We start from the raw sequence: 72,089 nt of genomic DNA, 5'->3' as shown, positions 1-72,089 counted from the left end.
AATCTTGGGAAAGATTATAGATGCATGGCGCCGCTTCTGATATTTGAAGCAAGAATACTTTATAACTGAAATCTGTCTTCTCCGGGGGATGAAAGCCAAACAAATTTAAGGATTAAATCACACAGAGGTATAATCCCACAGGAAAACCTGCTTCAGTTATTATGATTATGTGGTGATGAGATGAAGGCAGAGCAGTTGTGAATACCATTGCAGAAGGAAATACATTTTTTTCTTTGCTTTCGTATAGTGGATTATCAGGCATTTTTACTATGAATAATAAACTCCATAGATATATCCTTGCTTTGGATATATTTATTTTTAGGAATGATTGTGATTGATAGATAGATAGATAGATAGATAGATAGATAGATGATAGATAGATAGATAGATAGATAGATAGATGATAGATATATAATGTATACACATATACAGATATAGGATCCGTTATCCGGAAAAGTGTTATCCAGAAAGCTCCGAATTACGGTAAGTTTATTTTCTATAGAAAAAAAATATACCAGAGGGCACTTGTAAACAAACATATGTATAGAATCGGTAGACTTACCAACAACTATGTAAAATAGGTCAGTTTGAATAACTTTCAACCCAAATGCATCTCTATTTCATTAAATTTCCTTAAAAATGGATGCAGAGGTATTAATGATGATGTTACTTCAATTTAAGTTTGTCCCGGCATTTAATCCACTTGTCCCCATCAGCAAGACACTGTGGTGTGCATCCCTGACTCTGGTACAATGTTGTTTGCAACCTTGGGGAAGTCCTTTTATATCTATGATGCTTTGGCATCAAAATTTCAATGGTAACATTTATCCACATGAACTGGTTCATGAACTGATAACAAAAGCAAATTTGCACCAGTGCAATAACCTATAGCAACCTACTACTGGTCACCCCTGACTAATCTACTACAGGAAGCCTACATTAGTAAATGACCTCAGTGTTTCTCCAAATGTTGAATATACAAACCATATGCATAAACAACACTAAAGAAGCCAAATAGAAGAATAGAGGATTTAACACTTGCAGGAGTCATTATGTAAATATCCGCTTTGTTTCTCTGGCCTAATATCCTTTTGCAAAGCAAATTGCAGTTAAAGATTTTACAGCTTCTACCATGTACTCCTGTACCTGTGCTGTTTATCAGCTATTCACCTTCATACTGTCTGTTCTGTGGCAATATTCACATACTGCAACAGGCAATTAGTGTTCTGGTCTCTTCCTATTTTTATACCACCCAGAAACTTCCTTAGGTATTGCATGCAAGGTCTTTGTATGTAGATGAGTTTTAGGTCTTATTACATTTAGCATAAATCTCCTTCACCTTGACTTAAAGGTCTGATTTTGTATTCAACCCTTTAGAGAAAGAGAACTCTCTACAGTTTTTCAGAACTGCAGTCTAATAGGTATATCTGCAGTAGAAAGCATGTATGCATATACTGTACTTTCCGGAGCAGCTTGTGGGTGGATCATTGAGGCCATACAATGTATGAGAGTCTCTGGACATTAGGCTTCTATGCTAATCGAAGTGAGGAATTGATTAGCGTGCTGTAAAACATACATCTGTGTATAGGATTCTGTGTTACGGCTTCAAGGTCTGTTAGCTCAGTCAAGTTGTCATTGGCAATTAAATGGCCTAGGGGAGAATGGATATTGTCTCCAATTATGCCAGCAATCGGCTTTCACACTTCATTAATAATAAAAGATACCTTATCCATATAGGCAAAGATCTGCAAATGTGCAAATGATCTGTTTAGTCCTTAGTGGGTCAAACTGCATCTTCTTAATTTTTTTGCACTTCAACTTAATTTGCTGAAATTTATACCCATATGGATTAAGAAGTATAACTTTCATGTAACCTTTCTGTGAAGAGAGAGAGAGAGAGAGAGAGAGAGAGAGAGAGAGAGAGAGAGAGAGAGAGAGAGGAAATGTTGGGCTACTTGGGGGTTCTAGTTCAAAAACAGACTAAAGTAGATAAATTAAGGATTTCTGACCTAAAGGACTGAAACAGATTAAATATTAACACTCTAGCTTACTGCCTATAAAGTCTCAACATTATGGAAAGTGAGGGACAATTTTTACATGGGTCCCAAACACTTTAGAACTGGAGATACATAAAATGAAGATAAAGGAATGAAAAAACAACATAAGAAGGTGAAACATGAAAATTTAAACCTAATAAAAAGGTACAAATAGAAAGCAAAAAAAAATAAAAATGTAAAAAATTGTCTTTATTTTTGTTGAAAATGACTGAATTGAAAAAAGTATTGGAAAGTGAACAACCCCTTTAAGTGTGTTTCCCAGGGCAAATTCTTTCTCCTAAACAACCTACTAATTTAGTGACAAGTGAATTGTGAAATAATAGCACCAACTGTAGAATCTTCTACTTTGCGCAAAACTAGTCACCAAGGTGACACTGAAACAATTATTATTAGGAAGTTACATTAAATGAAGTTCAGCTTCTCTGTGTGAAATGTTAGGATAAACTGGTTTGCACCTGAGAGTTTGAAACCATTCAGTATATGGGCATGCTTTTTTTCAGCTAATCAAGGGCATTTAAGTGGCATCCATTTATTAGAACTTAAGTCATTAGAGACCATTCATTGTAAAGCTTTGAGAGATCTGGGGCTAACTCAGCCATGTGAATACCCTCCAAATGGATGACTGTGTCCGTCTTTGGAGACCTCATCTGATGAAGAATATTAATAACTGGAGACTATTCAAAGAAAGGTTAGAGGAATATGTAATGAGAGGATGGTTATTTGCTTTAGGAGCTTTCGGTTTCATGATAGAGAGAATTAGAGAGAAAATATTGAACTAATTGAACCAGGTTGCTTTCCCAAATGAGCCATGGTCTATGGAGTGATCACGTGCTCCAGGGTCCACACACTATATCCCTTGCATCTTAGTCTTGTTGTTCTTCAAGAGAAGCACAGTGATCATTACTGCATTTTTGCAATGTTGCTTCCCTGCTGGCAAAGTAATGCCACGGAGTCCAATGTTAGAAAAGCCATTGTAAGAATGCATTATATACAGGAAATAACTTTCTACACATAAATAAATATACCGATGTACAAGATGGCCTTTCTTGGCTGATGAATACAGTTTGCTTGTTAAAACTAATAAGAATGCATTATGGGTCCGTTTTATTTATCACACTTCTACATTGGACAAGAAGAGGTTAATGATGCCAAATCCCTCAAGTGTAACCTTTGCTACATCATATTTCTGTTCATCCTGAAGAAAAAAATGTGAAGAAGCTGTTTCCGTTGCAACAAATAAAAAAGGAACATAAATTCCCGACAACTGGATTTTTCTCCATGTACCACAAGCATTCCAGTACTTGTATGTGGTTGTGTAAATGTGTTTGCTTTTAATTGCTGAAAGCTTAACTGGTTTTCTAGAATACATTTGCTTGCCATTTAGCTAATCACAGAAATAAGTGGTATATTATTACCTTATTTTTTTCTTAATAACCTTCCTTTTCCTCAGGGTGAAATCTCTCTTTATTATGACCTTGTTATGTGTACAGCCAAGAACAGTTATAAGTTTTGTATTATTTCTGCTGTTTAGGTGTATTCTGACTTTTACATTTAAATCAAAAAGCTCCCAACATGTACCAATGGTGCCTGACAGTGACCATGTTCTGCCAGGCAATTTCAGCTTAGCATAGACCAATGGGCTGGAAGCAGTTAAGGGTGAGCGAGACTGCATTATTAATGCAATAGAGAAATACAGTATACAATGGAGGTGTAGAAAAGGTTGAAAAGGGACATTGCTGTACAATTCATTTTGCTGGGTAATGTTAGACAAGTTAGCTGTGTAAAAGGAACGTAGAAAAGAGACTTGAAAGGAGCAGCATATCTCAATGGAACAAAAAGGTTGGTTGGAAAAGATATGCAGTTGGTAACTAAGCTTAAAAAATCAGAATTGGGTGCAGCATTTTAGCATCTCCAACAATTACACTGAATGTGGAACTGAAAGCTAAAAACAGCACAGCCTTGGAAATAAGGCAACACTTGGCTCGAAATACAGGTTACATTTTTTAAAAAGAACCCCAAGCTTCTCGCAGGTACAGTTCTCTTTGCAGAACACTTCCCAAGTTTCTTATGAAAACAATAGTAACTTTATAAAGCGAATAACTCAACGTAGTCATGTCGATGCTGTAAAGTCTTTCTAACAAGCCGTTCTGGCTCTGTTTATGACATCAGGAACAAGCAGCTAAGTAAAATAAGAACACTCTTCTTGTGCTGATCTCAAGGGATCGTTTAGATCCAAGCAGAGTGTTCCTTTCACTGCCTCCAATATTTCTTTATTCAGAAAGCAGTAGATTTCAACCTTTTCCCCTATAACTTCCAGAAAAAGAAATTCCATGCTGCCCCCTGCTTTGCTTCCTGTGGTCCACAGTCCTGTGCAATATAGAGCTTTTCCCTTAGCTAAAGGCCAAATACTAAGTACTCACATAGCACTGTTACCTGGCAGACAAGCAAGGGAGTCACTCAGGAACTGGACAAACAGTTATTAGATTCAACCAATCACTATTTGACTCCCTTGCTTGTCTACTGAATAACAGTGCGGTGCAAGCAGTATGCTTGGTATTAGCAGTTCAGTAGAGGACAACCTGAATGCAGAGGATAATCCTTAAAAATGGAGAGCAAGAAAAAAAACAGAACACAAGATAAACATGGACAAAGAAAACAAATGGGTGCAAGGGTCTAGAGAAAATTAAAACGGGGAAAAGGAGAAAGGGAGAAAAGCAGACAGCAGAAAAGAAGGGGATCATAAGGTCAAAATTACAGTAAAGGAGGAAGGAGGTTGAATGCTTAAAGTGGAGGAAATGGAATGATAGAAAGGAGAAAATGAGAGCTTGAAAATATTGTAGAGAAGCAGATGTACACAGAAAAGGATAGAAGTAGGACAACAAGAAGGGGACAAATACTAAATAAAAAGCGTGTAGCAAAAGAAATATAGTACAAGAGACCAAGCCTACATAAAGTCTGAATTTATGGTGCTACTAGACAAGAGAATGGCAAGAAGCTTACACATCTGTAGTGAGCCTAGCGACAAAAAAGTGCTGGTGTAAGGTTTACTTGCCCTTCAAACCCCATTCTTTGAATACAGTTTGATACTGGCTCCTTGAAAATTGGTAATTGCAAGACTTGTCTGCGTGTAAGGAAAGCCGTAATTTCTAATTCAGGCTTCCATGAGTGAAGTTCTAAGATTATTTGGCCTTTTTTGTCCAATCCAAATTAACCATCATAATCTATTCTTTAGCCGAACAAAAAAAAAATCAATAAATGCATACATATTATAAATATGTATACAGCATCTCTGGATTTAGCTTTACTAGCTATTCCAACCCAAAGTGTATTCGCATGTCTCCATAACCCTCTCTATGTCTCCTCCTAACATAACAAAGACACCAGTGCATCGTGTCATTGTGAGCCAGCCACCAGCTCACGCCTCACACATTTTATTTCCTTTCATAGCTCTGTTTGCAGATACCGTCGGGTCTCTACAGAGTAATTTACTGGCAGAATCCCTCCCCGAATCCAAGCTGTAAAAACAGCTGAGAGCGTAAATAATTCATGCAGACAATATGACTTTTTTATGTAAATTTGGTGCATTAACCCTCTATTATAATGATGGACTGCAGATATGGGGTGATGCCGGCTTGGTAAGAGCTAATGGATGGCCGCCATAAATTCACTGCACATTTTATTGTGTTGCTGGAAATTGTGCCTTCAGGCTATGCTGTTTACTTTTATGTAAAACTCCGGCTTTCCTAAATATTACAAATATTTTACATCCAACTCCTCAGTTTTTGGGCTAAGCTTCAGAAAAAAGAGGTCTCTTGCTGCTCACTCACAGTAATATTCACAGTAAATTCTTATCCAAGGGTAATAATATTGATTACAAAAGATATTTTTTTCTGGTTGAAAGCATGTGTGGACTTTGGGGGTCGGCTGTCTGTAGCTAGGAATATACTTCAGACTTGTCTAACACCATGCATCACCAACCATCATCCAGTTATGATGGAAATATATTGAGGATTATGGGTGATGTATTTTAGCAACAGCCATCGCTTGGTAATTCCTGCTTTAATCTGTGATTTCTGCATCATCAGAGATGGAAAGGGTATATACTACACAGACTTCAATTAACATTTTGCACAAGATAATGTTGGCATACAATTTTGTACCTGTTTGTAGGGGCCAGAATTATGGATTATGTGGAGAAATATTATTGTGAGTGGCAAACAAACACTGTAGATGTTTGCTTTAGAAACTTGCACACCATAGGCCTGATTTACATGCACTGTTGCTAACATGCACAAGGGCATGTTACCCATAGCAACCAATCAGCATCGACCATCGAGTTTTGTCTACTATAAGTTGGAAAACGTAAGCAAAGACATGATTAGTTGTACTAATGCAATTTAGCTCCAAAGTTCACCAATCAAACCTGTGGTCGGTGCATTTCAGGGACACAAAGGATCTTCTTACTCTATAAAGCAGATTCTCTTTGGATTTTGCTTCCTTTTGTTGAAAAGTTGCATGGTTCTAGAAGTGCAGGTCAGTATTTATAGACAGCATTGTATAATTCAGAGATTTACAAAATGATAGTTCCCATTATTTAGCAAATTGAAAGCAGTATATTACTCCACAAAAGAGAACTCTTTGTTTATATTTCATGTTGCTGATTGCATACTATGTGGGCGTTATTTGCAAATGTCTTATTATGGAATGGATCAGTTTTACTCCCTGTTATTGTGGAAATATGATTAAGTAGAAGACTAGATCAGTGTATATAAGTACTAGAGCAATGCTTCAGAAAGCATGACAGAGGTAGCACCATGTTACCCTGTGGTGGAGGGGGGGGCGTAGTTCACAATTTATTTCATTGGTCCTCATGAGGCTAATCACCTAACATGTAGGCACATGCGGTTTTTAACTTTTACCTACTATGTATTTTACTATGTCTGATACTAATTTAAAAACTGCCAACAGGTTCAACATTGCTGGTTAACTTTTGGATGACTTTGCAGTCTAGTTTGGTCAACATTTATAGAATACAGTTGTAATAGGTGATAGGTCACATTTGACCCCTGCCACAAAAGTAGTCAGCTATCACTAATCTATTTAAATAAACAGAACGATGATCCCAGGAATCTGGAATAAGACAGACTGTTAGCATACAGAAAGAGAGAGGTTTTTAAACCAGACATGGCATTAGTGCCAAAGCGCATGAACATTAAATAAATTAACATTAAATACCATCGATGGGATGACGCCTGCAAGATAATGTAATACTTTTAAACACTGGTAGAATGCGGCTTAGTTACAGTGTTTAGGGAACAGATAATAGTATATGACAAATAACACCTAGGGTAAAAGGGATCCTCAAATTGTAACTTTGGGAAGAACATTTTCCCGAAAAAATTGCATACTTCAATTAATGAAAATGTGGAAATATATATATATATATATATATATATATGAACAAAACCACACTTAATTACATCTTTATTAGGCACACATCTATACAGGTACATTTACTTATGGAAAGGCAGCGTACAAAGTGCTGCCTTATTTTTGCATTTTGCACTTTGTACTATGCATCCCCTGATGCTGCTCTTTCCACCTCACAACATTTTTGGCGCTGCAAGGTGCAAAGTGAATTCATTCTCCCCGGCAGAAATGCTCCTTGCATGAGCACCAAGGTTTATGCTTTTGCTCTCCTTGTTGCTCTTCGCATCTCTTCGAGAGGATAGTAAATGTCCCTCTATAGATCTACTTTTGGCAACTTCATTATAGTCAGTTGAAAACAGCTTGTGAAAGAGTTGAGCATTCTGTGGCAATACAAACAATCCATGTGTCATGCTACAAATCTGTGCTGTTGACCTTTTATATATATATATATATATATATATATATATATATATATTTTTTTTTTTTTTTTTCTTTTCTTGAACATAAAATAGTTAGATTACATCATTCTTACTTTGTATATTATTACAATATCAAAATGTATACATTACAACATAAATAACATACACTATCTTGATGTTTACATTTTGGATTATACATCAATATTAACTGCTAAATTATAACAAATAACAAGTCAATTATCCCAGTCCTTGTTTTTTTTTATTTCTTGCATTGTTTTCTTGTTTACTCACTTCTAGGTTCCTCGCTAAGAACTGTTGACCTTTTTATATGAAGTGTGACTATTTCTGGTATTTTATGCTAGGGCCAGAATGTGTCAAAATAATATTATCATGCAAAGATGTCTATGGAGCCTTTGAGTAGACATGGAAGCCATAAAATCAATAAAAGTTCATGTTGCTTGGCAAAGATTGTATCCCAAAGCATCAGAATTTCTGCTGCCCCTCTGTGTGACCCTCACCATCACTAGCTCTGGAGCCAAGTAGGTGTGTCAAAGGGGGGGGGGGTGTTCCATAGATCATAGAACCCAGGGGTATTTATCTTGCACTGAAAAAGTTGAACTTCAGGTAGTTCAACCTGGAATGGACCTTAAGTATGTAGATAATAAAATTCTTTAACAATTTGCATTTGGTGGTTATCCTCTATTTTTTAATTATTTAGCTATTTGTTCAGCAACTAAGTAGTTTGGCAGCAGCAGCTATCTGCTTGTTAGGGTCCAAATTAGCAACCAGGAAGTGGTTTAAAAGCGAGACTAGAAAATTATTGGGAGAGGCCTTAAAAGAAAGATAAGTACAGGTATAGAACCTGTTATCCAGTATGCTCAGAACTTGAGGTTTTCTGGATAAGAGATCTCTGCATAACTCCCTACTTTAAGTCTACTAAAAAGTCATTTAAATGTAAATGAAACCCAGTAGGATTGTTTTGCCTCCAGTAAGAATTAATTTTATTTTAGTTGGGATTAGTGATGGGCGAATTTATTCGGCAGGCGCGAATTTCGCGGAGAATTGGTGCGATTCGCCGCCAGCGAATAAATTCGCGAATCGGCCGCGAAAATTCGCGGCAAAAATTCGCCGGCATCAAAAAAAAAATTTTTACGAAAAAACGGCGTTTCGCAAATTCGCCCATCACTAGTTGGGATCAAGTATAAGATTCTGTGTACTGTTTTATTCTTACAGAGATAAAAGGAAATATGTTCTAAAAATATAAATTAATTCATTAAAATGGAGTTTATGGGAGATGACCTTCCCATAATTCAGAGCTTTCTGAATAGGAGTTTTCTGGATAATGGATCCTATACCTGTAATACAAAGTAACAATTATATTGTGGCCTCAAAGAGTAGAGTGCAATAGTTTTTTGGCTGTGAGGAAAGTGATCACAATTTGAAAGTTGGAATGAGCCAGTAGAAGGCAAAACAAAATTCAAGACAGAGAGAGAGATAGGTATAAATAATAGATTGCAGTCCTCATCAGCATTGGCAATGTTATATATAGTACCAGGTTTTAGACCCTTCACTTAACCCGAAGGATATGTAAGCAAAACTAATACTTGGATACTAGGGATGTGGTAGAATTAGTAGCTGGGTTGTAAAGTTAAACTGCAATTGCCTACCCCATTGATTTACTTTCCTTGCCATGGGCACAATATAAGGCTTCTCGTTGTAGGTGCAAGGAGAGAAAAGACCGTTGTTGGAGGACATGGTTTCTTCTCCTCGAGTTCTGCCACACATTTTCTCCCATAGACAGTTCATTTAAGCATAAACATCTGTTGGACTGCAGCCCTGACAAAGACCTTCATGAAGTTCATTGGAAGGTACAGATGCAGACACGTTTTTATTCCCAAGGATCTTATAAGGCGGCATAATGCAGGACCCTAAAAACTGCTAACGTAGCAGCCCCAGAAGCCTATTGCCAGTCCTATATTATTATTTTGAATGTATAAAAATTGTAAATCCATTCAGTACCTTCTAAAAGAGAAATACAGATATATTGATTCAGTGAATATTCCTGACAGATCTGTGTTTTATTATTTTTGTTTGTCGGAAACCATTTGAATTCTCTCCATTTATTGATGAAAATGGGTTGCTCTGGTTTTGGGTGCACATTCAGCATTGTTGCAAAGCAAGATGCAGTTTGGCTCAAATCAGAGCTGAAATTTCCAAGTCAAACCACTCCAGAAGGGAGGGCAGCTGCAGTCAAAAGGGTGAGAAAGAAGGTAGACATACCTTTAGTAAGGGGACAAATTGATGTGCCACTTACAAGTAACATATAGTGTATATATATATATAGTATGAGGTTTAATGAAAGAGATTTATCATAGCAATCTAAATGAGTTTGAGAGCAGATAAAAATTTTGGTCAGACAACGTACTATTAGAAAAGTGTCACACAGAGGAACTTGCTGTGTTGATTGGGGTTGGGACAAAAAAGCAATAGATTGGGAGCGGACACTGGTGTCTGTGCCCTGCCCAAAGAACAAAATTACTAATATTGCACCATAGGAAAGGTGGCACAAGTAGGTAACCGGGTATGAATGAAGGCAAGTATATTGGGAAGTTACAGATATTGGGCATTCCAGACACACTGATCAAGCCATTTTAGATTCTTCACAAGATATAATCTTTGAATAGAACATGGTGATACTGTTAGCAGGAAGATAAGAGCAAGCATGACTTATATAGTGCTGGTAAGCAGCATTCTCATTTGACAATACTCTTTCTGTTTCTTGGTCATCTACTTCAGAAACTGGGGCTGGGATAGCACAGATTATGAAGGGTTTAGATCCTCTTTAATATGTAGTTCAGCCAATTCCACAGTTTTAACATTCTGCTGCATTACAAAATTAAATACTTTCAAGTTTGTTATTTGCACCATGAATCTACTCAATAAATTGAACTCATAAATTCTAAGTAGCAGACAGTGAAAGGATGTGTGTAAGGTCGTACTATGATTTGTACAAGTGAATGATGTCCCTGTGCCCTATTTCTCCTTACCTTCCTGACATCCTGTGGCTGTGTGGCCAATTAATTGTGAAGATGCAGATTTTCCCAGGAAATTCCAAATTGTTCTGGATTTTCTGTAGTATGGCATCTGTACGTCACATTTGATCGACCACATTCTGATCTGAGCATTGCACTGATCCATTGCTTTGGATCTGATGCCAAGGACCACTATCCATTTGAAGGGATAATCTTTTCCAAGGAACTGCCAGCAATTTGTGCCACACATCATAATCATGATCATCACTTACTTTCCTCTTCCTGCAAAGCAAAATTGGGCTCACTGTCAGGTTTTAGTGTATTGTAAGCAGGGTTATAGTCAGCAATCATATTAATACTATTATATATTAGTAAGAGAAAAGGTCCCCTTTGACCTCATCAGACCACAAAAACGACCTTACATGCTCCAAGTGCCACACAACTGGCTACTATTGGATGGCAGTGGGCCATTTGCTTTTGTTTTATTTGGTTGCACACACAGTTTAGTAACTCTGCCCAATGTACTGTTGACCCTGAAAGAAGAGGTTTTTATGTTCTTCCCATGCTATACACTATGCTCTTGTGCTCTGGTACCTAATGTACAATGTCGAATGTTAATGACAATAAAGCTGTGGCACTCTCCTATTGCTAAATGTCTATTCACTTTTTGATAAATATGTCCCCATCTGTGGCTAACATTGGGAAGCATTCAGCAGCAACTAAGTGGCATGTTGGCAGGCAGGGGACTCAGCAGGCAGCCAATCATGTTCCTGACATCACAGGAAGGCTTATTCCAATAAACTGTAAGCAACGGCCTCATCTATAGCTTACTGTCAGTTTCTCCACTATGTTGGCATATGCCCAATACTGTAGACTGGGGAAACACAAGCTTGCTGCTGGAGAAATTTTCATAGTGGTGTTTACAAGCCAGTCCCTTTGCTAATAGTATTATCCATAGGGCACAGGGCCAACTTTCTCTTAGAGATGAAATCCTCCAGTTATTCATGTGGCTTAGAGCTTTCTTCTCCAGAAAGAAATTGTACACAAAGCAAGCATGTAGGCCGCTTTATAGATTGCACAAAATTCACAATCAATATTACCAAATGGCAGTTCACAGCTAGAGAGCCAAATTGATGCTTGGTTTCTAATACAGTGCAATGGCCACAATGAGAAAACCTGCAGGATAGAAAAGATACCCTAATTTAATCCAGCTAAGTACTGCACTCAGCATATGAAAACTAGGTACACTTTGAAAAATGACTGAGAAGGACCTATGTTTTATGCAATGTGTTGACAAGTGTGAAAGTAAAGTTTTTTTTATTTAACATTTTCCCCTCCCCCCATCTGGCTCCCAAGTTGCAGCTCTGCTAATGAACAGAATTAATTAAAAAAAGCATTTTAAGATGAAGTCGAGTTATTCCCCTCTATACTGTGTTCTATACATTAGCCAAGCATTATGGAAATTACAGTGAAGTATATTGTGATGGTCCTTTTTATAAATGCTCCTCAGATCCCCACATAACAGTAATTTGAATATAGTGTGGTTTTGAAATGCATTCATTCTAACTGGTACCAATAAAAGCCATAAAGTCACTAGTTTCTTCTTTATTAAGGAGTAGAAGATGTTTTTCACTTATATCCAGACATCTCTCTTTCCGTCACATTGTTTAAAGGTTGAAACTATATATAAAAATATATATTTCCAACATTTACCCAATATCTATAAACCTGCCCATGGATTAAAATAAATAATTTTAAAAACATAAGGCAAGAAGTTGTGTCACGATCGGCACCCAAAATCCAGAACCAATGCTAGGCTCCCTGGTCTCAGCTCTTGCTTCTGCCTTTAACAGCTGCCTTTCACCTCGGGAGGAGCCCTCGGCTAATTGGATGCCGCCAGGTCTTATAAAGAGAGGGACCAAGCTAAGGGTTCTGGACAAGCAGAGGGGCAAAATCATTAGCAAAGTCTTTGGGCACAGTTCAAGGAGCATGCAGAAAGTGTAGTCAAAACCAGGCCGGGTCAGTGCAAGCAGAATACAATCAGAGTCAGACAGGCAAGGGTCAAAACCAGGGTATCAATCAAGAAGAGTAAGACAGGCACGGGTCAGAATAGAGACTTCAGAATAGTCGATTACCAGGCAGGGGTCGGAATCACAGAAGACAGATTAATCAGGCAGGCAGGGGTCACAACAGGAATCAGATACATGCAAAATCCAAAATATCACCCAGGAACTCACAGGAGATTAACCTATAACGGGCAATCAATAGGACGCCAAGTCCCCTTTAAATAGTTTTGAATTTGGCGCCATTGCATGCTGACGTCATTAAGCGAGGACCAATGCGCATATAAATACAGGAGATGTGCACCGCGCGCACACAAAGGAACTGGCACAGAACAGGATGGGGGACAGCGTGTCAGGCGTCCCCGCCGATGGCACGGCGGGCATTTCTGATGGCCCACTAGACCACCAGGGTGAGTTGTTACAAGTTGGTGCTCATTACATCTATCATGCCTGGACCTAATTATGCTGTCTAGGAGGACAATACATTCTACCATAAATCCCCATGTTTACTCATAAAGAAAAGTCTGTATAACATAAAACAGTGAAAACAGTAAAATGTTCAGAAAAGTAGCCTCCACATCTGTTGCACGTGCTATAAACTGTCAAGGATGGGATTATATTAAAATGATGCACAAATACAACTTTGCACGATGCCTTGTAGTGTCGCAGGAGTTACTTAACTTTGATTTTACTTTTCAGCACCTACGAATGTCACCCTGAGAAGATATGCAATGCAAATGTATTGTATATGCTGTAGAGAAGCTATAGAAGCTGCTCTGAAATGATAAAATGGCACCTGTGTGCACATGGTTGGTTCTGTTGCACTCTACTTCTTGCACCAGACAGAACAGGATTCAGGGCTGAAAAATAAACTATTTAACTTTAAGAGGTTAAATGTACAGTACCCATGCACTACTCAGCAATCCTGCTTTGCTCACTGTAAACCAATGAGGTGGTTGCAGCTCAAAAGAAGTTAGGTATAATTTACATGAGCTCAGAGGAGGGTGTAGGGTGGGTGTCAGAAGCTGCTGTAGGGGTGTGTAGGGGCCCCTTGGAGAGTGCAGGGGGCCCTGGAGCAGCAGCCCCAGTGGGTCCTGCACCCACCAGTCTGACCCAGTTTGCTACATTTAGTTGATACATTAAGTTGAAACAATTACGGTAGTTGATACATTTCTCAGCAGTATCTGTGGAATGTTAGTACTATTGTATCAATTCTAACAACTGCCTTTAATGAAACTCAGAGACAAAAATAACAAAAGTATCAATAAATGTATCAAGTTAGAACAGTTAAAGAGTCGGCGACCCCCCCCCCCACAGCTGCCCCCCACAGCTGCTTTAGAAGGTGAAACATGAAACTTTACACTTCAACTTTAGAAAAACTGTCACAAATAGAAAATATAAAGTCATTGAAAAAAGTCTTTAGTTCTGAAACAACTGAACTGAAAAAAGTGTTTGAAGGTGAACAACCCCTATACCCACAAAACTACATCAATATCAGTATAAAAATGCTTATACGCAAATACAATTTCAACAGTAGTGCACTACTCCCAGATTTACCACTTGGATGCCTTTTATGGTGGTACTTGGGTACAATCCCTAGCTACACTTAGGTGGTTATTTACTAAAGTTCGATTTTTTCAGCGAAAAACTAAATTTTTTTGTAAAAAAAAAAAAAAGTATGAATAAAGTCTGAATAAAAAAAATGCTTGTTCTTAAACCTGCCAAGGTGAGGAATTGGACATATCATGATCTGTGCTGGGTTTCGTACAATAATTTGATTTATTTGTGGTTTTTGGCCGATAATCTGAAGTCTGACTTTTTGGGCATCAAATCCGATTTTATCCAGTCTTTTTGGGAGTTTGGTTGAAATGGTTATAACAAAATAATGAAAAATATTTGGATTTTAGTAAATAACCCCCTAAATGTTGGTGCTTTGGGTTTTCCACCGTACTAGCTGTTATCCCTTGCTAGTAAAGCATCTCCTACAAATATCTAGTCAGGGCTGCAACCAGTGGGTACTGGGGGAACTGCACTCAGGAGCCATGGCCCTATGTAGATGGTGGTCTCTAGACGGAAAGTAGTTGTTGTGTATAGGGGCATTTCTTTTTTTAATAAGGCCCCAATTTCCTTGGCAGGGCCCACCACTCGGTCGGTAGCCAAAGGTGACTGGTGAGCTAACAATTGGGACCCGCTTCAGGGAGTGCCCTGTTAATTTATTAGTATGGGTCCCATAATTACTGATGGTGGCCCTGTGTTTAGCCCCAACACTATCTAGTATTTAACTCTCTTGACCCTACCTTTAATTCTTCAGGGGCCCACATCATCTGAAGTTCTGAAACACATCAACTCCATGAGACTAAATATAGTTGCACTGCATGGTTTTACAGTTCTGGGTGAAATAACCTTTGTCTGTTCTGCTGTTAGGAGGCCACCCCTGGTGTAGCTTCCCTAAGATCTCCCATCATCAGGGGGTGATCCGGCACCTAGTGCCTCCTTCAGTGTAGAGACAATGAAATCAGGATTTAACAGATGTGGGGTTTTTTTTTTTGCCTGTTTCCCAACTAGAAACCTGGCAGCAGTGCCCCTGCCTATCAGAAAACCCTAACTAGGAAGCATTAGCTGTTTGGGCTGGATCCTAGCCATCTCCTCACAAGGAGCAAAAGTCATAGGGATGTCACATTAATGACAGCAATGTAAATATTTAAATATATATTTCACTGCATCAACAGTATAAACTCCTCAATTAACAAAACCATAATAAACCAGGGATTGAACACTATGGGGCAAATTCACTAAGATTTGTAGTTGCGCCAGGCGTAGTTCGCCAGCGCTCCGCAAATTCACTAAAATCCGAAGTTGCGCTCAAGGGTAGCGTAAGATTGCGAAGTTGCGCTAGCATTGATTCGCTAAGCAAAACAAAGTTACGCTAGCGATGGTTAATTTGCAACAGCGCCAAATTCAAATTTCAATGAAGGAATACGTACAATCACTACAAATGCCTGGGAAACCTTCAAAACATCAAATATTTTTTTTTTTTGCCCTACACATGTGCCCACTGTATAGTTAAGTTGCCATGAGTTAGGAAATGTAGGGGGGAAGGAGGGGAGCCCCAAAAAAATTTCGATCTTTTTCAGCCTATCACCCATAATATAGAAAAAAGGCCAGCGTTTTTTGGGACTTATAAAAAATTTGAACTTTTTTTGAAGCAATTCCTTTCTACTCTATTGCGCTTCGCCTGGTCTGAGGTGGCGAAGGAAGTCTAGCGTAAAAGGTAGCGTTCAGTACTATGCACGCATTAGTGAATTTGCGTAGTTACGTCCGTTGCGAAAATTTGCCAGGCGTAAGGGTGCGAAGTAACACTAGTGAATTGACGCCAGCGTTAGGCGCTTCGGCGCTTAGTGAATTTGCCCCTATATCTGCTTTAACCATCTGCAAGTCTGCATCAAAAACACCAAAGGATTCATATCTGTGGTTTGGGCACATACTGAGAAATGGACCTACAGTAGTAATTTACTATTCAAAAGTCAAAACAAAATAAATATAAATACTTCATCCTACACCTGCCTTGGAGCAAAAAAAAATGTTTTTTTAATACACCAAATAAGTGCTGGAATGCTGTCTATATTAATATAACTTCTACCTGAACATAACAAACAGGAAATAATAGAAATATGTATTCCTAAATGCATTTATCTTTCTCACACACAGTGAGATGAAAATCATAATCTGTACAAGGATGATCCACTCAAAAAGACCTGATAAACCTCCTACAGATGTACAATAAATGAAGATGACCTCTTAAAGTATTAGCTTCTGTCCATAACCATTTCTCCCACAGACTTGACTAGGATTCCCCATATCACTTAGCAATATAAGGCTAGTGTCACACATTACATTTTCTTTGCCAATGCAAACCCTGGTGGCTTTCTTTAGAATTGATTTTGCCAATAATACACAAAAGTAGTATTTTTGCTCCACATTCCCCCCAAAACACACAGGTGGGTGCTGTGCCTTTCAGTGCACATGCAGAGCATATTTCTGAGAAAAAATGAAGAAATCCACTGCATGTCTGCATACTAGTGAAGAGGAAGAAAGTGGTGAAGGAAACAGAGAAAACACCATGTGTGACACTACTCAACTTCTTGTTTCCCATCTCTAGCTGTAGAAATGCAACAGCAACTTCACATTGCATGTTTCCAGTATGCAGCACCAACTTTATGTTTCATAGTTCCAGTATATTGAGAACTAAGAATGTAGCACAAACATCTCCAGTACACACAGCTAGTGATGGGCGAGTAAATTCACCATACACAAATTCACGGCAAATTAATTTGCAAAAATGCACCAACAAAAAATCCATTGCATCAAAAAAAAATTAACATTTCCATAAAAATTGACAAGCGTCAAAATTTATGCCCATTGACTTAAATGCATTTTGCATTTTCGTGAATTTCGCTGTCAATTCGCGAAATTTTGGGCAAAGCAAAACTGCACAGATTAGCCCATCGCTACCAATATAAATGCAGCACTATTTGGAACATTTCATTCCATTTCTACTGGGCACTGATATTAGGTGATTGGGCCTGGTTGGCATTGGCATTCTAATCTCTCCCAGAGGTCAGGGCTCTGCACAGGCCACTCCAAATATTCTACTCCCATGTCTCCAAATAAGTTCTGTATTGACCTTATTTTGTACACAGGATTATTATTATGTTGATGAAACAGAAAAATGGCTTCAAAATTCTACTGCCACAAAATATGAAGTATAGAATTGTCAGCAATGATGGTTATAATGTTCCATTACCAATAATTAGAAGATGTATCAGGTACTTTTGGTATATACCGTAGTATATATATATACCGTAGTATGTTTGTGTGCATTTTCTTAAGTATGTATATAAATACTGTATATATATATATAAAAGCGCAAATAAGGCAACACTCGTGACATGCGTAAACGGTGTATTAAGTGAAAATTTCACATTAAAACAAGCTTCATTTCGGGCATGCAACGTGCCCTTTATCAAGCCAAACATAGTATTACATACAAATACACAAAGTCATACAGTTTTTAAGGGGATTCACAGGAAGTGACATAAGATTTTCATTTAATGGTTATAATCTATACATATAAATATCCACATTATAGTCTATACATGTTGCATGTATATATATATATATATATATATATATATATATATATACACATACATATATATATATATATATATATATATATATATATATAGATAGATATATATATATATATAGATAGATATATATATATATATATATATATATATAGTCCACATACTCTATTCCAGATGCTTACTTCAAGTGCTGTACGAATGTTTCGTTTTGGTCTAAAACCTTTGTTAATATGCCCATGCTCGAATTAAAAGTGGACTGGTAAAATGGAGTGTGCACAGTCTTTGTAAGAAAAAATAAATATAAATATATATATATATATATATATATATATATATATATATATATATAGTATGTACATATTATAAGGAGATTGTTTATGTTTGTGTATATATAGGATGATGCCCAAAGGTTTTTCTATATTTTAAGCCAATGAAACTATGTTACTGAGCCCTCCAGCTGTTCTTGCGGGCACGTATGGTCTGAAATCCCCCCCCAGACAAGACATGTGCATCCTTACTTAGCAAAACAAAATTCTGTTAATGATATTTTCAAATCACATATTTACTTATAAAGAAAAAGAGGGACGTCACTTTCCCCGTGCATGTGTTAGTAGGATATTATGTTATTAACTGAGATTTTTCACCCCTATCTAAAATCTGCTGAATCCCTAGAGAAGCTATAGCCTGCAATACCTTCAGGGGTTAGGACAGAGACTCATATTTGAATGATAGTTTACTCCCCCTCAGGCCTGAGAACTGTGCAGTTATCTTTCTCCCAAAGCTCTTTGCTGAGGCCTGAAGCCTTGAGTTTCTACACGTGGCAGCTGCACTAACCTCTTCTTAGCTGGGCTACAATAGTCTTGGACAGAATTATGTAAATTGCCAGTTCAATGAACAGCAAATCTGGTTAACCCACAAACCTATTATACCTCCCCTTGATCCACTGAGCTGTGCTGTACTTCTAAAATTCTACTTCCAAATCAGCTTGTGAATTTTTGAGCCTGTAATTCTGCATTCAAACTCACAATTTTCTAGTCCCACAAGCTGTGCTACATTCGGCAAATCTGTGGATATGTTTATTTTTATGAGATCATTGGGCAGTCAAAGGGGCAATGCAGCTGCTGCAGAACTACAACTCCCAGTGCCACAGTTTGGAGAGGGATGACATAAGTATGTGTTGGATTAATGCAGCTCAGAGATGTAGATAGTAAAAGCATATGTATTTAACTCCTACATTAATCAAGAATCAGCTTTAAAATACTATGAAATAGTAACCAACCCATATTATAGAAAATGATTCTTAAATTGACATACCAGCCCTATTCTTAAAAACAATTAGCTCTTACACATACATGAAATGAAATTATGCTGGTTGAGCATGAAATAGAGAGGGATAATGAGATGGTTAGTCTAAAACCAAGGAGTTTATGTACAATATCAACCAGGGTTCAGTCCAGTATAAATTATAGGGGTAATGGTTAATCGCCATGAAGAATTTCATAGACGTTCAAGAGTAAGGACATTATAGCTGCACGTGTTGTTGTATTGATTAGCTGTCAGTTAGTTATGTTAAGTAAAAGGAATTGTTAATAAAGAACTAATGGGACCCAGCAATTTATCAGTGTATAAATGGTATACACACACACACACATCCTCTATATAAACTGTGAGGGATCTGGACTGTAAGGGGGTCCTAAGACTCTGTGTGCTACTGTGGAGTGTCCACTTAATTGTATAATGGCCACAAGAAATACTTATAATGTCATGTTAGTGGGAGCCAGCTTAGTAAGGACGATGGAAAATAGTTTTCAGCAATGCTTTCTGTTGCTAGCTCAAGTAAAAACTCCCTCTGAAAAAAAGATAACCTTGCCATTGCAATTCACCTGGCTTCTTTGGTAAAAAGGCACTGACAAGTTACTGCACTCATTAATACTAAGGAACACAAACAGCTCACTGGTAGCCAGGTGCCTCTCAGATTCTACATCTCAGTACAAATGGCAGTTTTGTTGACTTGTTCCCTTCTCTCAGGGGTATTAATTAAACTGACCCTCATTCTGCCTGAGGGAAAAAAGGGTTTCTCCCAGCATTGTCTAAATACTCTTAAGATGCTTACAAGGTCCAAATGATATGAATTGAAGGTATTGAGGACTAAAATGCACACAGCCCTTTTACAAATCGAAAGAAACATGGGACTTAAGGGTTTGTTTATGTACAGGCATTTGGTTTCATATGTGTCTAGATTTTAAATTTATATACTGTTTTACAGTAAGCAGAGGCAAGCAATTTCCCTTCATACTCCTCATTTCCTGAATAGATTTAAGATACTACATGGCATAATGAGCAAAAGGTATTTGCTATAACAAACCTGCACAAAAGCAATACAGGTATGGGATATATTATTTAGAATACTCCAAAATCCAGGAAGGTCTTTTAACTTGCAGGTGCCAAAAGGCCTGAAACCCTGGGCCATTGCACGTATTAGGAGAAAACTGCACCGATCCGGGGATTCTTCCACTGAGCACCACAGAGCGATTGTCTTCTAACTTCTTCTATCTTAAAATTTCCTAGGGCAGATGCATGCAAAGTAGAGCGAAATAGCCGACTTTTCCGTTAAAGCTTGGCTTTTCGTGCTACTGAGCATGTGCAGCCACGAGAAAAAAGAAGAAGCCAGAAGGCAATTGCTCCGTGGTGCTCACTGAACGAATGCCCAAGTGATCGCATGCACTTACCTAAAACCCTGGGCCGGTGCACCTATTAGGCAAAAACTGCACTGGCCCCGTTGGAAGACGATTGCTCCGTGGTGCTCGCTGTAAGAATCTCCGGACCGGTGCAGTTCTCTCCTAATAGGTGCACCTAACTTTTGGCACCCCCAAGTTAAAAGACCTTTCCTTCTCCTTTAATCAAATCATTTTCTTTCTCTCTGTAATACTAAAAATAAGTACAGGTATGGGATCTGTTATATGGAAACCTGTTATTCAGAAAGCTCAGATTACAGCAAGGCCATCGCTCGTAGAGGCCAGTATAATCATATAATTACGATTTTTAAAAATTATTTTGTAATAAGAGAATAAATAAAACAGTACCTTGTACTTGATCCTAACTAAGATATAATAATCCTTATTAGAGGCAAAACAATCCTATTGGGCTTAATTAATGTGTAAATTATTTTTTAGTAGACTTAAGGTATGAAGATCCAAATAAGGGAAAGATCCACTATCCTGCATTTCCCATGTCCTGAACATTCGGGATAACAGCTCCTATACCGTTACCTTGTACTTGATCCTAACTAAGCTGCATGAATCCATATTGGTGGCAAAACCATCCTTCTGTTTCTATTTCATTTTTATTAATAGATTAAAAGTATGGTTTACAGAAAGACCCTTAATCCATCATTCCTGATAATAGATCCCTGTATTTCCTCCCTGGATGTAGAATCATTGGGGACCACAAAAAGCCATATTAATTCTCTTTGGGTTTTACTGAAGCTAAAGCAATTACTTTGGGTACTATTTATCTCTTCAGAGTATATGTTTAAATGATGTGTGGGTAGTTGGTTATTTTGTAGTAGTAGCTCTATCCTACATAGTAAACACAGGTGGCCATGATATTGGTTACATAGTTCTAGAACAGGGTGTTTTTAATTATTGTTTAATCTTATTTAAAATGCATATTAGGTACCTAAATAGCTTCTTATATTGTTCTCCATTATATGGTTGGCAATTTGACATCCATGATTATGGTTTGCCAGCTTTTGCTGGCAAATCTCTTTGTAGGCTTTTTTTTAACTGCTTTCAAAAATCATAATTCATGTTCACATTGATCATGTAAGGCATCGTGTAGGGAATTATAGAGAGCTAATATACAGTATGTACAGTGCTTAACATAATAACTTGGTATAGTTAGCTAATACAGAAAAAGAGATCATATTTTAACCACCAAGTCTAGGCTGTAGGTCAATCTGCTTCAAATGGTGTTTAGGTTTGTTTTTTTGTTTTTTTAAACGGTGGCAACCAGAAACAGTGAAAAATCCATAATCCCATTTTGTAAACACAGTAAGAACTGACATGTTGTATATGTTTTAGCTCATTAATAAATAAGCATATTTTGTCTCTTAAGTCAGATGTGTCTCGCAACGCAACAGTGGTAATTAAATTAAATATTGATGAGCGATAGCATGTATGTGTAGAGGATGCCTGGATAAAAAGCATTGCCAGATCTAATTAAAATCGTACAGAAGTGGCCCCATTGGGGCTGTTCATTAAACCTCCAAATGTTGATACCAGCAGAAGTGTAACTAGCACTTAACAACTCTAATTAATAGTAATCTAATTATATTTATGGAAACATCTTTATTCTGGGCCCAGGTCCTGACTGTTTCTGAGGAGGGTTGTTATTTGGAGTGGGGACAGGATGAGCATTCTTTGATGGGTGGCAGTGAAAGCAGAGCGGAGTTCTTGGCTTTCATGGGTGTTAAACGTCTGGAGCAGCTGCATAAAGAGCAGACTCCCTTGGTACCAAGTTGAATGATCTAGAGGTCTAGACAGAGAAAAACTATTAACCCAACAGCATCCAATTAGGGGGAATGTGCTGAGGATATTGCATACTATAAAAAGGAGTTAGCAATATTTAAGCAAGCACAGTGCACATGCAGCAATACTTGCAACAATGCATTATTTTCCAGAATTTCAGCATAACTGCTTTCACCAGCAAAGCAGCATGTATCACAAACTGCACACAAGTTTGTGTAAAGGCAAGTTATAATTGTGGAAATTGTGGCATGTTGATGTGTGCTGCACTGGAAAGAGCATTATTGTTCAATTCATTAGGTGCAAGTGTGTTTTGTGTGTTGGTGCAAAACTCAAAGGTAACTGGAAGTACCATCCCTTAAAGCAGGGGTCCCCAACCTTTTTCGCCCATGAGCAACATTCAGATGAAACAAGAGCTGGGGAGCAACACAAGCATGAAACATGTTCCTGTGATTGGCTATTTAGTGGCCCCTATGTGGACTGGCAGGCTAAAGGAGGTTCTGTTTGGCAGTACATCTGGTTTTTATATAACCAAAACTTGCTTTCAAGCCTGGAATTCAAAAATAAGTCCCTGCTTTGAGGCCACTGGGAGCAACATCCAAGGGGTTGGTGAGCAATATGTTGCTCACGAGCTACTGGTTGGGGATCACTGCCTTAAAGGATCATAAAGAACAAAGACAATCCAACATGTAAGGCACCCCTGAAGACAGCGATCAGTAACCTGTCCTGTTCCTGTTTTCTTTGTTTTTTTGTAAACTTTGCTGGTCCTGCAAATGTTTTGCCAGTGAGGTAACTGCTTTCCTAATCCCAGTGGTTTATTGTGGTGGCTCAAACTGTGTGCCTGCACATTCCACTACTAGTTTATCACATGTACAGATATGTGCCCTGTTCTATCCATTTTTGGTAGCAGCAGATGTTATATCGTTCAGCAGTTTTTTTTAAGTTTTATCATTAAATTGAACATGGTTGTATAACTTCATCTTGTATCTTTGTTTTGTATATTTGATCATACAGAAAAGGAAAGAAGGGACACAAAAGTGAAATTCCTTTTGGCACTGGTAGCTGCTAAACAGTAAACTTCAACAAAAACTATACACCCTAAGAATATAGGTGTCAATAAAAATATATTGCATAAACAGCTCATATGTAAAACGCTGCTTCATGTAAAGAAACCATTTTCATAATAATATAGTTTTTTGTGCCAATGGGTAAACCAAACAGAAAATTGCCATTTTAAGAAATAAGGTTGCCCCTTGGGATTCTCCGATTCACGGTGCACATAAATAAACCAAACAAAGTGTAAATGTTTGGTCACATGAGCCAATTGATGAATAAAGTTCTGTCTTTTGCTCGCAACTTCCTGTTACAGTTAAGAACTGCAGTATATCTCGTCAGGTGATCTCCGAGGCAGCACAGAGAATATCATTAAATGTTCGCTCTAGGGAAAAGATGTAAACGGGCAATATTTACTTAAATATACAGTATATTCCAGTTTGGTACCATTCTTTAATATGCCAAATAATATGAAGTAAACTAACTATTAAGTATTCATTAATGGGGGTATAGTTTTCTTTTAATATTGTGTCTTCTTTTCATAGTTGCAGCACTCTGAGCAGGAGTGTAAAGTCAAATTCTTTTATAGCATTTTATTCAAAATCAGAGCAATCTGTACTTTGCCAATTCTCTCTACCAAGTTTTTTGTGCACTAAACCTGTTTTCTCTGCTTTATGCAGATATAAATTTGAATGGGATCTGCTATATAGTGTTATGTCCACTTTCTATTGACAAGTCTATGGGGCCCATTTCCTCACAATCAAACTGCAATTTTTTCCACAAATCTGCAAAAATTTGCGGTTTTCCTATAATTCCTGGACGCAGGACGTGCAGCCGGGCCCCCGCCCCCCTCCGTACACCCGGAAACTGTCCGGGAATATGCGCCGCGCAGCGGCCCGCTTGCACCCCCTGCTCCCCCGGTAGTTCCGCCACTGTTTTTCACAAAAAAGCTTGAATTTTCGACATTTATCATTTTTATTATGCCCTTAAAGCTGCTAAAAGTCCAAATCCGAAAACACTCCACCTAAAACCTTTCGAATTTGTGTAAAAGTCAATGGCACTTCTCCCAGCCTTAATGAATTTTGTGAGTTTTTGGGTGTTTGACGTTGGTTTTAGCTTGAAAACTCGATAAATTTGAGGTATTTGAAGGTTTAAGCCTATAAACTCGAAACATTCTAGGTATATAAGCATATTAACTAAAAAAAATTGAGGTATTCAAAAAACCTAAAATTTTAGGATCAGATTTAATGGAGTTTAATTATTAGTAAATTAGCCAAATTCATGGATTAGAGTTGGGTTGAGTTGTTCCTTGTAAAATATGAGAAAAATTGTAGTAAATAACCCCTTAAGTGTAAAAACCACAAATACCTCTAATGCAAAACTTTGTCAAAGTCCTATAATGTAGAAGTCAAGGGAGCTGCAATGATCTTATTGAACCGATTTAAATCAATTCAGACTTTTTAGAGGTTTTTGGATGTTTTATTTTGCTAGGAATTTTCTGAAAAACTAAAATTTTTCGAGGTTTTCAAGTTATTCCTATTAATTATGTATCTTTCATAATTTTTTTTGTTCGTTTTTGTATAATCGAATCTTTTAATAAATGCAATGACATTGCGAGTTTTGTTGTGGTTTCCAAAACCTCTAAAGTCCCTAATATTCGACCTCTAATAAAGAAGCTTACATTTATGCTTATGTTAGCATTGTGTAGTTTAAAAACAAGTCTAGTCTAATCAATAAAATATATTATAGTACAAGTAGATTAGGACACAAGATTGTTAGCCCACAGAAACCGTTTAATGACAAACCTTCTGAGTCACTTTCATCAGCAATTGGTTTTAAACAGACCTAGTATATGTATGTTATAATATCTACATGATAATACACAATCATGTATGATATTAACTGTATGATAATACACCATAGATCAGTTGAGTAGTCGAGTTCAGTCATTACCTACATCTTGCAGGCTGTGCATTTTGCATAAGAGTCTTGTTTGGGATTCCATAAAAATGAACTGGCTCTTGAGGCAACTGGACATAGTGCATGTGCCAAAAATGGTAACCCAGATGTCTGCTTTCAAACAGGTAACCAATAAATACTAATTGCTATTGTTTGTTAGGGGCTACTACAACTGTTCTTAAATTTGTATTTCTTCTTAGGTGGGGGGGTCACTGATGATAAAGTAACTCCAGCCCTAAATGCCAAGAATGAAAAGAAAGCTACCGCAGTTCCTAGGGAACAATACACTGATATCTTCTTGTTCCAAAGTCAGGGAATCATAAACAAAGGACACAAATTATTTATTAAAATGTCCCATACGGCAGATGCAGACCATTAGATATGCAGTCATCATGTCTATTTATGGATCTGCAGCCGGTGAAGGGAAAGACCCCTCGCCAAGGAAGGGGGTAGTTCATTAAAGCTGGTAAGGTTTTTTGTTGTTTTAGTTCATTCTAGATCCAATTAATAAAGTGCATTAGGTTTTCATTTTTTTGGATGTGAGGATTTAAGTATAGGTAGGCATGGGCAATGCAAGAAAACAATAAAGTAACTAAACTGAGAAATCTCAGGCTATAATTATTATTACGTCATCATGCATATGCCTGATAATGAGGCTCAGGTGTCTATGTGTGCTTGAGTGTGTATTTAGCTGACAGTTTGACAGCTTTTCATGGGCCTTACTAGAGAAGTGGGTGGATGAAGACTAGTTTCTATAGTTCCTGGATGTTGGTATCCGAATGCATGGAGATAAACAACATACACATTTCCATTATGTTCTTAGCTCTGTTAATATATTTTCCTCTAACTCCCAGGTTTCTCTACCATCTTCTTTACTTTAAATGGTAATATAATGTATGGCAAGCCAAATAAATATTTGGTGGGGACAAATTTCTCTGCAGTGATTTGACTCATTTTAAGACAGTGCCTCCCAGCATTGAACTGTGGGAGGCACAGCATTGAACCTGTTTTTTGCCTCAGCTGCACTTCTATTTCACATATGTATTTTATTTAGCCTTGGAGTGCTCCCACAACCCCTCTTTTTAGGGAAAAGCATTTACAGGATTTTCTAGTGCCTGCATAAGCCACCCCTGTCTCTTTTGGCAAATCCCATGAAAATGCCTATAAAATATACCCCATAACAAGACCCAAGACAGACACATTCAAATAAACTGAAGAGTGGCAGAATACACAGACAATAAAAATATCTAAGTGAACTGCAAAAGATGACAGGATCAGGTCATCTTTTAATCTTTTGAGTACAGGTATGGGATCTGTTATCCAGAATGCTCGAGACCTGGGGTTTTCCGGATAATGGGTCTTTCCATAATTCTTCATACATTAAGTCTACTAGAAAATCATTTAAACATTAAATAAACCCAATAGACTGGGTTGGCTTCCAATAAGGATTAATTTGTTTGGATCAATTACAAGGTACTGTTTTATTATTACAGAGAAAAAGGAAAAATATTGTATATTACATTTTTTTATACTGTATTTATACTGAATATCTTCCTAAGCACAGGTAACGGATAACCGAGATCATGTACAAAAAAACTAAAGGAATACTGGGGGAACAGAAGCTTCAAACATAGGGAGTAACATTCTTAGCCTAGCTCTTTACTAAGGTTTAGCTTACCTTTAAAAGTTTACCTTGAACAGAGGAAACTTTAACAAAAAACACGCTTAAGTATATTTAGAGTACCTATGTAATAGAAACCCAGTCAACTGGACTTGTGCTCAAAACAGGTTCAAGTTAATTGTAGGGCATTATCAGTAGGTTTATCATGCATTATCTATGTGCCTTGTTTTCAGTCTGGTTTCCCTTGTCTCTACAAAAGAAAAGTATTGCACTACTAGCAGAACAGTGATTCATGACTGGTCACATAACTGTCATTTTGATCAATATGTTTTTTTACTTTAGGAAAGTTTGTGTGAAAGGGCCACCAAACTATTGACAGACTAATATTTGGTAAATATAGTGCAAGGTCTTTGTAAAGATCACTTTTACCTAAAACTACATATTATCTTGAAAGACTATTGAAATGTGACCCTAAGGGAGCTAGCACACATCAGATTCGGGCAGATTTAGTTGCCTGGCGACTAATCACCTCTTCTGCGGGGCGACAATCTCCCCGAAATATACTATTAATAAATAGTAATTAATAAGGGTTAATTAACCCTCGATATTCGACTGCCGAATATAAATCCTTCGACTTCGAATATCGAAGTATTTTTTCTTCTATTCCTTCACTCGAGCTAAGTAAATGGACCCCTAACCTCACCCCGTACATGTCATAAGGTCATAGCACAGTAGTGTAACTGTCAAGTTACTACTCTCTAATTGATAGCACTGCTCCTTCCTTTCTGGACCACATTACTATAAACTGAATACTCCTGATACTCCATACATAGTACAGGTATTGGACCTATTATCCAGAATGCTCGGGACCTGGGGTTTCCCGAATAATGGATCTTTCCATAATTTGGATCTTCATACCTTCAGTCTACTAGAAAATCATGTAAACATTAAATAAACCCAATAGGCTGGTTTTGCTTCCAATAAAGATTAATTGTTTCTCAGTTCGGATCAAGTATAAGCTACTGTTTTATCATTACAGAGAAAAAGGAAATCATTTTAAAAAATTTGGATTACTATGGGAAATGGAGTCTATGGGAAACAGCCTTTCCGGATAACGGATCCCATATCTGTACAATGCTTTTTTTTACGTATGTGTGGAAAGAATGTACAAATCTGAAAGATGGCCCTTATATTTTATAATTATATTCTGAACCTTTGATTGAATCCCTTACAAGCTTCTTCATGGTCCAAAGTCAAGGTTCAATAGATGAATGCTGATCTTGCTTATAGACCTGCTCGCAGGAACATGGTGTTATGATTGTTATAAAGATGATAAATTGATCTGAGTCACAGGGGACACCAGGGTTTCTTTTCTCTCTCCTGTGACAAAGCTTTGTTGGATCACATCAAGCAATCACCAGCTGATAGCCTCATTTTCTTAACCCAGTCAAGACTGGACTGTTGGAGAGACTGGAATGAGAAAATGAGAAATCTGCACAATCGTGCTGTGTTCAAATATTTGTGGCAGGTGGATGAATGGCCAGGTCTATGCAATTGTTTTGTCAATTTAGTGGACCCCAAATAAAATTAAAGTTTGACAAGTGAAGATCTGCAATTTTACAGGATAATACTATGCTAAATGTACAAGTGAGGGGGCTAATGTTTGCTCACAGTTCCCAGAAGAGAGTGAAACATCAACACTGTTTTACTTACAGTCATCAATCACCACCCGAACAGAACTTGTTTTGCCTCATACTGTATATACAACCTTAATAAACTGTCCCTCACCAAAATGATTGAAAGTAAATCACACTAACCCTTTGCCTCCATACTCACTGCCCTATTCTGAATGGATTCTGAACACACAATTCACCTTGTTTAATTTCTCAGCCAACTAACAAAGTTCTGTCTCTGGCCTTTGAACAAGCTATGTTGGGACTAGGGGGTAAATTTAGTAAGCGGCGAAAATTCGCCAGCGACGGCTTCGCTCAGACAACGCTAATTTACTAAAATGCAAAGTTGCATCCAGGGCGCTGAATGCTGGCGAATTTCACAAGCGTCACTTCAGCAATCAAAGTGAAGATGCGCTAGCGTCGGCTAATTTGCATACAGCGGGAAATGATAAAGTTGAATGGACGTATATGTTGCAGCAAATACATTACATTACAGGGAACCTTAATAAAAAAAATAAAGTTGTTATAATGTCCTACACATGAGCCCACTGTATAGTTTATGTTCCATATGTTATAAAATGTAGGGGGGAACCTGGGTACCCAAAAAAAATTTCATGGACTTTTGCAGCCTATCACCCAGAAAAATTGAAAAGTCAAAGGCGTTTTTTGGGACTTTTTTGGGAAATTTCTTTAACAAAAAAATTGAGGAAGTCCTAAACACTCCATTGCACTTCGCCTGGTCTGAGCTGGGCTGAACAGCTAACGTTCAGTAAAATCCACATCTTAGTGAATTTGCGCAGTTACGTCCGTTCGCCAGAGCGAAAATTCGCCTTGCGCTAGAGTGCAAAGTTGCGCTACTGTCTATCTCCTTCGCTAGCAAAGTTACGCCTGCGCCCATTAGTAAATCAAGAAGTACCAAAATGACATCAAGCTGGCGAATTTTCGCCAGCGTTAGTCACTTCGCCCTTTAGTAAATTTGCCCCTAGGTCTTTTGCCATCTACTTCTCATTTGCAGGGTCTTTTCCCCCTGACTTCTGCTTCTTTCCCTCTCTTTACTAACAACTCTGCCTTAGGCCCATGCAGTGGCATAACTAGATATTACTGGGCCCCACAACAAATTCTTTTTCAGGCCCACAAAATGTCCAGAGGTTGACCTATTTTACCAATATTGATCAAAATTATTTTAGAATTAGTGCCTCATGGGGCCCTTATACCTCCTGGGCTCCCCTGCAGCCACAGGGTCTGCTTCGTCTGTAGTTACACCCCTGGGCCCATGGCACCACATACCGCCTCCAGGTGTTAAAGGGGTTGTTCACCTTCAAATTAACTTTTAGTATGATTTAGAGAGTGAGATCTGGGACAATATGCAATAGGTTTCCATTTTTTATTATTTGCGTGTTTTGAGTTATTTAACTTTTTTATTCAGCAGCTGTTCAGTTTGCAATTTCAGCTTCAGATTGCTAGGGTCTCCGAATTACCGTAGTAACCATACACTGATGTAAATAAGAGACTGTCATATGAATAGGGGAGGACCTGAATAGAAATGTAAGTAATTAACACTAGCAATAATAATAGATGTGTAGCCTTACAGTGCATTTGTTTTTAGACCCTCATTTTAAAGCCGGAAATAATCAGAAAAAGAAGGAAAATAATTCAAAGACAATAACAAATAAATAATTAAGACCAAATGTTGCTTAGAATAAGTCATTCTATAACATAAGAAAAGTTAACTTAAAGGTGAGCCACTCCTTTAAGGGAAGCCCCAGTCACTGCAGCCAACAGTAACCTCCTTCCACCAATAACAACAGATATGGGACCTGCTCAGGACCTGGGGTTTTCCAGATAAGGGATATTTCTGTAATGTGGATCAATAAACATTAATTAAACCCAATTGGCTTGTTTCCGTTAGGGTCAGGTACAAGGTATTGTTTTAATATTACAGAGAAAAAGGAAATCATTTTTACAAATCTATGGTAAGGGAAATGGCGTCCCATAGTTTGGAGCTTTCTGGATAACAGATTTCCAGATAAAGTATCCTATACCCTTGCTGACCCTGTTCTAAATATCTGGGGCTAACTACATTAGCAAATTATTTCCAAAGGAGAGAAGCCCATATGTCAAAGGTGAAACTTGAGTGCAAGTGTGTGCCAGTTACAATAACTGGCATAAATATTCTTTCTCCAGAAAATGTTGTACTGATTTATGGTATCAGTAAAGTTTTTGCACAGGACAGTAAAGAATGCCCAAGGGCACAAACACATGTGTCATTAACTGATTCTAGATATCACATCATTCCCATTTAGCCATTAACTATTTTCTCATGTCTTATTATGTATTATTATTTTATAGGGACATTTATTAATACTGCAGCTGGCCTAATAGTATAGAGCCTTTAAAATGATGATTAGCTGGCATTGTTTATCAGTGAAACCAAGGATTCTTGATATTAGAGCATTCTGTAGATAAGGTTGATATGACTTCCCAATTATCCCTTATTATTAGCATGTTAAAGGAAATATAGAATATATGCTGGCTTCATGCAATAGTCTTTGTCAACAAGTTACAACCTTTAAACGTTATTAATGGAGTAATATCTGCAGCCCCTGTGTTTTCCCATATTATCAAATTTTATACAAACTTTCTTTTCCTACAACCAGTTATCCTTTCTCTTCTTCATGCATCTTGCTCCTAATAAGAACTAATCATTCCACCGTCAAACAGGAATATAGTATTTCTGACAAGTGTCTGCAGAGCAGACCAGATGTTCCCCACATGGCCCTGTTCCAGCTGCCTCTCCACCTCATGGGAAATCAACAGGTTAAAAAGACAAAAATCCAGTCAAAGCCCACCAAATTTTCTGCACAGGTTTCCCACTATCCATAAGACACCTGGAATAACGCCATAGGCTAATTTATTGCCTGGTTCAAATTCTAGCCCTGCTAGAGTAGAACACCATGCTCTATTCAGGGAAAGAATACTCTGCTGAGTTCCTTCTGGCAGTTTGATGCCTAATGATGGCAATTTGACTAATAAAACAAATTAGGCACAGTCGACTCTTTAATCTACCCAGGGTGCACTGGGAGCATGTCTGTTTTGTAAATTTTTCTATAGTTCCCAACTATGGAAAATAAGGGCACCAGATAGTTGTTGTTAAAACATGGAAATGAATGGAAGAACAGTCCACTGTTTCCTTACACGTCCATCCAGCATTTCTAAAACTAAAAAAAACCTTGCATATTTAAATAACATAAATTGTTTGTATTCTTAAATGATTTAACCCTGTGAGATGGCTTTATTAGTTTATCATCTTTATATTATTAATACTTTGCTTATTACTTGTAACTCTTTGTGTATATATATATATATATATATATATATATATATATATATATATATATATATATATATATATATATGTAAACAGGGTTATAATTAAGTTTTTCTAATGTATAGTATAAATATACATATAATGAGTTGAGTGCAGAGGACCTCTTGTATTTAAAAGTTCTGAGGAAATGCCATAAGGGCACGAAACGCGTTAGTTTCTGCACACACCCACTGTGTTTCGAATAAAAGGCGCATTCTTAATAGTGACTCTCTCTGATGTTTGGATCAGTGCCGGATTACGGTTCAACTTTTGTATACACATACCGGACGGAAGTGGCCGGGTCCTGCAAGAGCTGCGATCTACAGGGAGACGCTGCATGGCCAAGGATGAGCTCCGCTTCTGTCACAAATCCTAAATCATTGTTTGACCTCTTGTATTTGTCTATATGTATTTTGTGGTCACAGCCTCATTGCACCCCCGCTTAATGGTTTTAAAAAATAGTGGTGAGCACAACTTTCCCTTGTTTGTTATAGTTCTACAGGAGCAGTGACCAGCTCCATGTTGTAGCTCCCACCCTTCCCAACTATAGTCAGGTGATCCCACTCTTGTCTAATAAAAGGGCAGCCAAGTTTGGGAGTTTTACTTTGAAAGTAGCAAGTAAGTTGCAGGTAAAACTTAGTCCCTTTGTAAAATGTATAATGAAGCAATAGAATTCTTAATGAATCAGATGAAAATTAAGCGTAGGACTGGCCAGATATGGGATGATTTTGACGTAGTTGGCCAGCTTAAATATATTGCAATATATGGACAAACAATCCCTGTTTTGTTTAAAGGGTAAGGCATTTTTCAGTAGCAGTATGCACAAAATGTCTCTGTCTTAAATATATTGATAATGGGTTGAGTGCAGAGGAATCTTGTATTTGTCTATATGTATTTTGTGTTCACAGCCTCATTGCCCCCCCGCCTAATGGTTTTAAAAATTAGTGGTGAGCACAACTTGTCCTTGTCTGTTATAGTATAAATATACATATATAAAAACATTATACTGTATATTGCATATGTTGTAGCAGCAAATCCTAAGTATGGAAAAGTTTGCAGAACTTTTACAGAATTTGCTGCTATTTTAAAAAACCCAAAGCAACAAAAATAGAAATTATATTGACTTGACATACAAATTTTTTCTGTACTGGTCATGAACAAAAAGTTTATTTTAAGCAAGTCAGTGACAAATGACAACAAGCTAATTTTTTTCACCAGACATAGATTTGTAGCGAAATCACAAATTTGTTACATTTTTCTGAAAACTGTTAAAAAATTTGCCATGAAAAGAATTTGTTTGTGCAAGAAAAAAACATCCATTGACTTTAAATGCATTTGGAGTGAGACAAACACTCATTGACTTTAAAGCATTTGAAGTGAGAAGAAAAAGTGAGCATAAGAAAACATTATTACATGTAAAAAAAAATTCTGCAGTTTTGCAAATTTTCTGTGAAGGAAAACAGGACAGATTTTCTCATCACTAATGTCAGACATTTACTGGTCCCTACAAAATTGGAATAAGATTCTACATACCTATATGGAAACTGCTTATAGCTCAGTGTTCCACTTGATACTGGATACTTCCTGAGCCTCTAAACATTTACAGTGTTTGTTTCCTCTATAAATATTTACCTGGCAAAAGTACTGGTTTCGTTCAATAATCTGACGATTTTGTGGTTTTCAGGCACTAATCCGAAAAAGGCGATGGTTTTGGGCATCAAATCCGAAAAAAGTTGTGGTTTTTGGTGACAAAAATCCCAAAAAATCCTAAGATTTGCATTTTTTCACGATTTTATCTAGTCTTTTCCCACACAAGGAAATGTATTGATAAATAAAAGGAAAGTCCATGTGGATTCAGTCGGAGTGGTTTTTCGAAAATTTGGAATTGTAATAAGTAACCCCCTAAGGTGATTAAAATAAAATGAAGACATGATCATGGCGCTGTGTCGGATAAGATAGAGGGTCGTGTTTGACACACTGGCGCATAACCCAGTCAGTTCCTCCAAAAAGTGCCAACTGATAAAAATATGTGCAGTATATCAGCCCCATGTACTGACACATATTAAAGGACAAACGGTTTTAAAAGTCTTCATTTGCCCTTTCATGGTGCCTCCCTTACATGATTAGGATTTTGAGATGCAGTTAAATTGCACCTCTATTATTGAAAAGCTTATATAAGAATTAATAAAATTGATACATCTGCAAATCTGTTTCATTTAATAAACTGTCAAAAATGAAGGACACAGCAATCCAGTTGATTTGATTTATTTCTACAAATAAAGTTGTAAAAATGATTTTCCTTTTTTCTGCTTCAGAAAAAACAGTATTGATCCAAACTAAACAATTCTATATTGGACACAGAACAATCCTATTTGGGTTTAATTAATGTTTAAGTGATTCCTTAAGAGAATATGGCGATAATTCTTGCAGTCCTGTGAAAATATGAAATTTAATTTTGAACAATTTCCACTGGCTGCATAATGATTAACAATAAGAACTTGGCAGAAAGCTAAGAACTGTCTGAAGCAAATGTTTCCCATACTGTGTTGTATTCAACACTAACATTGTTGATGTCAGTTCTGCAGAACCCCGGAAACTTGTGAGAGTGAAGAAAATTCTGTATAACAAGGAGCAAGCCATTAAACAGTACCATCTAACAAACAGCTATAATTATCCCTTCATCTGGAAGGTCACAAATAATGACACTACCTGACTTATCAAGGGCACCTAACTTACACAGCAGATCATCATCTCTACATTGCAAGTTCTAATCAATAATTAAAAGGCTTATTAAAGTATTTCTAGAGTGTACTTGAGAAGAGGAGTTATACTGCATTTCATGGTTAATTCAATGTCAATTAAATGATTGCTAATGTCCCTCCAGCTATATCTTGTATGGAGTGAGAGGACAGAAATCAAAAGCGTTTTCCAGCTAAAACAGGCCCAGAGTTTCAATCTCACAGCACGTCAGGCCTTAGGCTAGAAATCAATGACTACAGACATTTGATTGCAATTTTAGCAGCTATTTTTTAATGCCACTTCTTTTCCTCTGCCTAATTGTACCTGAATGATTTCAACAGGTATAGCGGGAGTCAGTGGCTTGGGGGGGATCTGAGGTGAGGAAGAGAGTGTAGATATTAAGAAGAGCATAGGTGCATTTCTGAGTGTATGTGGATAGCGGATCAGTGAAGCAGGAGATAGGGGCAATTGCAAAGATGCCAAAATATCAGAAAAACTGCTGTGAACAGCAAAGGGTATGTTAAAACAAGGAGGTCAGCTGATATGAAGAAAAGGTTTGATAAAAGTAGAATTAGGAACGTTGGCTTAATAGAACCTAATAAACCTTCATAGCTATGAGTAGGAAACATGTAGGGTAATGTGGGTTTTAATAAAGTCATATGATGCATAAAAAGCCATTTCGTGGCTCCCCTTATTAGTTTGATCTATTCCTTTCCCCCTTTTTTTGAGAAGTAGTATATACATCACATGGGGGCATCATTTGTGCTCTACTCTTGAAGGGTTGGATTTCTGCATCTGTCTCTATGTATTTATATAGATATACAGTATATAATCATAGCCAACAAACGTTTGAGGAATTGCTCAGTGAAAACAGTTATAATAGCTGTCGCCACCCTGCAATCCTCTAGTTAACAAGTTCAGGTGCTTACAAAAGTATATAGGTAATTAAAATTCTATTTTTATTTCACTCATTTAAAAAGCAGACCACGCTGCTAACTACACACCACACAACACTGAAAATCCATTTCAGAGAAGCTGGACCATGTCCATAAAATACACACAAAAAAAATTTGTTCAATTGGATAAAAGATCTACATCTATTTGGTAGAAAATTACTTCTATACAAGCACTTCAACAAAGAAAATAAACAATCCCAATGGACAGCAGAAGAACTTAATGCTCTACAAAACCTCTATGGTCTGTTAGAGGACAACGATAACTATAGAGTGGATGAGAAAGGTCCCTTTACCTCACTAAAACCTAAAAGTAAATTTACGCCCCCAAATACAACCAGCTCTAAGGTTGAAGTGTTTCTTGAGGGTTGCACACACGATCTAAAGTTATTACATAAAAGATTGCCACCGGGACCTCGTTTCACGAATAATCTCTCCTGGAAGGAAAGACAGGGTTTAGTACAACTGGAAAGAAATAATGAAATAGTAATCAAACCTAGTGAAAAAGGGGGGAATATCGTTATCCAGGATAGACAACTGTATGTACAAGAATGCCTACGGCAATTAAAGGACACAAGTTGCTATCTATTACTATCTGGGGACCCTTCCAAATCATTTCTAACAGATTTGGTGTCAATTTTACAAAATGCGAGGGATATGCAACTAATAAGCAAAGATGAATTCGAATTCATGAAAGTCAAAACACCTGTAATTTCTACGTTTTACACCATACCAAAAATTCATAAAAATTCCGTCTCACCACCAGGTCGTCCCATAGTATCTGGTATAGGCAGTCTATCTGAACCCAGTAGCATTTATGTGGATAAAATTCTACAACCTTTTGTAATGAGTTTACCATCATTCATACAAGATTCCATGGATGCACTAAGACACTTGGAAGGCATTACCCTTCAGGAGGACCAGTTTATAGCCTGCCTAGATGTCGAATCCCTTTATACAAGTATCATACACGACATTGGATTGAGAGCAATAAGCGATACACTCAAACAAAGAGGCCAACAATATAGTAAACATAACCAGTTCGTATTAGAACTATTAGAATTCATCCTCAAACACAATTACTTCACTTTCGGCGGGAAATACTACCACCAAATAAGGGGGACCGCTATGGGTAGTACCTGCGCCCCTACTTATGCTAACCTATATCTGGGATGGTGGGAAAGAAATTATGTCTTTAGTGATGATCTAATTGAATACTCAGCAAATCACACTCTGGCTGCGCTATATAGATGATGTTGTGTTAATTTGGAGCGGCACTACTGCCAAATTCGATGAATTCGTCCAAATACTTAACACAAACTCAATCAATCTACGCGTTACGTCAGAAATCAGTCATGATTCGGTAAATTTCCTTGATATCCATATGTATCGAGATAAACAGAATAACCTACAGACCTCGGTCTATAGGAAGAATACCGCTACCAATAATTTGTTGCACGCCAAAAGTCAACACCCGAGCAATTTAATTAAAGGGATACCCACGGGACAATATCTCCGTGTTAGAAGAATATGCAGCACCCTTGATAACTTCAGAATAGAAGCAAAAAAACTTTATGACAGGTTTAAACAGAGAGGTTACAGCCATAATTGTTTAAAAAGAGCGTACAAAAGAGCTCTTGAATCTGATCGTGGCAATCTACTCATCCCTAAAAAGAACAAAATTACAAAAAAATCAGAAGAGGGGGCGAATAGTAAACAACAAATAAGACTCATTGGTGACTACAGTAGTCAATATAGAGAAATCTCCAACATCTTACAGAAACATTGGTATATTTTGGAACAAGATGGTGACCTCAAAGAAGTCATTGGTAACCATCCCCAAATTACCTATAGACGGAGCAAAAACTTAAATGACAGACTCATACGTAGCCATTACAATAATCCGGCACAATCCACCTGGTTAATACATAATGTCAAGGGCTGCTACAAATGTGGACATTGCCTGGCGTGCCCATATGTATGTAAAAGCACTAAGGTTGTTGGTAGACTTGACAAAAATGAATATTTCATGAAACATTTTATGAACTGTAAGACCATGGGGGTCATACACGTAATGGATTGTGCGTGTGGTAAGAAATACGTTGGAAAGACAAAAAGAGAGTTTAGGAGACGTATATTAGAACACGTGGGCGATGTACGTAATAAAAGAAACACATCAGTTGCCAACCACGTAAACATTTACCACAATGGAGACAAGGGAGTAATGAAATTCACTGCTGTGGAACACATCAAGCCCACTACCAGAGTTGGAGACTTGGATAACAAACTGCTTCAGCGCGAAGCGGAATGGATTTATTGGTTAAATACCAAGGTACCATCAGGCCTAAATGAGGGCTTCACATTTAGCCCCTTCCTATAATTATTCGCTATGGCATCCACTATGCTATCATGTTCTAATTCCTAATCAAAAAATTTTTCTTTTCTTTTTTTCGTTATAACCTTCAGTTTTTTCACTCCTACATTTTTTACTTAAATAGGGTTCATCCCAATGCTTAAATATGGCAAAACGTCTGCCTTCTAACTTTATTAGATAATCCACTATATATTAACGATATTCATATGAGAATATTTATTCTCTAATGATATTACCTGCACTAGATGCATTATAGGCTGTTTAGAACTGTCACATCTTACTAATAATAAATCAATAAGACATGATGGCAGACATGGAATATCCCAGACAGGCGCACCATCCCAGTATATAGCAGAGAAGGTCCGCACTAGTGGCCAATCGGCATGTAAGACGGCGCATGCGCACATGGGATAGAAACAGCGCTGTCAGAGATGCACGCGTGTGGCATAGAAGGCAGCGCATGCGTATATGGGATAAAAGCGGCTCTTTCTGATACAAAGAGAAGTCCAAGCGCATGCGCAGATGGCAAAGAAGCGGCGCTGATCTTTATGGAGAGACGCGCATGCGCACTTCATGTGGAACAGCGCTAATGCAAGTGATGGGCGGCGGCTTCACGTCACATGACTCTAGTGACGTATGCGGAAATAGAGACGCATTCAGCCCTGCAAAGAAACCGGAACCCTATTTAAAGCAGCTTTGGACACGCGCAACTCATTTATGCCCCTGAAGAAGCCGGGTAACCGGTGAAACGCGTCGGGAGGCATAGGTGGACGTTAGGGGACCAGCCCCCACACGCTCCCAACGTAGCCAGGTAGTGATCTTGGGAAAATCACGGAAGGGAGGTGTGGGTGATACAGCATACTCAGAGCCACAAGATTGGCTGAGAATAGGCGAATTTAAACTTTCAAATTTGGCTGGCAGTCAATTGAATTTTTTGGTGTTATACCTTAGTGGTATGAGGTTGATGCATTACTTTGGTTGGAATATCCCCATACGTTCATCCTATGTTTTTAAATGTGTGTATTTTAAGGACATGGTCCAGCTTCTCTGAAATGGATTTTCAGTGTTGTGTGGTGTGTAGTTAGCAGCGTGGTCTGCTTTTTAAATGAGTGAAATAAAAATAGAATTTTAATTACCTATATACTTTTGTAAGCACCTGAACTGGTTAACTAGAGGATTGCAGGGTGGCGACAGCTATTATAACTGTTTTCACTGAGCAATTCCTCAAACGTTTGTTGGCTATTGATACAATATTTAACCTGCGGGTGTGTGGATACTTTGTAGCACTTCTTCTTTTTTGTTACTCGACTATATGAACAGTATATAATCATACTCACACAACACAGCAAGGACATTTTAAAATATAAAAAAGATCGCTATGAAGTATTCAACAATTCAGCTCTGTAAACAAAGTCATCACCTAGAATACCCACCACAAAGTATAGTGCGGATAGTACAATGTTGGATACAAATCACAATGTTTTTTACCCATAACACAGCATTTTTTCCCTATAATTTCAGTTTAAAGGAACAGTAACAGCAAAAAATTAAATTGTTTTAAAGTAATAACAGTTTAATGTTCTATTGCCCTGCACTGGACAAACTGGTCTGTTTGCTTTAGAAACACAACTGTAGTTTATATGAACAGTTGCTGTGTAGCCATGGGGGCAACCATTCAAGCACAGGATACACAGTAGATAACAGATATGTTCCAAAGAATCCCATTGTATAATACAGAGCTTATCTGTTATCTGATGTGTTGTTGGTGCAAATCTGCTTTGCCTATTGAAATAACCCACTGTTGATCACCAGGGAGGCAATGGATACATGATTCCAGACCGCCAATAGGTGTAGTTGTGCATGATTCAGCAGAAGGTGCAGGGCAGATGCTAATATAGCAACTGTACATGCAAGGAGCATGTCTGGATACAATACCTTTACTGAAAATCGGATATTCACTTTTCTTCCTAAATTTGGAAGTATTTAATATTGGAGAAATCAAATGATGAATTTAATCCACAATGGGCCAAATTCAGTTTGATGAGAAAAATTATCTCATGATTTAATCATGTGAAAACTCATGGATGTGACTCAATTTGAGGAGATAAAACTTTTCCCACAGGTACCTAATTCTGAACTGAATTCATCTTAAATTGAATCTCATCCATGAGTTTTCACATGATGAAATCGTAAGATTATTTTTTCTCACTGAATTGAATCTGGCCCAATGTTGGTTGCCAACTGTTAAGCATAGATATGGCATTATCATGTAATGAGCAGCAATCTCATGGGTGTAATGACTACTAATCTCATGGGTGTAATGACTACTTATCTCATGGGTGTAATGACTACTTATCTCATGGGTGTAATGACTACTAATCTCGTGGGTGTAATGACTGCTCTTCAAGATCATGTCATGGATGCTCACAGCTAATCTGTGGAAGTCAAAAAGTTTGACAACTGGTCTTCATGGTATAAAATGACCAAGGAATATGGGGAAATTCTGAACACTGGGTGCCATAAATGTTCCCTTGCTTTTCCAATATTCTGAGATGATGATAAACTTTCTTATAAAGCCAAAAAATGCATTCTATTGCTAACCTCCTCTTTTATGTAATCACAATTTTTTGCACATACAACTTTCCTCCAAACATTTAGGAAATAGAAAGAGGGACAAAAAAAAATTGCCGTGTGGACCGCAGCAAAAATTTTATTAAGGTTCTCTGGCCTTGTGTAATGTAATGTAATGTATTTGCTGCAACATATACGGCCATTCAACCTTCACTTCGCGCCGTATGCAAATTAGCCTATGCTGGCGCAACTTCGCTTTGTTTGCCGAAGTAAAGCTAGCCCAACTTTGCCAGCGTTCGGCGCCCTGGACACAACTTCACATTTAAGGGAATTAGCGTTGTCCTAGTGAATTTACGCCTGGCGAAGTGTTGCGATGTGGGCGATGGGGTCGCTAGCGAATTTGCGCCGCTTAGGAAATTTGTCCCTTAGTGTGGCCAGTGTACATTCATATGTGATTCTGCTTTTTTGTGAAGTTGTGACCAATTTAATATAACACATAAGCAGCATACTATGTTGATTTAAGTAGTAAAGCACTCCTAAAGGCATACGCCTAAAAAACCTTAAATTAAATAATTAGCATATTATATACTTTGACCAAAGCTTCTTAGATAGTATTGAGGATGATGACCCAAAGATACCAAAGAACGAGGCATATCATAACTGCGGACTTATGGGTATCAATACCTTTATAAAGAGCCCTCCAGTATAAATTTGAAGTTGCTAAAATCCTCCCTATTCAGCTGTGTTTCTTCAATCCTCAGGTAGAAAGGCTGCTTATTAGAAGCTGTTTTCTCTTTAATCCTCCCATTGTTCTGCATCTAATTCCTTTTGTGCTCCTCGATTTCACTTCATTAGTTTTACTGTCAAAATGCAACAAAAGTAATTGCCTTAATTCCAGGGTAACTGGCTGGGATGCTTCAGTCCTGACAAACAAAATCTTTCAGCAGTTTAAGAAGCATTGTGTCAGTGTATTTATAACCCGTTGTCTGAAAAGGAACAGAATAGAATATGATTAGCTTTGTAATTTACTCATAATTATAAAGTAATGGGAATAATTAAATGGCTTGGCGCGTGTACTACACTCTACTCATATATTTCCACGTACTGTATGTGTTATATATATATGTGTTTTCGTTTCAGTGTGCAAAAGACAAAGAGCGAATAGAGATTTTAAAAATATCAATTTTCCCCTCATCAGATTGAGGTTACACAGTAGGGTCTCTAATCATGGATTACATGAGACTTTATATGCACTTTGCTGAACCAAATTTAAGGACCGAATTTGTCAGATTCACATACCAAATGCATTACCTACCTATTTATTTCTATGATAGTCAGAAGGCTCTGTTCCCACCAGCCTCTGGTGCCACAGCAAATATGTTGTGGTATTACAGAATGCTGCAATAGTTGCTTAACGCACACAACGAGAGTGACACTGACATCTCTATTCACCTAAATGGTGTAACATTGGAACTGAGATTTTACATAAATCTGATGACATAATCAGATTGAGTCAAAACGTTTTTAAGAGCTAACAGGCCGACAGGTACAAACATGTCTCCAAAATACACTGTAGATATTAAGGTTAAATCCACACCAAGCTACACTCATAAGGTTTAGTTGTGTTTGCCTGCATTTCCAGACCATTATTCCACATGTACTACCCTGTTTTAAGCTCTCAGACTGAAGGAATTGCATCAGAGTTGACCACTTTTAATAGAAATTATGATTAGAACATGTAGAGGATTTTTGGCGAACAGAGCCACATCCAAATCATCAAATGGACGGGAAGAATAATAAGTGCTATTTGGTCACCTTTAATTCTATACAAATTATATGTGATACTGTTTGGATAGCATTCCATTTGAAATTATGTTTTAAGCAAACCTATTTTGTTAAGCAATATTAAAGGTCTCTTTGGGCAAAAATTTCATAAATCAAGATGCAATGTGATTGTGTTGCAACTCATTTTAAGAATACTACAGTTCTTCATGGTCCAATTTAATTGATGCGCCAGAATGGATTATGCTCCATTTATTTCTACCTGGAGGTTTACACAATCGCTGGAGAAATGTTAACTGGATTCTTATAGCAGCTGATATAGCTGGTAATTTGTCCCATTTCATTTCAATAGTTTGGGGCTAGTTAATTTGTACAAAGTTTGCTGGATCTGGCATTTTATGTGGGATTTAAATCATTTTAGCTGCTCAGTACCCTGCAGTGATGATATGGAATGTAAAGATATACAGCAGGTATCCGCCTGTAGTTTGTGCTTAAATAGTCATTGTCATAAATATGGCACTGGACTGATTTTCAGAGAGGGAGGAGGAAAGATAGGACTGCCCACTAGCCATGTCTAAGCCTAGTGTAGTCCCAACCAAGTGTAAAAAATGAAGGGGGTTGATTATATTTGTCATGAGTGCCTTTTTAAGAAGAAGGGAAAATGTGGGTCTAGATCCTGGAGAATAAGGTATCAATTGAACTTGAGTAAAAAAAAGCAGTACACCCCAGAAATGGGGATAATCCAGTGTTTGAACTAGATGTTCTCAAGGATATTGTCAGACCACCAAGCTGTGTGAGTATGTCCCTGTTGGTTCATCCTATGGGTCCATGTATAGACTGAAAATAGATTTAATTAGCAAAAGAAAGAAGTGCTAAGTGTACATATTGTGGCCCATATTGCTGTAAGTAACCTTTTGGTGCTGAATAGCATTACTGAATTTCTTTGTTGCAATCTATTTGCCTATTACTATTTTATTAATTGGCATCATTGAAACTGACTAGTTTTAATCATAGCCATCAACTTGAAAATGAGTGTTTTTTTTGGAGATCTGGCATCTGAGGGCCAAAACAGTAACTAATGTAAAAACCGGGTTTCAGATAAGCTCTTAGACCACTCTACCCTAAGGATAGCCAAAATGGGAGACACAATTGCTGTTATGTCAGAGAATGGAGAAAACATAGCCATTGTATTGCACATCACAATGCTAGGAGAAAAGTGTATGTACATTTCTCAGAAATTCTGTAAATTAATTTACCAAACTCGATGTACCATATTATTATACATTGTTTTTAAGCAAATGAATACATATATTTTGTTTATATTAATGTTTCTTTAAGATATACTGTAGGCCTGTACAGTCCTTTCCTAAACTGTCCTCACAATTTGGCATTCATTCCTATGCACAGCCCAGATAATCACACTGCCGGGGGCACTGTAGGATATTGCTGAATATCAATTTCCTAGGATGGCACATGGTGCTGGAGTCTCAGTTTTAAGAGCTATACAAATCCATTAAAATAAACACATACTGTAAATGCACTGCCTCTTAAATTTCTTGCCAAACACAGTATTCATATTAGAATTAGCTTTACAAGGGAATTTTGCAGACAAACACCCAAATCGCCCAGCTGTTACACAATGCCGGTAGGATATGATTGTATGATTTTCTAATCTGTAATTTGCTGGTTAAAGACAAGAGTGATTACCATAGGTGGTTCTCATAAAACAGATACTTCAGAACCTAATTGCTGGCAGGTTACATCTGCAGACATTCACGGGCTAAGCCATGAAATGTAATTACTGGGAATTACTGTGAATTGTTACTGCAGAAGATGGCATGCAAATATTTGTACGAGATATGAAAGGGTACCAGCACGGTTGGGTTAATGTATGATAAAGTCAGAACCACTGAAAGCTGCTATTTAAAGTGACAGAGGCCACAAAAGCTACAAAAAATGATTATAGTGTAATTCACTGTTCTAAACACATAGCCAAACACAATGAAAAAATAGCAGGTAGCACACTTAGGGGGTTATTTATTATCTGAATGACAAAATCTTGAAAAATTCCAGTTTTTTAACTATAGAATCCAAATTTTTTTGTGGAAAAAAAACCTAGAATTTTACAAGATTTATTATACCCCGAGGATGGATACAGTTGGAATTCGAAAATCCGGCATCTCAGACCTACCGAGATTGTATATAAGTCAAAGGGAGGCTTCCTTTGCTATCTGGAAGTTTCTGTTGCCTGCGCTGGAATTAGCCCAAAAATCCGACTATTTCGGACTTTTCAGGCAAAAATCTGAAAACCTTTGGGCTTTTCGGGAAAAAGTCTGATAAAATGGAACGATTTGGGAAAAAATCTGAAAAAAATCTTATGAGTCGGATTTTCGCTTAATTTTTTCACGTTTGTCCCCCATCTGATAAATCGTGATTTTGTAACAATAAATAAGGTCCAATTGTGGATTCTACTTTGGTAGACCTTTTTTCATAAAAATAATCAGAAAAATTCAGACTTTGATAAATAAGGCCCTTAGAGTTAAAACATGGGGGGTTTGGAATGGGACTCATTATATAACATTTGGCAAATTGACCTTGGTGCAATAATCTATTTCAGCTAATCAGTGCTCATCTGTTGCAGGTAAAATATAAAATGGTTCCTATTGGTTAATGCACTGGTTCAAATTTTCCCATTATTGGTAAATAACGCAGTTTCTTTCTATTAAAGGTAACTAAAATAAAATGTATGGCAGAAGACAATTACTTTATTGCAGCGTGCACAAACACAGTACAGTATATAAGCAAAACTACAACAAACGGAGCAATGGTGGTCATTATTGCCTTAAAGGTGTATATGTAACTGTTATTTTTGGTGGGTGCAGCAGCTATTAGCCTCACCCAAATTCTTTGGTGCCTCACCCCTAATTTCCAGGAAAGTCCAACTCATGTGCCCAAAATGGGAATTTGAGGTAGATTGGACTTTAGGCATAAGTTTTAATAAATTGGTTAAGCCAGACCTAACATGCCGAATTCATCTTCCCCACTATGCCATTAGATTTAGCATTGATACAATGTGCATTGATTGTCTCACAATTTAGGACTTGCTGATGATGTAGCCCCTTTATTGTATGCATACATAGTAAGTGAGGATGAAATATGCATAGATCAGCTTCACCCTGTTTCCTAAATTAGTGCTTCTGTGGTACTGAGGGCCGGAATTTTTCTGGCATACATTGTGGAGGGTCGATAATGGAAGACAGTGTTGACCACTCCCCCTTTCAAACCATACCCATTTAAACCGCACCCACATTATCACAAAAAATTTTAAGACCATGTCCAGATTTATGGTGGTAACACACCAAAACAACACACCAAAAGAAATTGTTGGTGCTCACTGCAGGGATATCACTCATCACTCATATGTGAAAAATTTATCGCACAAACAGGGAGCTTAGGGAAGGCAGAGTATGGTACACACACAGAGCATAGGGCAGGCAGAGTATGGCACACACAGAGAGCATAGGGCAGGCAGAGTATGGCACACCCAGGGAGCTTAGGGCAATCAGAGTATGAAACACACAGGGAGCATGGGGAAGGCATAGTATGGCACACACAGGGAGCATAGAACAAACAGAGTATGGCACACAGGGAGCATAGGGAAGGCAGAGTGTGGCACACACAGGGAGCATAGGGCAGGCAGAGTATGGCCCACGCAAGAAGCAAGAGACTGGGAAAACTATCAGGACTCTTAAGATGGACAGTTCATACTGTGTTATATACAGTGGCACAATACTGGTGCCTCTACAGCAGTTTGCCTGAACAGATAACAATGTGGGCACTTTTTGTCTGGGTCTAAGGTGTAAAAAGTACAGGGCTTTAGGGGTGTGAACAGTGCAGGGCTTTAGGGGTATGAACAATAGAGGTGTTACAAGTGTGAACAATGCAAGAATTTACAGTCTGTATTTGAGATGTAAACAATGCAGGGGCCAGTTAATCTCAGTACTGATACTTTTTAAATTTTACACAATGTAAATAATCACAGCAGGCAGACTTTCATATGGGGGGCCACACGGGGGGGGGTTGCATGCCGCCAGTTGGATAGCAATATCCTAAGTGAAACCTGCATTACTGCTAGCGTATCCAAAGAAAGGCAAAAAAAGCCATCACCAATTTCTCATTTGCTTCTTGACACCAAGAGGAGTTCAATATAAGGCCCCATTGATATTTATACATTTATCATATCTTCCCCTAAATCCAGTGTAAGATATCCCAACTTTCCCAATCTATCCTTGTAACAACCTATCCTTGTGGACTTTCTCTTGTCAGATGTCAATGTAATACATTCACAGCCCTCTACTTATTCCCCCAACTTTCCATATGGGTCCCCCATGGTCCCCTACCATCTGAATGCATGCAACCATGCACACTTTCACCTTTCATCCCCCATCTGTCTTCATCTTCACAACACTGTGTTTCTGACAGACCTATGGGAGGCCTTCATCCGAGTAGTTACACCACTGTTGAGGGTGTATGGGGGGGTGCAGCCAGTCTTTTAGTAATTTAAATCCTTATAAATATGTCTTTCTTCCAACAGTAAAACACCAATAGTGCTGCTCCAGCAGACTTCTGTAATATTAGTTTTTCAAAAGAGCAAACAGTTTTTTTGTATTTCATTTTGAAATCTGACATGGGGTTAGACATATTGTCAGTTTCCCAGGTGCCCCCCCGTCACTCTTTACTGCTGCACTGCAAGTTGGAGTCATTATATCACTGTCCCTCCCCCCCAGCAGCCCATCAGCAGAACAATGAGCAGGTAACCAGATAACAGCTCCCTGGTAGCAATAGCTCGCTTGAAAGCAGTTTCATTCTAAAGTGCTGGCTCTTTCTAAAAGCTCATGACCAGGCAAAATGACCTGAGATGGCTGCCTACACGCCAATATTAAAACTAAAAAAAATACACTTGTTGGGTTAGGACTAAAATTTACATGGTAGAGGGAATTATTTGCAGTGTAAACAGTGTAATTTAAAAAAAATGAAAACTACACCCTAAAAATCATGACATAATCCCTTTAAAGAGTATATTATACAGCATGTATGTATGTATTATCCTAAACGTTTACCTTAAAATTTATTTTAGGTATAATATAGCCAGTAGTAAACAGTGATGAATGAATCCATGGTATTGGGATTAGGTAGAATTCTGAATCTTTCGCAAAGGAGGCTTTTTAAGCAGGATTCAGCTGAATCCCAGACCAAATTCAAGGTTTGTTATATCCCTAGTACCCAATTAATTAGTCTTACTTTTTTATTTTTTGTGTTTTTTATTTATGTGTGCAACTTTCAGGCTTGAGAATGTAGTCACTATCTGCTTACTATGGCTTATTTACCCCAACAACAGGGCAACGTATTGAAAGTCAGAATAAATAACAAGAAAATATAGTCAATCACCTCTTTAGAGAAGCATATTTAGTGTATTTTGATTGATCAGAAATTATTATTAACATGTACTGTGTATTTTTAAAGCACCAACATATTCCACAGCACTGTACAATAAATAGGTTTATACAAAAAAAATACAGAATTACATACACAGCAACCAATAACCCATGCAAAAGGTGAAGAGGGCACTGCCCAAAGTAGTTTATAATCTAAAAATAAAACTATCATAAAGAATCACCACTTGTTTTCACTATCTTTATTTTCAGATTATTGTAAAACCCCTATTTATTATAAATTATTGCAAAAGGCTCCACATAATTTAAAATTTTTGGGGTTATTGACACTGACAACTAGATGGCTTTTTTATTTGCAGTCTTATGATAGGCACTTTGAAAATGTTTTAAATGTAAAAATACAGAAAAATCATCCACACCAACAGAAAAGCTGTTTAAAATACACTCATCTGTAACAAGCGAAAGGTTAATCTGAAAGCTAAACCTCCACTTTATTTTTATTTCTCAGACAAGCTTGTTAGATAATGTTTCTGTCTTTGATTTGTTTTATAGAACCGGTCAGTCTGTAAATGGGGCTCTTTAGTTTACTTTGCCACATGCAGCTTGCCCATTCACCCATTTATAAATCATATCCTTTAAATTTTAATATCTGTCGCCCTAAGGGCAGCAATGTAGTCAAAATAAAGGCACTTCCTAGTACAATCCTCCCCCCACAACTTATCTCAAGGTGAGGGTATCAGGCTGCCCCCCTCCTGTCACATCTTTCAAATCCTGCAATCCTTTCAATGAATGGTCCAGCGGGTGGCAGAACAGATCTCATGACTCACTGACACTGCATTGTCCTTTTTTTCTTTTGCAATCAGAGCATTGACAGAGGAACAGAACAACGGGATACAAATGCAGACGGGGGTCAGGCTGGCAGATGTCTGTATATTCACACTGCAATACAAGGGTAGGGCTTTGGGTTCAATGGTTTACAAGAACCCACTGCCTAGGGTATAACATTACAGAACACAAACACGACCTTCATTTAATATAGTGCTTATGGCACGCAAGCCTGTGTTTGTCTTGTGTTAAGGCTGTTACTGTGTATATATTCCTCGTGAATGCAAATCTGTATGTCTGTACTAGTGCTTGCAGCAATGCTTGTATGGTTTGTATGTGCCAGCTCATATGTGTGTCAGTGGAAGAAGATTTTTCGAAAATATAAAAATAATGCAGAAGTGCAGTAATCTAAAATAAGCAATCAGCAATTTGTTTTCATTATTGTAACAAGTCATTGTAAAGTGGTCACTATTATAACTGCACTTGTGTAATTTTGCACCCATATTAGTAATTAGGTCTTTCTGTGCCGGTCTGGGCACCTTCTTCTTTTCATTGGATTTTGTCTACACATTTTCAGATTTTTAATGTTCAACAGTGTTGAGGTTCAATATTTAGTCAGGATCCCTCATAGCACATAACACGTTTATATAGTGTTGGACTTTGGTACCTGTGACCCACCAGAGATCTTAAACCCAGGGGCCCACCAAACACAAAAGCAAGCTCACCACCACTCCAAATTTGCCACTTCTGTTAACCACCCAGACATGCCAATATAATGACTGAAGAACACAAATAACCAGCATATTAAACCCAGACATGCCAGTATAATCAGTACAGAAAATGGAAAAGCCAATTAACCCCAAAAAAGGCAGTATAATCACTACAGAAAATAGCTTATCAGCATATTAATAGACATCCAGTAAGATCAAATGGCCAATGAGTAAACCATTATCCCCATACTTTCCAGTATGATCACTGTAAAAATGAGCACAATAATGGATAGATTGAAACAGTGCACCCAAATATACACAAGCAGAACACCACAAACCTGTCTTTCCCATGCTCCCATGTTTGTCTATTGCTGACTCCCTTTGAAATTCCTTGACTTTAAGCAAAAACTTTTCAGTTGCTGATCAGAGAGATGTGAGTGGAGGCAGATAGCAAGTGGGGATCCCAGGATTGGGACCCACTGGGATTTTATTTGATATCCCAATGGGTCAGCCTGACCCTGAGTTTATACATATGAAAAAAACAATATAATTGCCTCATTTTCAATCCAACCTAAGACAGCAAATAAGCATTCACCCCAAAATCCACCCCAATTGGCTCTGAATCAGGATTCTCAAATGTTATTGGATGGCACAGATGCATTTCTCCAAATCTCAGCTCTAGATTACTTCTGAAGTTAGGGGAGGCCAATGCATATATTTGATGTGTCCATCATGATATGTTAGTCCTTCCTTGCAAAGTTTGTGACCAAATCGCTTTTGCAAACATTCGTAGTGTATGTAATAAAATTTCATATCGCAAAGCATATTTTGCAGCAAAATATTTAACAATATTAACGCTAACCTTTGCTTAGCGATGTAATATTTGCCAGTGAATTATTTATCATTGCGAGCAGAGCTAAACATTTGTAAAACCCCATTTTAAATAACATTGTAATTTTTAATTACAGTCTCCCTTTAAATTGTTAAAATTATTTAAAATATCACAATAGAAAATTGCCTAGAGAGATTATTTTGAATTTTGATTAGCTTTTATGACATGGGCTTTCTGCATTGCCTGAATTCTGAGTTTCTGCAGAAGTCTAATTTTCTGTCTGGTGAGCAATAAGGCAACCTGTGACGTGAGTAAAGAAAACTTAAGTTTGATTTGGCTGCAGTCTGCAGGAAGGAAAGAATCATGGGAGAAATGTATTAACTAAACCCTGGGAACTTGGTATGAAGAGCCACAAACAACTACCTGTGTGCAATATCAAATGTTTGCAAGATGCAAGGCCAAGATGAACAATGAACTACAGGTATGGGACCTGTTATACAGAATGCTCGGAACCTGGGATTTCCCTGATAACGGATCTTTCCATATTTTAGATCCTCATACCTTAAGTCTACTAGAAAATCATGTAAACATTAAATAAACCCATACCTGTATAACTTTCCTCTGAATCAATTTATCCTTGAAAGTATTGAGCCAAATCCCAAGGCAACCCACCGACTATGCCCCCCGAACATATGCGAACAAGCACACTTGCACAGCACCGAGAATGCACACATTTACGGAAGAGTGCACATGCCGATTACAAAGGGGGACACAAGGGTTCAAACTAGGGGAAAGCAGCAAAAGAGGTACATGCCTGGCACCCCTAAAACTTTGCTCCCTATGCACGTGACTCTTCTGCCTACCCTTAGTTCCGTCCATGATCCTGGGCTGCTCTGCTTTGATCATTTCAGACAAAAATAACTTCTTTATTTGAGGCCTAGTGACTTGTTGTGATCCTTTTCTCCCAGTAGATCTATTTACTTCTTGGCATATGTGGGTCATGACTATTATGGAAATCTATATACATGTGTGTTTATTAACCAATGTGATGGCTGCTCAAATATCTTAATAGAGTTATTATTTTAATGTCTGTGTTCAGTTGTTACACAGAACCAATTTGGTCTGTGTTTGATTGTTAGAGTTAATATATCTAGCAGCATATCATATGTATAGCAGTTGGAACAACTACTATGTGTTCAGACTGGCAAGGAGAGCTCATTTACGTGTCCACTGGTAAAATGGTCCCCATCCTGTTCTGAATGGCTTGGTAATAGTTTCCATAGAGGCTTTAACCTTTAGCAATAATAAAATAAAACCAGTGGTGTTACAATAAAAGGGAAATTACGAGAGCAAAGCTCGGGTACCTTCCCACACATGGGTTTGGTAGGTTGCATGAACCAAGCTGACCTTGATAACAAATAATGAACAATATATTAGGTGCTGCAAGGCTGCAGCTTGCTTTATTTAATCATAAACTGTAACAATTTAAAATTAGCAGTCAGTGTGCAGAGCTGTTTTAATAAATGGGCAAAAGGTGCACATTCCAGGTCCAGACTGGCAATCTGTGGGTTCTGGCAAACTCCAGAGTGGTTGCCATAAGATGCCATTGTTTAGTGGGCTAGTGGGGGTTATTGGGCCTCTGTGTACTTGAAATGCCAGGGTCTATATTAATTCCCAGTCCAGACCTGACAAATACCCATGGCCAGTCAGCAGACTTTTCCTCTTGTATAATTTTTGGCCCCTGCAGAGATGGTGGACCTCTTTCTTGTAGCATCCCTCTATATAATTTATCTGATTTAGCTAGCTGTTGGTCCATGGTGGCACACCTGGGCATTATGTCTATTTCAAGAAGCACAGACAATTTCTTCCTTTCTTCGTCCCGACCTTACATTATATTGAAGTTTATGTGCTTGAGGGATGTTCTATCACAAATGTTTTTTGGAAGTGGAGGCCTACCAATTAAGTATTTGCCCTAGGCATGTTGGTACATTAAAGCAGCCCTGTTGCTATGTAAAAACTTTAATTCCTTCTATAGAACTGGCCAGCCTCTGCCTTAAATGTATCGAACACAAACTCTGCCATTAACCAAGGCAGTAATTTTCATTTTTTCCAAAAAACAACGACAAACTCTAAAGCTTTTTTTTAAAGAAATAAATGAATAGGTGGGAGGGGCAAAGACTTCTGATCCTATGCACTGTTCCTGCTTTTAACTCCCTTGAATGATGTACTTCACCTGCTCCACCATTGAACTTCTTTCCCCATGCTCCTGGACCAACCAGCCTAGCATAATTAACCCTTACAATGGATTTAACCCTTACACTCAAGCTCCCACCAACCTCACATGTATTCATCCCTGCTGCCTGATATTTCCTCTGCAAATCACCCCACTCTTACAGCTAAATTTGTGTGCAAATTTTTATATGCAGAAAACAATTTGTGCTGCTGTTCCAAACCATAGCTGATTAAAGATTTTGCATTTCATTTAAAATAATAGAAAGAGAGGTACATCCAATTACAAGAAACAATGCCATCATTATGTGAATACCAGTATGGAAGATGAATATGGTACTAGAAATCAGAAATGTTATTTTTAGGTTCCAATCAGCGGCACACAATCTCCAATCAGTGATTGCACAAGAACTACAGAAGAGTGTTTTTACAGTACCAAAGTACAACAGTTTTGCGTTTCATGCTCTACCCTTGAAATCCTTTTTTTTTTGTTTTTGCTGTTTTCAGAAAACAAACAATTCTGTGGAACTTTCTTTTTTCATTATGGTCAACATCATAAGTAGCATAAAATAACTGCTACAGCTTAAACCCATTTCAAGGTTTTATGCAATTCTGTTGAGGTATGTAGACCTGTGATGCCCAGTTATTTGCTCAGATGCATATCTTCCAAATTCTTATTTTAGGGGTGACCTGTAGTATGCACCTTCAAAAGTTGGGACATTAAAATGCTGCAATTTTTAACATATTTATTTTTACTTCAACCAAACACTTCTTCCCGCTAAGCATCAGACCTATATTGTGAGCCACAGAATGATTTCCCTTATCTTACAAGCTGATTTAAGGATGATTCCATGATTATTGATATTGCTTGAAGCATGAAAAAATTAACTTAAAGTAGCTAAAGTCTTTTATATTTATTGGGTTTTCTTTTGCCTATAGTTTTGACAGTTCTCCTTCAAGTACAGTATGTTGTGTGTTCCAGTATTGACTGTGTTTTTTCATGTAGAAAAAACTGCAGCCCTCTGGTGGTGGGCTGAGGTGTAGAGAGCACCGGGTCTTCTCTAGAAGACAATCGAGGCTTAATCTACATAGTTATTTTTTCTATGCTTTTGGTCTTGGAAAAAAACCCAGATGTCAATATGACCGAAGTATCCCTTTATCTGTTCTCCAGTATTAAAAACAGGTTTGTTAAAAATGCATATTTCTATTTTTTTCTATTTTTACTTAGTTGTTGGACTTGGCAGTCATGACTTCCGTTGAGTGGGCATGGTGTTTATTCTAATCAGCTCTATGGCAGAGGCACTCTGCTGTTTTCAATTCAAGGCATCATATTTTATATTGATGAAAAAAGAACATCATTGTTACTGTCTCAGTTTATCAGTCATTATGAAAATGTGTCTTTATACTCAGTCAAGGACATACACTTGTTAATCATCAGAAGAGGCTAAGATTTATTTGCTACAGTGGGTTACACAAAGGGAAGATACCTCAGCCTTGAAGTAACAGAACCAAATGGTATGGAAATATGACTTTCTATAAGACAGCTAATTGCCTAATAGGTTGTAGTTTTTCTACTCCTGAATGTCTGCCTGAAGGTTAAATATTTCTAATTATAAATATGAGCATACAAAGCTAAGTGATGTCCAACCTGCAGCCTTACAACTACTAGCACACTTAAACCCAGGGCCGGAACTAGGGGTAGGCAGAGTAGGCATGTGCCTAGGGCGCAAAGCTGGGGGGCGCCAGGCCGTACAAGCGACGCCCCGCATAACCCATGTCCGGTCTCTCCCCGACTGCGGCTGGTACTTTTGCGCAAATGTGCATCTGCGCATGCGTGCACACTGTTTCGCGCATGCATGCTCAAGCGCAGTTTTGCACATGTGCGCTTTAGAGCCGTTTCACGCATGTGCAATTGAGAGCACACTCAGCCGGCGACGTGGCTGGCAAGGTTGCCTAGGGCGCCTGGCCGGGTTGGCCCAGCTCTGCTTAAACCTTTATCACTTCTTCTTAGTTCCATCCCAACAAGCCTGCATTAAAAGAACAAGAACAAATGCTGCTCTGCCTAATAATATTTAATGAATATGACCATATAAAACATCAGGCCTGGGTGTATGAAGCCCATACCTTTAATCAAGTCAAGCTGCATTCATTGGTGAACAATTCAGAATTCAGGTTCAGTAGTAGGAAACCGCTCACAGGCTCTCCTAACCCATAGCTTGACATGAGACAAATGAACAAACACACATACTGTACACATAAAAACAAACACATAAATGAACAACAAATGACACTCCATCAAATGAGCCCAATAAAAATTGTACACTTTTATCCTAAGGTCCTAAAAACCTAAGCTTACATATATAAAATAAATGGTAAAAATGGATGCAATTTATATCTTGGAAACCTAAAATTGTTACTTTGGACAAATCTAAAACTAACCTATTTGAATACATTCAATTGCATCTAAAAAAAAATCTCATTCATATTATTGTACATGCACAGTCAGATCATTACCACACTATCTACACATTATAAAGCAAGTTTGCGTTTTAAATATAGAACATTTTTTGAATGCAATGGGGAAAAAACGGATACACTCTAGGAAAGCATGTTACATCAGAAATCGTATTTAGACCTTTGGGGGTGTTGTCTCTCTAAATTAAAAATCCAAAACCACTTAGTGACCAAATCTCCACCCTTATGAAAAAAATCTTTCTATATCTTCAATTTAATAAATATTCTTTATTACTCCCATTGCATTCTCTAAAATCTTTTGACCCGATACTATGTGGCTAATATGCATAAGGTACAACCAAACTATTGTATATTACAATTTAGACATATGAAAAAACTACAAAACTTGTGTTGCAGTTTTTATAATTCATTTCCCGATATAATTCTTGCAAAATCTGTTTAAATTTAAAATTACAATGAAGAATTTGCAGATATTTGCTCATGATACCTTTTTTCTGCTCAAACTCTCTACTGAAAGACACAATAAGCATTGGAGTAAACAAGTCTGCAGTACACATTTCTTTACCTATAGATATGTATTAATTTGTATGAAAAGTTGCCAGTTTGCTTGTTTGGCTAAAGTAAGATCAAGTATGGCCTGGCATTCGAATAGGCATTCTCTAAGCATTGAGAAACAACATTGGATTTACATTGGCATACCTAAGGAAGAGTTTCCAACACGAATATATTTATACATAAAGATATTCAGTAGGAGGAATACACTCCAGTAACAGCTGCACACAGCCTGGTGCAGGTTAGAAAAAATCATTATTCACACACTGATAAGGACTCTATACAGAATTATTTAATTGTCACTGTACCAACAAGGTTGTCCACAAGGTAGGGGAATGAAACAATAAGCAAATATTTCAGTATTGTTATGTTCTGTTATTGGGGTTTTCCTACGAAGCCTGTATGTAGACATTAGGCAAGATGGACTCCTCCCCTGGGAGGAGGTGACTAATAACCAGTTCCATATCAGCACAGCCAGGAGATGTACACTATCTATATCAGGGGTGCCCAAAAGGTAGATCGGGATCTAGCAAGTAATCTGTAGATCTCAAGACATTGTCAGCAAACAGCTTGTCTAAATTACATTCCTGTTTCATGCTTTTCATTCAGATATTTATTACGTAAAGGTTACATAACAAATATACTGTATGTTAAAGACAGCAATATACATTTTCCCATAAATCAGTATTAAAGTAATATTTTCCATTGAACAAAATGCTTACAATGCATTTTTGGATGTAGATTATAATGGGGCAACATCACTAAGGGGGTTATTTACTAAACTCCGATTTTTATTTTTAATAAGATTGGACTTTTAAAAAACTCACAAATTTTTCGGAATTTATTAAACCATGAGGATTGAAAAGTCCGAATCGGAAAACCCCAGAAGTCCAAAGGTTTTGGGTGAAAATTCTGAAAATAATTGTGAAAATTGGATGGAAAAATCCAAAAAAAATCTTAAAAATCAGATTTTTTTCCTCCAAAGCAAATGTTCGGGAAAAAAAACCCGAGTGGATTTGATTGGAGTTTGTAGTAGAATATATTGAGATAAATTTGGACTTTGATAAATAACCCCCCTAAAAGTACTCTAACATTAGTAAATATGGGCACTCCTGTTCTATGATAAACTTGTTTTCTTATGCCCCTTTTAATGAGATTTAAACAGATTCTTCAGCTATCTATATAGAATGATATTTATTTTAAATGTGAAGCTCTCCGAAAAGTCTCTCCAATGTATGAAGCCTGTGCTAGAGTCAGATGGGGTGACTCTAGAGTTAGACACATGCATTTTGCTGAAAACAATGTTTGTCAAGTGATAACTTGTACATTGTAATCTGGTTCTTCCAGTGACTCTGGTTAGGGCTGCATATTTGATACCTGACCTTATTAGAAAGTTAAAAGTTGATTTGAAATGCTTCCTGGAACTTATTCCGTTGGTATCATCAGAAGCCATCAGTGCACGTAACCAACTTGCTAAAATTGAGAACTTTAATGAAACTCAGGGATTCTGCTCAGCTGGAACCAAGATAACAAATGTATTAACTAAATATATCAATTTAGAACAGTTAAAAAATCGTTGACCCCCCCCTCCCCCAGTGCTGCTTTAGAAGGTCAAAAATGAAACTTTACACTTCAATATTAGAAAAACCGCCTCAAATAGAAAATAGAAAGTGATTGGAAAAAGTCTTCATTTCTGGTGAACAATCTGAAACCAACTGAACTGAAAAAAAGTGTTTGAAGATGAACAACCCCTTTAAAAGAGAACTAAAGCTTAACAAAGAAACAGACTATAAATACTGCTTATAAAGTTCAAGGCTTATTTAGCTAATCCAACCAATTTGGTGTTGCCAGTAATCAGTATTAAGCAGTTACATGCATTCACATTAGCAAAATTACAAGGGTACCCAAATAGTTTTTCACATTTGATTCAATTTCATCTTAATACTGCTTCACTAAAAATCTTTGTTCAGAAAACACCCCAATACGCAGATGTTCCTGGGAAATGTAAGACATACCACTGTTATTTTTTTTGTTGAAAAACGAGTAAATTATTATGCAGGCTGAGAGGGGTTCCCAAACTTTTTCATATGACTACATGGAATGAAGGTATTTACACCTCATCACCCAGTGATTTCCAAGAAAGGACCACGCCCTGCAAAGAGCTGTTTATCAGCTCCACTTCTGTGTTAATGAGTGTCTTGGCCTTTTAGACTAGCACCTCCTCTAACATTGGGAGAGCATTCATGCAACAGTCTCAGCAAGAGACTATAATATTTTCAATATGAAAGAGAAGTGTCTGAAAAACAAAACTAGGGCTGGGGATTTTAAACTAGCAATAAAATATAATAATGTAAGGCACTGATGAAATTCTAGAGATTTGATAAGAGATATTCAGCAGATATTTCTTCCTAAAGACTTTATTCACAAAGGTAATAAAATATATTTCCAATGATCTCTTGAGAGACTGTTACTGGGGCTAAAAACTAAAAAACAAACAGTGTGATTCCATGTAAGTGATAACCATGATATTTTCAGCTTTCTTCCAGTTCTGGAATAATAATACTCTCAACTTGCCACCCTAGCTTTCCTGCTATCACTAGTCATCGTTGCCACCTATGCAGTGTGCAAAGCCCCTTTTTTGGCACTTTGCACACTGCATTCAGGCCTCTGTTTTGGAGCACAGAGACCTGTAGCTACTGCCTTGAACAAAGCAATGTCTGAGTTTGGCAGCACTCTATTCAAGAGGGGCAGGAGGGGAGAGGCACATAGGTGTCCTTTCTCCATCATCTTGCACATCATTCAGTCACATAATTTATGGAGTGGAAGAGAACACAAATGCAGTGGGCCAGATGGTTAGGACAGGAACTAGTGGTGGGTGAATTTGTCCCGTTTCGCTTCGCCGAAAAATTTGCGAAACTGCGAAAAATTCGCAAAGTCCATTTTTTTTACGCCGTCAAATTTTTGCCCATCACTAGACAGGACTCAATAGTATATTTACTATTACAGCTTGGCAGACTTTTGCTTTGCTTACACACCATGTGCTGTAACTTTGAGCACCTTAGCACTTTAACCCATTTAACTAGATCTACCAGTGCAATGCCTCGTTCACTTACCTGAGGATGCTCACTGGCTCTGTAGGGAAGGCTAATGTGATTATTGCTTTCCTTACATTTTTAATAAACCTAAACTGTCAAATGTGTGTGATCTCACAGAAAAGGGAGCAAATAAAGTCCATTAGAAATTCCTGAATAAAAAGGTTCCTTACTCTATAGGGCCGATTTACTAATGTTGGTAATTTTCTCTTTTTGTCGAAATTGTATTTAGTAGCAATAAAAATTGTGGACTATGCTGACAACTCTAAATCCTGAAAAAATTTGTAATTTATTAAACAAAAAAACACGAAACACTAATACAAAACTTCGCCTACTAAAAGCTGGTCATGTAGAGGTCATTGGCATTTGTCATTTTCCAATTGTAAAAGCTTTCTTTATTCGAAGCTTTTAGCGTCTATCAGGGTTTTTTGTTTCTTTGTATTTGCAGGAAAAATTTGAACAAAAATTTGTATTTAGATTATTTCGGAGTTTTTAGTCGTTCATGCTTTTTATATTAGGCTGTTTTAATAAATTAATAAAATATCCTCACATATAGGGACAGTTGGTTAAGTAACATTAGTTTTTTCTCGTTTTCCTGACCCCTTTTTCTTGTCTAATTTTTTACCCTTTAGCAATGATACTTTGTTCATCTTAAAAACTTTCCAATATGAATTTAAAATATATCTGCTACTGATGATCATATTAAACATTGATCTGTCTGCCGTGGCTTACTTTTATGTACTTGTAATACACTCAACATCGGAAGAATAAACTTTGACATTTGTTGAGAAAATAATATTAACCTCAGAAAACTGATTGTTGTTCACAGCAAATGCTTATTTCTTTTTGTAGAAAAAGAATATAAAGATTATATTTTTGTTAATTTTTGAGTTTTTCTATGAATAGAATGCAGCAAGAATTGCACTGCTATTTCTGCTGAATAGAATGGTTCATTCCACATTAATTCAGGCAAACCCGATTCAGGCATAAAACACAACAGGGAAAAATTGCACACTCTGGAAAGTGTTTAAAGCATTTACTGATTTGATCAATGTTAACACATCAATTCATCAGAATTCATCAGAATGTGTTCAACCGCTTTGAGCTTTTTTTATGGGGTGTTAACACTCAGCAGCAGTACCATACTACCATACTCCAAGGAAGGGTTAAAGGAGCAGTTCAGTGTTAAAATAAAAACTTGGTAAATAGATAGGCTGTGCAAAATAAAACATGTTTCAAATATAGTTGGTTAGCCAAAAATGTAATGTATAAAGGCTGGAGTGACTGGATGTCTAACAAAATAGCCAAAACACTAATTCCTGCTTTTCAGCTCTCTAACACTGAGTTACTCAGCAACCTGAAGGGGGGCCACATGGGACATAACTATTCAGCGAGTTTGTAATTGATTCTCAGCATTCAGATCAGATTCAAAAGCAACAGATATGACCTATGTGCCCTCCCCCTCAAGTCTCTGATTGGCTACTGCCTGGTGACCAGTGTCAACAATCAGTGGAAACCAAGAGAGCTGAAAAGCAGGAAGTAGTGTTCTGACTGATATATTAGACATCCAGTCACTCCAGCCTTTATACATTACATTTTTGCCTAACTAACTACATTAGAAAAAAAAATTATTTTGCACAGCCTATCTATTTACCCCGTTTTTATTTTTAAACTGAACAATTCCTTCAAGCCTGGAAAAGTTTTGTGAAAAGCTCTCTTAAATTTGTTGTGTTATAGCACAGAAATATGTTTGTTATCCTAAATTAATGGTATAACTTATTGAGTGACACTGTCCAAATAAATCATATCTTGATATCTAACTGCTTATGACACATACACTTTCCTTAAAATAAGGTATAGTTCCCTTTAACAGACACCAATGTTTGTTAATTGGTATCAATTCCATTTTGATTCTTTCAGGCAAGATGGGTGGTTTACAAGTGCAAACATTAATGTTATATTGTTTTTTAACTGAAGTTGTCAAACAAAGGAGGGACAAAGTTAATCAGCCTTGAGCAGCCATCCTGAAGGGGTGGGAGCCTGTCACTAAGAATTATTGACACCGAAAACATTGTACTTACTTTGTCCAAATAACTGGAGGGTTCCTCTTTACTGGTGAGAAGATGGAAGACTTTCAGAGTCTTAACCTTTCTGAGTGCAGAGATTAATTATGTGGCGATGGTGTGAAATTAGGGCCAGACAAATTACACAAGCAGAAGTTGGAGATTGATGAGGTTTTATCAGCATTAAAGGTTACTTTATAGCAGATGCATAAATTTACTTTATAAAGTCATTTCTTGCAGGTACTTGATCTGCTAGTCTGAATAGACCTGGTCTATTGATAAAGCCTCTGTATTTTCAATCCATAGGAAATGAAAATACAAAAATAATGACCTACAAATTGAAGCTGCTTTTAACCAGCTAAAAACCTTTCCCCACTGTAGGTAGAATTAAAGTTGAATGCCAAATTGCCTACTCTTTTCGTATTGGTTAATTATTCCCTGTATTTAAGTCATGTGTTATAACAGTACCTTTCTTACTAATATGACAAGAGGAATACGCCTTTCAGATCAAAAACACAATTAAGCTGAAGCCAAATTATGGTTGCCACATTTTCTTTAAAAAGCTTTCATCCCTATTTATTACATTAGCATCATGCACGATATATACGTGACGGGCTTTTAAAATACAGGCTGTGGGGGCAACCCAAAGCCAGATTCATATTGCAAGTAACTCCTTACAGTAATACAGCTCAGTTTAAGCAAATACTAATAACAACCAATCAGAAGTTTGCTTTCAGACAACAGACCAGTCAATCCTTTGTGCTCATTTATTGCCATTTAATCCAACCTTTCTCCTAGTGTTGCATTACCATATAATTAAGTAAATACTACTATTCATTAGTAGTAGTAGTACAGTTATGGGACCTGTCATCCAGAATGCTCGGGACCTGGGGTTTTCTGGATAATGGATCTGTCTATAATTTAGAACCTCATACCTCTAATAGAAAATCATGTAAACATTATATAAATCCAATAGGCTGGCTTTGTTTCTAGTAAGGATTAATTGTATATTCGTTTGGATTAAGTACAAGGTACTGTTTTATTGTTATAGAGAAAAAGGACATCATTTGGGATTATTTCATTATAATGGATTCTATTGCAGACAACCTTCCCATAAGTCGGACCTGGATAACGGGTTTCTGGATAACAGATGTAATAGTATTAACAAGGGTCACCATATTTCACAGTACTATACAACCGAAAGGATGGCAAATACACAGCTTACATACAAATATTGGCAGATATAGGAGGTAAACTGTGACCTGCCCTTACAGCTTGCAATCTAAAGGTGAAAATGTGTGTGGATGAACAATGCAACAGCAGTGACTCTGGATAACTTTTGTCAGCGCCGGACTGCGGGTAATTCTAAGAACAATGTAAAGAGTCAGGAAAGTGAGAGATGTGGCATTAAGTATTGCACTAAGCAATTGGAATGTGTTTAAAGGAGAATTCAACCCTCAAGTTAAAAAAAAAAACCTACCCCCCCTACCCTAAATAGACCCCCCTCCCTCCTCCCCCCAGGCAAATGTCCCTAATGTTTTACTTACCCATCGGTGCAGATTCAGGCATCAGAGTTCATGGACGCCATCTTCTTCTCTTTGGAAATCTTCGGAATGAGACCGGCAGGGTGGCACATGCGCAGTTGAAGCAATTTTCTGTTTCGCGACAACTGTGCATGCGGCGAAACTTGTGAAAATTGCCAAAGCGCCAATCTCATTATGAAGATTACTGAAGCGGCTGAAAATGAACTCCAATGTCTGAATCTGCACCGAGAGGTAAGTAAAACGTTAGGGTCATTTGCCCGGGGTAACACTAGACTGGGTTGAGGAGGGAGGGGGGTCTATGTAGGGTAGGGGGGTTGGGTTTTTTTAACTTAAGGGTTGAATTCTCCTTTAAGAGATAATTTAAAGGTATATAGTTTGGGATAAAGTCTGATGGGACGTGGGAGGGAATTCCAAAGAAGAGTTGAAGCTCTAGGAAAATATTGAATGCATGCACAGCATGTGATAAATTCATGAGGAGCAGATTGTAACAAGATTGTAATGATCTGTTCCCCAAGTACTTGGCAAGTACACAACAGAGTTGTGTGTTTCTGTGAATGACAGATTTAGTATTTTGTTTTTTTATTCTGAAATGTAGCTGAAACCAGTGTACAGAGCCACAGAGAGGTTGGTAAAGTGTAGGAGCCTGGCCCATTTTTTAAGAGAAGCCTACCCTCTTCTAGTTTACTGTAGCTCTCATTTGACTCTACATGAAGCCTGGTATCAGCATTTATATACTTTGGTGACAAAGTTTGCATCTACCCGTTTTTAAGACAAATTTACTCACTATGGTGCATAAGAAACTATTTTAAAAATTTTGGCCAAATTTGGAGGCATGTTTCTTCATTAATATATGGCTAATATGGAAAATGAATCCTGTTTCATCTGCAGCTATTATTTCCAAACTCTGGCTCTTAACTTTATTAAGAAAATAAACAGGCCCAAATGATTATGGTTAGAGAAGGGTTTCTGCTTACATTTATGCAACATACAATTTGCATTGTCTCCGCATAAATATAAAACCTAAACAAGAATGCAAATTTATTTTATCATTTATTTTTTGATCCCTGAATTCTAGAAATTCTAGAAAAGTGGGATGTACTAGAAGACGCAGACACCTTAAATGGTTTACCACACTAGTACATAGGATAGAATAGGAAATGATAAAATATATCGGGGCAAATTCACTAAAGGGCAAATTTCCGCCTTAGAAGGCTTTGCAACACTTAGCTAGGCACAAATTTGCTCCCACTACGCTAATTCACTAACAGTAAATGATAAGTTGAGACTCTGCAGCCGAATGCTGCAGAAAGTTTCACTAGCGTTAATTCATCAGCATGAGCATTTCATATTGAACTTTCACTAATGTTCATTTCTGCCTAGCGAAACTTCATTAGTACACTTGAATAGGGTGGGTACATATAAGTTGTATAAGACGTCTTTATTAAAGATGTTGTTACAAATACTTGAAGTGGCCACTTATTATTACAAATGTCCAAGGAAGCAAAATAAAGACAAAAGAGATACTATAATGCCCTAGACATGAGCCCACCCTAAAACAAATGTGACATGCCCCTCAAATTGGTAAACACATTTTTAATAGAACTTTGGAAGGCAATCCTGCTTTAAAATAAGAAAACCACCAGTGTCTTTTAGAACGTTTATAACTTTTCGGCATACAGGATATGATGTCACTGACATAAGATTGAGGAGGATGAAGCTTCATTTTATCAATTCTCCAGGTCTAAGGTGATGAAAAAAACTCTGGCGAAAGAGGTAACGTTCTGTAAAATTTGTACTTTAGTGAATTTGCGGATTAACAGTTGTTCGTCTGAGCGAAAATTCGCCTGGTGATAGGGCATGAAACTACGTTAGCAACAGTCTCTTTCGCCAGCGAATTGTCCTCTACACCTGTTATTAAATTAGGGAATGTGCCTGCGGCTGGGATTTCTGATGAATTTTCGCTAGCGACGGCCACATCGCCCTTTAGTAAACGTGCCCCATAATATTTTGCAATTTCATGACCCTTTTGAGATTTGCTGGAGAAACACTTATTTATCATCAATAATTTACCATTTTAACTGAATGGATGTAGATATCATGACAAGATTTGAAAGATATGTCTATGTAAACATTAGACTTTAACATACTTTATTGCTGTTGGAAAACATTTTCTAAAAAAAAAAAAATGAACATATTTAAAGCAAAGTGTATACTTATTGCATGTTCTCTTTAGAACTGTGAACTGACACTTCTGGGGTCAGGTGATGATCCTGTGAGCTGCCTCTGAGGTATAAACTAACAACCTTGAGTACATAAGCAGAACAACCCTGTGACATCCTGTAGAGGGCAGCTAACCAGTTGCAGCCTAGGGGGTTTGAATAAGGGAGGGAACGATTACAGTTGATTTGCAAAGAGGGCTCAGGGTTGGTAAACATACACGCACAAACATACCTTAGAATATTTGCTAACAAAGATACATATACATAGCCAAAATAAGAATGGCAGGTTGTATTTCCCTTACAGTTGGACCACCATAGGTTGTCCTGAGATACATTTAAATTAAACTGTATTGCAGAATGGTTTGATGCTGTAAAGACAATTGCTGAAGACAGGGATCCATAAGTGTTTGAAACATGTGTATATATTAAATTTCTCAGGTAGGTGTGAGCGCTTGGTCCAATTACAAAAAGTCTTTTAGCTGCACCAAAGGTTTATGCGAGTCCACACACGGTCCGCAAGATTACACAGAAGAAGGGTTCAGGGTTTGGTGCGCTAAGATGATATTACGTCCCCAATATCTAAGCAGAGAATGAAAATATATAGTGTATTACAGTTTATTAATGAGTGTGGATTGCTGATCGGATCTATTCACAGAGTTAAATTTCTTGATGAGTGTGTTAGTTGCAGAGTCAGTATCCGCACAGAGTCAGGAGTAGAGTCGGTCACCAAAGCGCACACGTCCCACAACGCTGTTGATAACAAGCTTCATGGCGCCACATGTTGTGGGACGTGTGCACTTTGGTGAACGACTCTACTCCTGACTCGGTGCGGATACTGACTCTGCGACTAACACACTCATCAAGAAATTTAACTCTGTGAGTAGATCCGATCAGCAATCCACACTAATTAACAAACTGTAATACACTATGGGGCACATTTACTAAGCTCGAGTGAAGGATTCGAAGTAAAAAAACTTTGAATTTCGAAGTTTTTTTTGGGGTACTTCAACCATCGAATAGGTTACTTCGACCTTCGAATACAACTTCAACTTTGAATCGAACGTTTCGAACTAAAAATCGATCGACTATTCGTCCATTTGATAGTTGAAGTACTGCCTGTTTAAAAATAACTTCGACTACCGACTTCGCCACTTAAAAGCTACCGCGCACCAATGTTAGCCTATGGGGACCTTCCCCATAAGCTTTCTAAGCAATTTCTGATCGAAGGAAAATCGTTCGATCGATGGATTAAAATCCTTCGATTGAACGATTTTTCCTTCAATGGTTCGATCTAAGTATTTGCGGTAAATCCTTCGACTTCAATATTCGAAGTTGAAGGATTTTACTTCGATGGTCGAGTATCGAGGGTTAATTAACCCTCGATATTTGACCCTTAGTAAATGTGCCCCCTATATATTTTCATTCTCTGCTTAAATATTGGGGACGTAATATCAGCTTAGCGCACCAAACCCTGAACCCTTCTTCATGTGTGTATATTAAAATTGGCTTGGAAAAGTAGTGGTTGCCAGTTTTCTATTGAAAGAAGCAGGATTGGCTAATTTGGATAAGAGGTGAGCTTTATACACTGTAGATAGCTCAAAGGAAGTATCAGGGTTTATGGCCAAAGCGGCTGTAAAACCAGATGTTGTATGGGGTATAATTAATTGTTGCTAAAGAAGCAATAGCATGTAAAAAAAACAAAACAAAGAAATTAGAAATTATCACAAAACATTATGATACTGTATATATTTATATATATATAAATATATATATTTCTTATGGTAGTCTAAGGAGAACGCTATTGCAAGTAGTCTTAGTGACCCCTTCCGTTAGCAACTGAACAACTTCAGCCACAATGAGATGTATCAGAGGGGCCACCTATATTTGGGGACCTAAGATGAGTGAATCTGTCCCATTTCGCCCAAAAATTTGCAAGACTCCATAAAAATTCACGAAGCAGTGACAATTTTTTACTTGTAGCGAAAGAATCACCAAACACACGATAGCAGGTGTAGCGGGGCGAACCCCTGTGTGGTTAATTCAAATCTTGTGATGTAACATTAAATCACAAGATTTGAATTAAACACGCAGGGGTTAGCCCCGCTACACCTGCTATCGTGTGTTTGGTGATTCTTTGGCTTCATGAATATTGGAGAGGTGCCGACCTCTCTTCCAAACACCGGGCGGAGAAATTGAAGAGGCTGGGAGGAATCTTTGTCGCAAGCTACAATTTTTTACGTGTGCAACAATTTTTCCTCACTCCAAATGCATTAAATCAATGGGAGTTTTTTCTTATGGCGACTTTTTTGTCTCTGCGACATTTTTGTCTTGGCAACTTTTTTGTCTTGGTGCCGTTTTTGTCCAAATGCATTAAAGTCAATGGGCGTTTTTTCTTATGGTGACTTTTTTTGTCTCAGTTTTGTGGGAAAAAAGTGCAGAATTTCACCGCAAATTCATGTCTGGCGAATAAATTCGCTCATCACTATTGGCATCCAATGTCATTGTTTACATGTGCCAAGCAGATATATGTGGTTATGTTGTGGAAATAAATACAGGCTCATGTTACTCTGCTTCACAAGGTCTTGGTGCAGCTCCAGTTGCTGCTCTTTCAGACCCCTCACCTCACTTTAGCTTGCCTGGCACTCCTACCACTCACCCACACAGCAAACTCCTGTTCTCCAACTACCTGCTTAGTGTGGGCTGTAGGAAATAACTGGTTTAGTCAAGCCAGAGTCTCTGCATTCCTGATATTGCAGCAATAAGAGAGAAACAGAGATATTATCCCAATCTGACCTCTGAAATGTAAACATTTTTCATTGAAGAGGCCACACTAGAGAAATCATGTGAAGGCACATCGAAGGTTCTGCTGTCAGGAATTTCTATTCTAACCATCAAAGAAACATTATATAGAGTTTGGCAACTTTATGGAAAGCAATACAAAACCAGATAAAGTTCCTCTTCCAACATTCTTTCTGTTAAATTCTTTAAAACATCCAAGAGTAGTCCAACTTGGTTATACTGTAGAACGTTTTCTCGATTAGGGCAAGATGGGATCTTCTCTTCAGTTTGTTGAGTGACAACATTGACCTTTAAAGTAAAAATAACAGGTTGAGGTTACTGAGAATAGCTGAGTTTCAATCAAACTGAATGACTATTACCTAGGTGCCTGTTTGAGTAGGCGGCTGTGTGTGAGCAATTTCTGACTGAGCATGATTGACTGTGCCAATGTTTTAACTGAAAATGGCCATTGAGTGAGTGCAGGTCTTAATATGATTACAGAAATGTGTGAATCAGTATGACTTATGGTACATTATGGGAACTCTAAGGCAAGTCACTTACCCTGGATTAAAAGTGAAGCACATCTTTTGCTATACCAAAAACAATACAAGCAAAGAAGGTTATAGTAAAGACATTAGAGAGAAAAATATATAACACTTTATATTCCAAATAATAATACCATATATTAAATGATGTACCTCATTGAAGAAAATTACACTGTTACCTTTCCAGGGTGAATAGACTGAATGGCTGTGGGCAGCAGTGCTAGGTCAAATCACAGGCATGTATTAAAAAATACTGAACGGTATTACCACAAATCAACATGCACTGTACAATAAAAAAAGGCTTATCCAGAAACCCATTATCCAGAAAGCTTCAAATCACATTCCATGTACTCCATTCAAATCAAATAATTCACATTATTGTATATGATTCCCTTATTCTCTATAATAATAAAACAGTACCTTGCACTTGCAACTAAGATATAATTAATCCTTGTTGGAGGCAAAACAATACTATTGGGCTTAATTCATGTTTAAATGCTTTTTTGGTAGACATTTGGTATGAACAAGGGATCATGGAAAGATCCCTTATCTAGAAAAACCCAGAGTCCAAGCATTCTGGATAACAGTAACAAACAAGGTAAAGTTGTGCTCACCACTCATTTTTAAAACCGTTAAGCGGGGGTGTAATGAGGCTTTGACCACAAAATACATATAGACAAAAACAAGAGTCCTCTGCACTCAACCCATCATCAATATATTTAAGACAGAGACATTTTGTGCATAGTGCTACTGAAAAATGCCTTACCCTTTAAACAAAACAGGGATTGTTTGTCCATATATTGCAATATATTTAAGCTGGCCAACTACGTCAAAGTCATCCCATATCTGGCCAGTCCTATGCTTAATTTTCATCTGATTCATTAAGAATTCAATTGCTTTATTATACATTTTACAAAGGGACTAAGTTTTACCTGCAACTTACTTGCTGCTTTCAAAGTAAAACTCCCAAACTTGGCTGCCCTTTTATTAGACACCAGTGGGATCACCTGACTATAGTTGGAGAGGGTGGGAGCTACAACATGGAGCTGGTCACTGCTCCTGTATAACTATAACAAACAAGGGAAAGTTGTGCTCACCACTAATTTTTAAAACCATTAGGAGGGGGTGCAACAAGGCTGTGACCACAAAATACAGATAGACAAATACAAGAGTCCTCTGCACTCAACCCATTATCAATATATTTAAGACATTGAGACATTTTGTGCATACTGCTACTTAAAAATGCCTTACCCTTTAAACAAAACAGGGATTGTTTGTCCATATATTGCAAAATATATTGATAATGGGTTGAGGGCAGAGGACCTCTTGTATTTGTCTATTCTGGATAACAGTTCCCATACTTGTAATAAAATTTATTCGAAAAATGTCCCCATCTGACACATTTCATTGTCTTCAATTTACACGCAAGTTTTAAAATAGCAATCAGAAAGCATCATTCTTATATACTTTACTGCAAATTAAATAAAAATATTAGAATGCAGACGTTCAGGACTGTGGTCCTTCAGGCTGGCATTTTAGAAAATGAAGCTAAGGGTACTGGGGATATATATTAATATATAAGCATAAATTCTAAACCAAAGTAGGTTCAAAGAAGGTGCTCTGGGCTGTCATGCAGACAAGGGATGTGAAGAGTTTGTGGCTGTTTTAACTTAAATTTTAATTTTACTCAGCATGATGCTGACTAAAAGAAATTTTTTTAAATGAAAATTATAAAAGGAATTCAATTCAAATTTACTTATAGTTCTATTTCTAAGGATCAGATACATCAAGGGTCGAAGTGAAAATCTGAATTTCGAGCTATTTTTGTGTACTTCGACTATTGAAATTCTGTTTGAATTTGAAAAAAATTTGACTATTTGAATATTGAAATTTATCATGTACTGTCTCTTTAAAACTTTGACTTCGACCATTTGCAATCTTAAACCTGCCTAATTGCTGTTTTAACCTATGGGGGACCTTCTAGAACCTATTTGGAGTCATTTGGTGGACTTTGAAAAATCAAAGTTTTTTTACTTTGATTCCAATTCGATTGAATGCACTAAAACTTCGGTTCGAATGATTCGAATACAACCTCTTCACCCGAAGTTAAAAACGTACATTTTTTAAATAAATTTTGACAGATCCCACCTATGTGATTAGGTATCCATATTAGATGAGACTCGGTAATGGTACCTGGAACTGTGTAATCGAGTTGTCTATTGGGAAAGAGTTTATTATCTGTCCATAAGATAAAGGAGCATGCCCCACATCTCTAGAGAATTCAAGCAAATATTTTAGTTGTTGCAGCTTGAGATAAGTGAACAACTTTAGGGGATGTCTGTAGGGCAGGAGCGGTTATTTGTTTAGGTGACTCTTTGTATGTTGCATCTTTCCAGTCTTCTTCTATCCTTCTTAGATGGTTGCGAATCACAAGAGGAATTCAATAGTTTTAGTGATTCTGCCTTTAAAGATGATTTACTTTGGTATCTTTGCAACTGTAAGGGCAATTACATATGTGTTGCCAAAACGAAATTAAAGGGGACCTGTCACCCAAAAAAATTATTCAAAATCCTATTTTATCACATTAGTCAAGAGAAATGAACTTTACTTACACTATATAAATTATTTGAATCTTGTTTCCTTCAGTCGGGTAATTCATAATTATAGCAAGCAGACAGGAGCCATTTTGTGGATACTGTTATTGAGACAAGCCTTGAATCATCTCAGAATCTTGTTTGTGCACCAGAATGGGGGACCTGATGTCCATCCTCATGCCCTGGATACACAATTAAACGGTGAAGAGAACAGGGGGAGTGTGAAGAGTAGTGACATCTAGGAAGTGCTGAATGGAAAGTGAAAGTAATTGTCTGCCCACCTCTAGGCCTAGGCATAGAGGAGGGGCAGAACATATTTGATTGACAGCTGAGATTTTTAAATGAGCTTACAACAGCTATGAATGCTTTAATAAAAAATAGAAATTTGATTTCATGTTTAATTTGAAAAGTACTTTTATTGTACAGATTTTTGTGTCTGGGTGTCAGGTGCACTTTAATGTCAGCAACAAAACCTTGTGAAAATTGGGGGAAATTACAAGTAACACTACTGTACGTGACAGGGTTTTACATTCACTGCACCTTCCGAGCATAATTCTTCTGTGTGCAGGATAACTGGTTTAATTCACTATTCTGGTACTGGGATATTTAGTGTTATATTTTTTAACTTAATCTTTATGGTTTCAATGTTTTAATGCCGTACTTTATTGTTCATTGGCAGTGCATGGGAAAGATTTGATAAATGTATTTGCACATGATTTAAATATTTCGAAAAGTCAGTTTTGATGAAAGGGATTTTCGGCTTTTTCCTAGAACCCATCAATCAGCCAGGCTCGGCACTCTGGGTTTGTCATCTGACAGATTCCAAATCTTGAGTTCTCCTTAATTGTATTATCAAGAATCCCAGGAAGAACCTGTTTTGCTTGGAAAAATGCCAGTGATTGAGCAAACCCCAAAACAACTGCACCTGAAGTGGCATCAGAAGCCCAAATCTTTTAATAGCCTCCATTGACCCACAAAGCATTGAAATAATATCCTTTTCTTACATGCATTAGTGAAAAACACTTGCCAACTGTGACTCCGACTGAAGTCTGAATATCCACTTCTCTTGGAGGAGGTGCCAGTTAGGAGTCCATTCATTCCCAATATTCACCGCTGCCATTTTTAAGAAGAGTCCTTTTTCTAACATAAGGAATGGGTAGCTTTACAGTGTTATAGATTGAATTCATTGGGTTGCACAATAAAAAAAGAAATCAATGCCACCAAGACTTGGGTACAAGGCCTGATTTACACACACACATACATTGAAAGGGGTTATCAATCAGGAAGCTACTGGGTCCTTTATACTCATGGACTCATCAGCAGTGACTGGATGATCTGCTATTTTATGTTATATAATTACATGCCTGTATTCTGATAATATGCTGCACACTTGGAAAGCAGGGCAGAAG

The sequence above is a fragment of the Xenopus laevis genome, chromosome 2S (assembly GCF_017654675.1).
Source record: "Xenopus laevis strain J_2021 chromosome 2S, Xenopus_laevis_v10.1, whole genome shotgun sequence".
Lineage (NCBI taxonomy): Eukaryota > Metazoa > Chordata > Amphibia > Anura > Pipidae > Xenopus > Xenopus laevis.
This window is presented reverse-complemented; position numbering follows the sequence as displayed.